A 72089-nucleotide genomic window follows, 5' to 3' on the forward strand; every position below is an offset into this window, starting at 1 on the left:
TACAGTCTTGGCTGATGATTAGAATACTGTTACGGAATCTGAATTGGCAATAACAATAAACAAGGCTCAAGGTCAGAGAGAGGGGAGGAGAGGATATAGAGAAGGTGGGATACAGAGACAGGGAAGGAGATAGATATAGATAGGAGGAGGAGGAGGAGGAGGAGGAACATGATGATGGGTTGAATGGGGGGGACATGGAGGGGGGGGGGGGGATGGGTACAGATAGGGTAGGAGAGGGGGATAGGACGCATAACCATTTCCCAATATAAGGAGTGATCAAAAAATAATGGGAACTTTTTAATTCCATCAGCTTTATAGATCAAATTTTCATTTTCTTTTGTACACATTTTCCTCATGTATGTTAGCATTTTCAGCAATTTTGAATATCCAGTTTATTGTCGACAATCAAGGAAAAAAAAATATTGGTTATATTGGTTCAATGAATTTCTATTAAATCTTTGAAAAATGCAATAAAGTGGAGCACAACATTCAAATGCTTTACTATGGCTTTTGACAAAGCTGCACTGAGTGAGACAAGGGTTTACAAGTGGCATAAACATTTCAGAGAGGGTCGAGAATGCGTTGAAGATGACTACTGCCTTGTATGCTCTAGCACATCATTATTGACGACAATGTGGAAGAAGTAAAGAAAATGGTTCTGGAAAATTGCCAGATTACCATCATGGAGATTGCTGGTGATGTTGGCATATCCTTTGGTTCATGCTAAGCAATTTTTTCTGACGTTTTGGACATGAAATGTGAATTTCGACCAAAAGTGACACCACATAGACAATGCTCAAGAATTGCTGAATGAAGTTGACAGTAATCCACAACTTCTAAAGAAGATTATAATAGGTAATGAAACATTGGTACACGGGAATGGCACTGAAACAAAGATCCAATCATCCCAAAGGGAACTGTGTGAACAGCCAAGACAAAAAAAAAAAATTCAAAAAGTTCGATCACATGTGAAGATTCTTCTCACTGTCCTCATAGATTATAATGAGATACGCATCTTGAGTTCCTGTCTTATTATTGTACAGTCAATAAGGAATACAATCGGGAAGTTATGTGTCATTTACATGAAGCAAGCCAAAGAAAATGACCAGAATTGTGTCAAAACCACTTGTGAAAATTGCACAATAGTGCTCCCACTCACACCTCAAAAGCTTGTTCATGAGTGTTTGGCAAAAACCAAAACCATTATGTTCTCTCAGCCACTGTATTTTGCCAGATTCAGCTCCTTGCTACTTCTCTCTATTGCCGAGGCAGAAGAGAACTGTGAAAGGATGTCGTTTTGCCTCCGTTGATGAGATAAAAACATAATTACTAAAGGAGTTGAACACCATAATGAAATGTGAGTTCCAGAAGTGCTTCAAGGACTGGAAAAAGTGCTGGCACAAATGTATTATATCTGAAGCTGGATTACGTTGAAGGGGGACAAAGTTGATGTTAATGAAAAATAAAGGTTCTTTAAGAAAAACAAACATTTCTGTTACTTTTTTTGTCGCATATTGAACAGGGACGCTTCTAAAAAGATGGTGCCACTCCTGTGTCCAATGTGGTCACTGAACAAACAACTTGTCAGTGTGGCCCTCTCTGCTGTCAATTAGGGAAAGCCACAACAACAGCTGCCATGCTGATGGTTGGTGGTGGTGTGGGCATTGTTACACTTCTGTGTAGACACTCGTCTTGCTGCTAACAGGCCCATATCCCGACTCAAGGTACATGACACGCCATACAATACCTGTTGCATCAGGTGCTAGTCACGTTGTACCGACGATATCCTACATGGCGACGAGTACTGCCCTGCTGAACCTGTCGATTCCATATCTGCTGACAGATGTGAACACGTGTGCACACGTGTGCTGGTAGACGTTGCTCATTTCTCCTTACACAGGGCATGACATTACAAGCAAGTCACATTTACATGTGATTTCTGAATGACAAACCCATGGTGCATTCTTTCTTCAAATACATATTAACTGTTCATTTTCAGTACTGTGAAGCTCATCTCTTCTGCAGAACAAGCACTTGTATCTCTTAAGGTATGCATTTCAGAGACCATGTTAGACGACTTTTTCTTTTTCTGGTCCATACTACCTCCTCCCAAAATATGAAGAACAAAGGACTTGCAGTAGAAGAGATGTCTCACAGTGTCAAAGAGGGAGAGTGATCACAGCTCTTAAGAGAGCTTGAGTCTACTAGACTTTCTTGCTTCCATTGATCATTCCGGTCATACACCTGAATATTGACTATTTCTCATGGGACACCCTATAGAATGTATGTGAAGCTAACCTTAACCACTTATGTGGCTGCACTGGAATACTAATTGTTAGTACAAAAATCAAAAAAATTTTGCATCACCCCGGTTCCCAGAACTCTTGGAGATAGACATTGACTGTGGATATTGTATCACAGCCACAGTCCCTTTGACTCTTTAGACTTGTCACTATGATGTAAACAACCATGCATGTGGAGCACCTACTAAACATAGGGGGTCCGACAGCCGATCAGTTCCAGTCATTCCACCTGGAAGGAAGTATATGGCTCATGTTGTCTGTAGTTCAACCGTGCCTAGACGGTCAATATCGCGGTTCGATCACATCCGCATTGTTACCCTGTGCCAGGAAGGGCTCTCAATAAAGGAAGTGTCCGGGCACCTTGGAGTGAACCAAAGTGATGTTGTTTGGATATGGAAGAGATACAGAGAGACAGGAACTGTCGATGACATGCCTTGCTTAGGCCACCCGAGAGCTGCTACTGCAGTAGATGACCGCTACCTACAGATTATGACGTGGAGGAACTCTGACAGCAATGTCAACATGTTGAGTAATGCTTTTTGTGCCACCACAGGATGTTGTGTTACAACTCAAAATGTGCGCAATAGGCTGCACGATATGCAACTTCACTTCTCTCATCCATGGCGAGGTCCATCTTTGCAACCACGACACCATGCAGCGCGGTACAGATGGGCCCAACAATATGGCGAATGGACCACTCAGGATTGGCATCACATTCTCTTCACTGATGACTGTCACATGTGCCTTCAACCAGACAATCATCGGAGACGTGTTTGGTGGCAACCCGGGCAGGCTGAATGCCTTAGACACACTGTCCAGCGAGTGCAGTAAGGTGGAGGTTTCCTGTTGTTTTGAGGTGGCATTATGTGGGGCTAACGTACGCCGCTGGTGGTCATGGAAGGTGCCATAATGGCTGTACGATACTTGGCTGCCACCCTCCGACCGATAGTGTAACCATATTGGCAAGCATTTGTCTCCATGGACGACAATTTGCACCTCCATCGTGCACATCTTGTGAATGACTTCCTTCAGGATAACGACATTGCCCGACTAGAGTGGCCAGCATGTTCTCCAGACATGAACCCTCTCGAACATGCCTGGGATAGATTGAAAAGGGATATTTATAGACGACATGACCCGCCAACCACTCTGAGGGGTCTACGCCAAATTGCCGTTGAGGAGTGGGACAATAACAGTGCCTTGATGAACTTGTATATAGTATGCCACAATGAATAAGGCATGCATCAACGCAAGAGGATGAGGTACTGGGTATTAGGGGTACCGGTGTGTACAGCAATCTGGACCACCACCTCTGAATATCTCGCTGTATGGTGGTACAACATGCAATGTGTGGTTTTCATAAGCAATAAAAGGGCAGCAATGATGTTTATGTTGATCTCTCTTCAATTTTCTGTACAGAACTCTTGGAACCAAGGTGATGCAAAACTTTTTTTGATGTGTGTATATCTGAGAGTGCAGTAACTTCACACCAATATGACTGGACAGCACATTGCTTGCTTTGGCCAGTGTTTCCTTTTATTGTCATAGCACTGAGCATCTCCAGTGGATCACACACTGCTTCTCACATTAAAAGAAAAAAAAGCACATACTCATTTAAGTTTCAACATAATCAGAATAACTGTACAGTTTATCTAACAGTGTATTATTTCACCTTGAGATAAGAGGGACAAACAGCAGTTTGTATCAAATCCACATGAAGTTTACAACCAGTACACTCAAACTTTCATTGTTTTACCAATAAACATTCTTTGCACTTACAGTTTTCTCTGTTGCCATTCTTTGTGGCTCCAGAGCAGGGAAAGTGATCGGACGACATTTAAAAGACTTCCTGAAGGTGCTGCTGTGGTGCATGTTGCTAGAGGCATCTTAGTTAGACATTAAAAATCCATCAGCAGTTTGTAATTATTACAGAAAGTACAATTTTTTTTCATTTAGCCTACAAACCACAAGACAAGAGTTTGTACCTTAACATCTCCCTGCCCCCAAAAATATTATAAAACATTTAAAACATTAAATATAACTCCACTTATACAATCGTCAAACAGTGCCACCAATTTGTTATTTGGGTTTCAACAGAGGAGATTTTCCCATACTATGATATGCTGTACAGTTCTCATTGATTATTCTCAAAGTTTAGATCTGTGTCAAGCAGTGAATGTTGAATACTATTCTGGTTGCCCATGGAGGTTTCAATTGCACATTTCTTCACTGAATTATACAGTGTGTGCAGGAAGACAATATCTATTTTCTCAAAATAAATATGATGATGTTTCTAAGATACATCTGCCACATATTCTTTATATTTGGTACAGTAATCTTATTACAACTCGTACTTGTTTTTTCGATAACATTACCCGTAACTTTGTAATTCAATATGTGAATGTGAATCGCAACTTGACAAATCTGACTGACAGCTCAGAATACTACTACAATACCTACATTACAATATTCCTGTCTTCTAACATCTATACAGCCACTGTTCAGTTTTGGCATTTACTATTAGGAAAACCTGTTCCTCTGACGTAGGCCAACCACTACACTGAACATCAATATTGTGCCTGCACAGGTACTTCCTCTCACAAAGCTACTGTGACTGCCTTCCCAACTTTAAGGTGTGCATCTTTCCTCCACATGGCTCACCACATTAAAATAAATAAAATGTTCACACAGCAGTTGTGATTTTTTATATAATAATTCGTTACACCATTTCATCAATCACGAGTATCATTCATCAGAAAGGCAAAAGTAGGATTACACATCACTCTTCCAGAGTGAGCAGTCTTTTCATTAAGAGACTATTTCCTATAAATGATCTCATAGATAAGAAAATCATTTATTCAAATCATCCAAAATAAACGACTTCATGCTACAGAAGTGCTGCAGTTTCATTGCTGGAGCTTCAGCCAGGTAAGTAAGTTAACTATTCTATGGATTCTTATTTTCTTCTGTGCTAAATACATTCAGTACAAAATAATTAACCGTCTACCAGTATTTGCACTAATCCTTTAATGACCTTTATTAAACTAATTTCCATCCACCTAATAAACCTGGTCACATTCTTAGCTAGAATCAAAATCCATTTCATCTTTTAAATATCTTTTAGAATAACATTATTGTAATTTACTAACTACAAACATGTATTACAATGTTCCTGGTGATGCATCCAGTTCCTGCACCTACTACTATTTACATATAGCCTCCAATTGGAGTGGTACCCAACCTGCAATACCAGTCCAGTATCATAGCTTGATGTCTCAGTGAAATAGCTGACCCTCATAAATGACATACGGTGGTATCGCTTGATGACTGAAGTTCTAAAGTTGGTTGGTACTTCACAGCACAATCCCAATAAAAGATAGCCGCTGCATGCCCCATTGATAAATGAGTGACACCATTGTAGCCACATCCAGAAAGGTTTCACTACACTCCTGCATCAGCTCTTTTACTCACAGCTGAGCACAATACTGCTCAGCCCCAGGCTGCAATCGTCAAGAAAGATGACAGCATCGTCTTCTAGTAGGCAGCTGTGTGCACAAGGTATTGTTGAGGTCGTTTTTAGATGTACAGAGTGTGAGAGACCTGTATTTCTACATCTACATCTATATGACTACTCTGCAATTCACATTTAAGTGCTTGGCAGAGGGTTCATCGAACCACAATCATACTATCTCTCTACCATTCCAATCCCGAACAGCGCGCGGGAAAAACGAACACCTAAACCTTTCTGTTCGAGTTCTGATTTCTCTTATTTTATTTTGATGATCATTCCTACCTATGTAGGTTGGGCTCAACTAAATACTTTCGCATTCGGAAGAGAAAGTTGGTGACTGAAATTTCGTAAATAGATCTCGCCGCGACGAAAAACGCCTTTGCTTTAATGACTTCCATCCCAATTCGCGTATCATATCTGCCACACTCTCTCCCCTATTACATGATAATACAAAACGAGCTGCCCTTTTTTGCACCCTTTCAATGTCCTCCGTTAATCCCACCTGGTAAGGATCCCACACCATGCAGCAATATTCTAACAGAGGACAAATGAGTGTAGTGTAAGCTGTCTCTTTAGTGGACTTGTTGCATCTTCTAAGTGTCCTGCCAATGAAACGCAACCTTTGGCTGGCCTTTCCCCACAATATTATCTTTGTGGTCTTTCCAACTGAAGTTGTTCGTAATTTTAACACCCAGGTACTTAGTTGAATTGACAGCCTTGAGAATTGTACTATTTATCGAGTAATCGAATTCCAATGGATTTCTTTTGGAACTCATGTGGATCACCTCACACTTTTCGTTATTTAGCGTCTGTTTTTGTCTGTATCAAGCGATTTTTAATTTTCAGAGACAGTTTTTAACACTCGAGACATTCCTGTGGAAATGGATTGTACAAAGTAAAGTAATTCTTCTTATCTATTTAGTAATAAAGTGAACTAATAATGTACGTGTTGTAGTATTCACTCAGTCTCCCCCAAAAGCAAACTGAAGAACCCAATGGTGTACCAACAAGTGTATTTTTATGTGGTACAACATATACTCTACATAATTGTGACAGTTAAGTGGTTCTTTCCACATTTATTAGCTCTGTAAACAATGCAATGACCTAGCCCAGTTTCACATTCATGTGCTTTATATAGGGAGAGACCTCCACACTTTTATCTCCAGACATAACCTTAATAACACCATCTCAGTGAACAATGTCATACAATAATCGATGAAAACAATAATGGCTTGACACAGTGGTAGCAACATGAAAAGAACAGTGCACACAATAATGTTTTCCATAATGTCACATCAATGAAAGAATCAACTGTTAAATCAATCACTGCACAGATCCAGATGTTAAATAGTAGGTAACTGGACACATACATTTGTGAATAAGTGGCGTTGGCAAATGGATGTTATGCATACTTGTAACACAGATGTTGCTAATGTGTTCAAGACTTGATGCATGCAGACTGACATAGTTGTCACTCGTGATGTCGAGGTGCAGACTGTCGATTTTGGGTGGCGTCAGCTTATTTAAAGATTGGTGTGTGAGCAAATTATTTTGGAAACTAAAAAGTCATTTGAAAAATGGCTAGGCTAGATTTTTCTGATTGAAATGGACTGTATGTTAAGGCAATAGCATGTGGGTTTAAAAATGTTTATGAAACCATTTTGTGCATCTGCATTGAGGACAGTGTCTCACGGAAAATCAGGGTAAATTATGCAGCAATGTTAATTAATAGTGTAATCAATTACTAATAGTGTCATCTGGTTCATAAAAATTAGAGTAACAAAAGTATAATGCTGCTGATACTGATGTATGTGGGAAGGTGTCATCATTGAGTGACTGTGGGAGGATACAAGCTGACTTAGACAAAATTTCCAGTCAGTATGATGAATGACAGCTAGTGCTAAATGCAGAAAAATGGAAGTTATTTCAGATGCATAGGAAAAGCAAACCTTTATGTTCAAATATCATTAGTAGTTTGCTGCTTGACACAGTCTCATTGATTACATATCTATGCGTAATGCTACAAACTGATATGAAATGGAATGAGCACACCAGGTTGGTAGCAGGGAAATCAAATGGTCAACTTTGGTTTATTGAGATGCTTGTAGGACAGTGCAGTGCATCTGTAAAGGAGATGACATATAGGACACGAGTGCAACCCATTCTTAAGTACTACTTGGGTGTTTGGGATCCGCAACAGGTCAGATTAAAGGAAGAAATCAAAGCAATTCAGAAACAAGGCTGCTAGATTTGCTACTGGTAAGTTCAAAGGGCAATTCCTGATTGGAATGTGAAATTCTTTTCAAAGGCCATTGAGGAATAAAAAAATATTGTATGACTGTTGCTCAGCAACATCAAAAACTGTTAACTATTGAGAAAATTTAGAGAACTGTCATTTGAAGCTGACAGCTGAGTGATTCTGCTGTTGCTATCGTATAATTTATGTAAGGACCACAAAAATACAGGAAAAGAAATTAGGGCTGGTATGGAGGCACATAGACAGTCATTCTTTATTTGCTCTATTTGTGAGCGGAACAGGAAAGCAAATGACTAGTAGTGGTACAGGGAATCAACCATCATGCGCTGTGTGGTGGCTTCCAGAGTATGTACATAGATGGAGACGACGGTTGAATTTAACAAGCACAGAGGCAAAATGTGCTATGAAAAATTATCGTGGTTTGGAATTTTGTCATTAGCTATCTCATAAGTTAATTCATTTTACGAAAATTGGAATGCATTACTGAAAAGCTGGAATGTCATTGTTTCTAATGGTATATGTTATTTTATCTAAATATGATATCGACAGGAAGTGCAAAATGGCTAAGCAGGGATGGCTAGAGGACAAATGTAAGGATGTAGAGGCTTGTCCCACTAGGGGTAAGATAGATACTGCCTACAGGAAAATTTTAAAGAGACCTTTGGAGAGAAGAGAACCACTTGTATGAATATCAAGAGCTCAGATGGCAACCCAGTTCTAAGCAAAGAAGGGAAGGCAGAAAGGTGGAAGGAGTATATAGAGGGTCTATACAAGGGTGATGTACTTGAGGACAATATTATGGAAATGGAAGAGGATGTAGATGAAGACGAAATGGGAGATACGATACTGCGTGAAGAGTTTGACAGAGCACTGAAAGACCTGAGTCGAAACAAGGCCCCGGGAGTAGACAACATTCCATTAGAACTACTGATGGCCTCGGGAGAGCCAGTCATGACAAAACTCTACCATCTGGTGAGCACGATGTATGAGACAGGCGAAATACCCTCAGACTTCAAGAAGAATATAATAATTCCAATCCCAAAGAAAGCAGGTGTTGACAGATGTGAAAATTACCGAACTATCAGTTTAATAAGTCACAGCTGCAAAATACTAACGCAAATTCTTTACAGACGAATGGAAAAACTGGTAGAAGCCTACCTCAGGAAAGATCAGTTTGGATTCCGTAGAAATGTTGGAACACGTGAGGCAATACTGACCTTACGACTTATCTTAGAAGAAAGATTAAGAAAAGGCAAACCTACGTTTCTAGCATTTGTAGACTTAGAGAAAGCTTTTGACAATGTTAACTGGGATACTCTCTTTCAAATTCTGAAGGTGGCAGGGGTAAAATACAGGGAGCGAAAGGCTATTTACAACTTGTACAGAAACCAGATGGCAGTTATAAGAGTCGAGGGGCATGAAAGGGAAGCAGTGGTTGGGAAAGGAGTGAGACAGGGTTGTAGCCTTTCCCCGATGTTATTCAATCTGTATATTGAGCAAGCAGTAAAGGAAAGAAAAGAAAAATTTGGAGTAGGTATTAAAATTCATGGAGAAGAAGTAAAAACTTTGAGGTTCGCCGATGACATTGTAATTCTGTCAGAGACAGTAAAGGACTTGGAAGAGCAGTTGAACGGAATGGACAGTGTCTTGAAAGGAGGATATAAGATGAACATCAACAAAAGCAAAACGAGGATAATGGAATGTAGTCAAATTAAGTCGGGTGATGCTGAGGGAATTAGATTAGGAAATGAGACAGAGTAGTAAAGGAGTTTTGCTATTTAGGGAATAAAATAACCGATGATGGTCGAAGCAGAGAGGATATAAAATGTAGACTGGCAATGGCAAGGAAAGCGTTTCTGAAGAAGAGAAATTTGTTAACATTGAGTATAGATTTAAGTGTCAGGAAGTCATTTCTGAAAGTATTTGTATGGAGTGTAGCCATGTATGGAAGTGAAACATGGACGATAACTAGTTTGGACAAGAAGAGAATAGAAGCTTTCGAAATGTGGTGCTACAGAAGAATGCTGAAGATAAGGTGGGTAGATCACATAACTAATGAGGAGGTATTGAGTAGGATTGGGGAGAAGAGGAGTTTGTGGCACAACTTGACTAGAAGAAGGGATCGGTTGGTAGGACATGTTTTGAGGCATCAAGGGATCACAAATTTAGCATTGGAGGGCACCGTGGAGGGTAAAAATCGTAGAGGGAGACCAAGAGATGAATACACTAAGCAGATTCAGAAGGATGTAGGATGCAGTAGGTACTGGGAGATGTAGATGCTTGCACAGGATAGAGTAGCATGGAGAGCTGCATAAAACCAGTCTCAGGACTGAAGACAACAACAACAACATGATATGTGGATTACCTCACTAGAATTTTCTAACTAATGGACTTTCCAGTAAAACTGTATACAGCATTAGAATTGGCACATTGAAAATATCACCCTATGTAATGAATTTAAGTGGGAAAAGCTTAATTCGTGTTTGGAGATACACTGGTGTCCAAAATTAAAGCAACAAACAGAAATTTTGCAAGTTTGCATTTATTTTGCTGAAAAACAGTACAAACAAATGATAGCAGAGTAGAAACAATGTGAAAAATACAGAATGCAAACAACTGCAACTTGCATAACAGTAGATGAAAATGTTCTTTGTTTTTTCCAACTTAACAGATTTGCACACAAATTCTGACAACTGACCTATGTGCTCACTATGGGATGTGACCACCTCTGGTAGTAGGACAGGCCCGATGACGACAGAGCACACTGTAAATAGCGTCATCAATGTCATTCTGAGGCAATAACGCCCATTCTTTCTGCAAAGTTGCTCACAAGTTTTGGAGAGTGGTTGATGGATACTGAAGAGATGGAAAGTGTATCCCTAGTGCATCGTAGACATGCTGTGTGGGATTAGCATACATAGAACAAGCAGGCGACGCCATGCATGCAGTATCTTCCAAGAAAATGTCAACCACTTGTGCTGTATGAGGTGAAGCAGTATGAAGTCTGAGCCCACAGCATCCCACAACAACTGCACTCGAGGTCCCAAGATCTTATCACGATGCCTGACAGCAGTTAAACCTTTCTGATTCATCTGTAAAAGTTCACAAAGAGGTGTTCAACTGCCAACATAATCCCTGTCCACACCATTAGCAATCCTCCTCGATATTGGTCTCTTTCCACAATATTAGAGTTTCGAAATCATGTTCTGCATCCCCTTCAGATGCGAACCCATCAATAACCACTTTCTAGACCAAATGAGGACTCATCTCTTCAACTGTCATGATGGCATGTTGATGACTTCACTCTACACATTCCCTTCCATGAATACGTATCAGAGGCACACATACAGAGGGTGTCTGACAATAAAGGCCACTCTGTTGAAACCTCTTCTATACTGTTTCTCTCGATACAACATATCCGGTGGATGCTGCAGTGTCGGGTACCAGTTGTTGCATAGTACTAAGGTGGTTCCGTCTTGTCCTTACAGCCAAATAACAGTCCTCTCTTTCTGATGTTACATGTGATTAGCCGTGCCGTGCTCTTCAGGATATGATTTTGGTCTCTCTAAACTGTCGCCACATTCGAGAAACAACGATTCCTGTTAAGTCATCAGGCTACACGAGTTTGCGGCTGTCCTGTTTCCATTCTTACTATGGTTCTTCACTGCAGAGACTCTGGTAGGTGTCTTCTCTGGGCCATACTGCACCATCTATAACTGTGTAAACAGCAATTGTGGAGTGGGGCGACCCAGCAAACACAAGTCCATTCAATAGGTGCTCTGACATCATTGTTGGCGTGGTTTTCCATTGACTGCAGTGCCATCTTCCGTGCAGAACACGGCCGTATGGACATCTATGGACAGTTTGCCTGATTGTATCGTGAATTACACACAGGTTGGGAAATAGCAGTTTGTTTCTTTAATTTTCGACACCAGTGTATTTGGATACCTACCACATGTACACTACTTTATGGAAGCTGAAAAATGAGCAAAGAAGAAAAAAAAATTATTATCAGGATTTAAAATCATAAGATATGGATTAGTTCCAACTTGATACGTCCCACCATCATAACTCCTTTTATCACAATTTTCCAGCAAGTCTCATTATGTCTTTTCTACTGCAGTTAATTCTCTGCCAAAAAAGATTATGACAAAGAATCAGCCTTAGTTCAACTGACACACACGTGTCACTCTGTACTTATACATCTTGTTACCATTATGTGCTATTTTTGTTTTGTGTTTTAATGTAATCGAACTACCCCCGACATGAAGAAGCACTCGATTGTGCACCCCTGAAGGTGTGTGTTATTTGTAGTCAAATTCTTTACTCATGGTCAATATTGTCACTGTTTTTTTTTCTAAATTTCTCAACACATTATGGTATACAGCTGGAAAAACAACATAGGTAATAGGATAGTACATGCTAACAAAGCGCACATTTATGCAGTGCATGTAGTATGCAGGTGCGCCTAATATTAAAATGGAAACTGAATGTAGAACTACAAGACATGTAACAGAACTTTGTTTTACCACTAATGACAAAGAAGAATAAACAAAAAATAATATTGAAATATAGAAACTGAGTCCACATTTCCAAAAATGTTATCAAAATATAGCTGGTCCTTTTAGTTTGTGAATTCGCAGATTGTATTCAAGTCTTGCGCTGCCTCCAGTTGCCCAAGCTATTAGAGGAGAAGCAGTTTTACATCATAGTTTGGGCAGATCTGATAGAAACAGAAACTTTGACTGGATATTTGGTTTCTTTCATTTTTTCTGTAATGTGAATACTGAGAAGTTTTCTTGTTTAGCCTACAATATGGGTTTTCAAAGTGGAACTGGACAAGAAGCAATCTATCAAACAATGAATGATAGAAAAGGAACTGCCAACTGGCAAGTAGCAGATGTGCTGAATTGCAGACTCTGTTAACAGCGATTTATCTGTGACACGTACAAGTCCCATTCAATTTATATTTGTTGCCAATAAGTGCAAGCTGGAGAAAATTTGCACATAATGAAATTTTGTATGACCTGTGAAATGTTCCCTGTGCATGCAGATAGTCATCCAGTAGATAGAACAAGTAGTAAATATTATCTCTTGTTTTTACTATATAAACTAGAGACTTAAAGTTTTTTTTCTTTTTCTCTCTATTGTTCAACATGATGTGATGAAAGTCTGTGTCTCATCTTTGAATATTAGTGTTAAGCTTATGTTTAACATGAGTAGGATCCAATTTTTGGGGATGTCTGTAATAAATATTTGAGAAGCACAGCCAAAATGCAGGTGTAATTAAAATTATGAAAGGACATTTTTATCCTCTTAAAATAAAGTTGAGTGTTGAAGAGAATGTTGTAATATATAAAAATTTTTAAGATGATAATGGTGATGGTGATGTGCTAGCCAGGAGTCCATACTCTGCAAGAAGTGCTGTGAAGTGCATGGCAGAGAGTACTTCCCATTGTAAGAGTTATTAGGCCTTTATCCCATTCCATCGTGCACAGTGTGCAGGTAGAATGTTTGCTTAAGTGACCCTGTGCATACTGTAATTAGTTTGACGATGTCTTTGTGATCCATACAGCAACTGTATGCATGGGTTCATAGTATATCCCTAGATTCTTCATATAAAGTTCGCACTAGAAATGAGGTAAGTAGGCCATCTCAGGATGGTTTGCATCTGTCTTCAGCCACTTGCCGCTAGAGCTTTTTCAGCATCTCCAGTGAGTGATCCATAAACAGTCGCCATTATAGGGTGATTGCATTATTTCCCTAATATTCCACAAATGGACTGAAGCCTGCCATCTGATTTACTTACAATGGATCCCATATTCTCTTTCATACCTCTGCAAACTGTTACACATAGGTATGTGCATGAGTTGACTGATTAAAATTGTGACTCACAGATATTTTTCTCACAGGATACATTTTGTGCAATACACTGTTTTATATTTCTGAACATTTAAAGCAAATCTTTGCACCACTTTGACATCTTATTCACACCTGACTGCAGCTTTTTTCAGAGAGTACTTTACTATAATGTAACTGCATCAGCCAAAACAAAGTCTGAGGTTACAATTAATGTGGTGTGGTAGGTCCTTTATATGCAGAGTGTTTCAAAGTTTTTGTATCAGATGCCTTGGGGTGATAGATTTCATCACGGGGATCGACTTTTGTTAGAGGCAGAACTTCGAATGACACTTCCTGGCAACACTAGATGTCCTTCAGTAATTAGCAGCCCGGAGCGATGAGATTTCATGGAATTAGGAGGCTCTGCTAACGGTGCCTGCTGTAGGGGAATTTCTCCCTGGGCAAATGTCTCTCACACCACAATTTAAGGGTGCATTTTAGCTGTGAGTGTGTTAAATGATTCATGGTAGAAAAATATTATTACACGCAAACAAAAAGTGTAAGCAACTCACTATAAAACATCATATTACAAATGAAAATATACATTTTATTTTTTAATCTCAGCCTAGGCTGATAGTATTAATAGGCCCATGATTATAAAAAATATATAAAAACTATTTAAAAATAAAATAGAAATAAACAATGTCACTGCTAGAACTGTTTGTTGCCTGGGCGAATCTGTTCACTGTCACCGACCTTAATATAATTGGCTGATACAGATGGAAACTTATCAGCTTCATCTACATCCTTCAGTGGCAAAGATGAGCAGTGGCCATTCTTTCAATTATAGACTTGGTCGGCTGAAATGTAATGCAGCAGTCGCTGGACCATTTGATGCTGTGTGATGGCAGGAGACTTCCATTCATTGTTGACCTAGATAACTGATTTATTGACTTTGTTTTCATCCTGAATATCTTACTGAAACCAAAAATTCAAAAAGAAATTAATTTAAAAAAATAATACTGCAATTTTTGAAACTGGGATATCTCATCTCTCACTTTTTTTAGTACATTAAATAATCCTACTAGTTGCCAATAAGGATGCAAACAGTAAAAACCAAATAGCTTACAAGTTTTTGGCAATAATGGAAAACTAAACATACCTTGCGTCTCAATGTATCAGGTTTAGATTCTGAAGAAAAATCTAACAGGCGCACATCCATGAGTAAAGAGTGCCATTCATCATCCAATTTTTGCATTTCAAATTATTTAACTCATGATTCAAGATTTGCCAGTGTTGCTAAACTCGGTATAACTCCTGTCTCTGTACTAGTGAAAGATCTTATTTGAGATAATATAGATAAATGTTCTAGCAGAGGGCCATTAAATTTTAACTGCCCCTGAATTCTTTTACATCCACAGATTGAGGCTATGGCATCTCTCCCTACATTCCATTATAACACTGGGTATGACTAATACATTCTTTGATATCATTGCTTCCAGAAGATCTACACCTAAGTACTTGCTGTTAATGTTCAAAAAATTAGTCTCATCTGCAGCCACAGTCTAACATACATGTTAGACTGTGTCTGCAACCCCTACAGGATCCGCAATAACTGTATCCTGAAATTCTTGAACATAATCTTGTTTCCTGTAGGTTACCAAAAGTCTTTAAATTTTTTTTTTCCCATTTGCTTTTTTAAGTTTAGCACTACACTTCTGAAGATTAGAAATAAGCATTCATTCTATTAAATTTGGGCAAAATCCACTTTGCAAATTCAAAATACAGTTTCAGAAATGGATCACAGAGCAAGTTTAAGGTCCCTAAGAACTTAAGTTTTTCTGTTACCCACTGATCTATAATAAATAAAATTAATGCATCCCACTGTTCCAACGTTCGTTTGACAACAGAAAGAAGTGAAAGAAAGTGTGTCCGCACTGCAAGTAGTATTTTATGTACGTCAAGCTGCATATTTTCTTTAAATTGATCTAGTTGACATTGTCACTCACAACTTTGTTATGAAGTAATTATGTTCATCTCTTGCAAGTTCCTCACAATGAATGGGAAGTGCCTTCCATTCATCAATAGCACAGAAGCAAATTGAATGACAATCACATTTTGTTAATATGATTCCAGGAAGAAACTTTTTAATTGACTGGACAGTGAATTGTGTTTCCCCACTGTAGCATTTGCACAGTCTAATGAAATATGCTGTACTAAGGCTTGTGGTACTGCTAGCTGCATAAATATTCAGTCTGATCTTGATAAGATTTCAAAGTGGTGCAAAGATTGTAGACTTGCTTTAAATGTACAGAAATGTAAAATTGCGCACTTTATGCAACAAAAAAATGTAATATACTACCAATATAATATCAATGACTCACTGCTGGAATTGGCCAACTCATACAAATACCTGGGCATAACACTTTGTAGGGATATGAAATGGAATGATCACAAAGGCTCGATTGTGGGTAAAGCCGATAGTAAACTTTGGTTTATTCGTAGAATACTGGGTAAGTGCAATCAGTCTACACAGGAGATTGCTTATAAATTACTTACATGACTGGTTCTACAATATTGCACAAATGTGTAGGACTCATACCAGGTAAGAGTAACAGAGGATATTGAATGTATACAGAGAAGGGCAGCACGAATGGTCACAGGTTTGTTCGATCCTTGGCAGAATGTTACAGAGATACTGAAGAAACTGAACTGATAGATATCTGTAGACAGACATAAACTATTCTGAGAAAGTCTATTAACAAAGTTTCAAGACAGGCTTTAAATGATGACTCTACGCATATGCTACAACCCCATACGTATCGCTCACATAGAGATCGTGAGGATAAGATTAGAATAATTACTGCATGCACAGAGGCATTAAAGCAATCATTCTTCCTGCGCTCCATGCGTGAATGGAACGGGTAGAAACCATAATAGCTGATACGATGACACGTCCCCTCTGGCATCCACCTCCAGACTACAGATGTAGCTGTAGATGTAGAGTGAGTTTCTCATACTGGTTAGTCCCAGTTGCTGACACTGTCATTATTTCAGTCAAATTGAAGAGTTTGCTCATATGTGGCTTTCCATTCCGTCATAACTGCACACTACAGTACAAGCAGAATTGACTGAAGCAATATCGGCACTTCCATCTGTCATCGTGGAATTTCATTTCGTACAACAGCCATGCTTTTGTTCTTTTACGTAACATTTTGTGCTGTCTTAGATTTAGGAAACGCGCTATTTTACGCAGATGTTAAATGCTTACTTGTATTAAAAGGAGCGTCATTAGCTGCTACGAGGAACATCGCAGTTTTAAGCTCGGCTTTCGCAGTCTGTCGAGCGTTGTCGTGCCTTTGGACAAAAACATGGCAACTTTTTTGATTGCTTGTGTTTCTTTAACACAAATAGTTCAAATGGCTCTGAGCACTATGTGACTTAACATCTGAGGTCATCAGTTCCCTAGAACTTGGAACTACTTAAAGCTAACTAACCTAAGGACATTACACACATCCATGCCCCAGGCAGGATTCAAACCTGCAACCTTAGTGGTCGCGCGTTTACAGACTGAAGCGCCTAGAACTGCTCGGCCACAACGGCCAGCCTCTTTAACACAGAGTAGATACTACATAATCATTAGTGTTTGAATTTTGCCTTACAGCAATTATTAGGGTCTTTTTCTATCTTTGAATGAAATGCTGAATCCTCCTCCCATGCAGTGTGATACTGTTCACGCTTGTGCCAAGTTTTCGCAGTTTTTGCAACTCACCTCTTTGAATCTTCTTCTTCTTTGGCATAGAAACATAACAAATCTCTTTATCACTACTTGACGTTGTTGTTGTTGTGGTCTTCAGTCCTGAGACTGGTTTGATGCAGCTCTCCATGCTACTCTATCCTGTGCAAGCTTCTTCATCTCCCAGTACTTACTGCAACCTACATTCTTCTGAATCTGCTTAGTGTATTCATCTCTTGGTCTCCCTCTTCAATTTTTACCCTCCACACTGCCCTCCAATGCTAAATTTGTGATCCATTGATGGCTCAGGACATGTCCTACCAACCGGTCCCTTCTTCTAGTCAAGTTGTGCCACAAACTCCTCTTCTCCCCAATTCTGTTGAATACCTCCTCATTAGTTATGTGATCTACCCATCTGATCTTCAGCATTCTTCTGTAGCAACACATTTCGAAAGCTTCTATTCTTTTCTTGTCTAAACTATTTATCGTCCATGTTTCACTTCCATACATGGCTACACTCCATACAAATACTTTCAGAAATGACTTCCTGACACTTAAATCTATACTCAGTATTAACAAATTTCTCTTCTGCAGAAACGCTTTCCTTGCCATTGCCAGTCTACATTTTATATCCTCTCTACTTCGACAATCATCAGTTACTTTGCTCCCCAAATAGCAAAACTCCTTTACTACTTTAAGTGTCTCATTTCCTAATCTAATTCCCTCAGCATCACCCGACTTAATTCGACTACATTCCATTATCCTCGTTTTGCTTTTGTTGATGTTCATCTTATACCCTCCTTTCAAGACACTGTCCATTCCGTTCAGCTGCTCTTCCAAGTCCTTCGCTGTCTCTGACAGAATTTGTTATATCCTAGCCAGTAATGCCACCCGAGCCCGCTGCCAAATAGTTGGCAGCATCAAAGTCCAGACGCAGTCCGCATAAGCAGCGCCAGCGAGACAGGAAATCGCCGCAAGTCTGCGCGCGCCACCACTGGCTTCTGGCTTCTTAAGCGCTGGAGTCGTGAGCGCTAGGGAGTTCTGGATTCGCCGCTCAGTTGTAAACTCGCCACCGAATTGTGTACTTGCTAGTCAGTTGTGTGTTCATCGCAGCAGAGTTGTTGTTTGTCGTCAGCCGACGCTGACCTAGCCGCTCCGACTCGAACTAGACTTCACTACTGTGTTTCTGTATCTTCATTAATAAAGATAAGTACCGACTTTTATTTAATCAGAGTGTTTGGGTTTTCATCTTTTTGTTCACTGTTCCAGCGGACCGGTCGGCCCGCTATTAAAAGTGTGGCGGTGACTTCGTAAGCCGTTTCTACAGCGAATTGTTTGTCGCTACGAACACCGCCACAAAAGAATTACAATGTCATCGGCGAACCTCAAAGTTTTTATTTCTTCTCCATGGATTTTAATACCTAGTTCAAACTTTTCTTTCGTTTCCTTTACTGCTTCCTGAATATACAGATTGAATAGCATCGGGGATAGGCTACAACCCTGTCTCACTCCCTTCCCAACCACTGCTTCCCTTTCATGTCCCTCGTCTCTTATAACTGTCATCTGGTTTCTGTACAAATTGTAAATAGCCTTTCACTCCCTGTATTTTACTCCTGCCACCTTCAGAATTTGAAAGAGAGTATTCCAGTCAACAGTGTCAAAAGCTTTCTCTGAGTCTACAAATGCTAGAAACGTAGGTTTGTCTTTCCTTAATCTTTCTTCTAAGATAAGTCGTAGGGTCAGTATTGCCTCACGTGTTCCAACATTTCTACTGAATCCAAACTGATCTTCCCTGAGGTCGCCTTCTACCAGTTTTTCCATTCGTCTGTAAAGAATTCGCGTTAGTATTTTGCAGATAACGTCCGCTTAAAAAATTATTCACAAAATGTTATTGTTGTATGTTGTTTGTCATGGCATTTTTGAACCGAACTAGAGCACGAACAGCTGAGAATGACTGTTAAACACCTGATAGCACAGATATCTCTATAACCAATATCGACGAGAAATCATATACTGCAGGAAACACGTAGCCGAAATTCATTGTTAGTTCAAGATTTAATTATTAAGCCAAACTGTAATGGGCAAAGAGCGCTGAAATGAACCTTACCGCATCATAAAACCTTACCACATCATAAGGCTCCTGCGCGGGGGAGGGAGGGGGGTGGGGGAGGGGTAACGTAAAAAGTCCCCTCCCTCAGCTAAATATCTTATTGTGAGCGTGTGTCATCGTTGTGTACGAACTTCGTAATCGCTTGATAGTACCCTAATAATGTATGCAGAGTAGAGTTGTTTCGCAACTATTTCTTGCTCACAAAGTAAAAAAATCGCAAAATTATCGTATTGCTGGGTGTAATCCTTGACTTAGGATCATATACCCTACAGGACTTGAAATTATAAGAGTACGATCACAGGCGCCTGCTGATATATTTATTACACGCTTAGCAATCTTGACCTTCTCTTACTCCAGTCATCATTGTTGCCAACATTCAATCCATATTGAAAAGACATTTCGTTATAAATACGATCGCCAGGTAAACTGAGAAATTTGTTTGTGGTGCTAGGGAAAACATTGATGAGTATTTCAGTGTGTATTAAACCGCGAAATAGAGAAAATATTAATGAGTATTTCAGTGTGTATTAAATCGCGTTTACAATGAGTTTACAAATATGTTTCTGTTCGCAAAATTGCTGTAGCTTATTCTTCAACATATTGCCAACATTTTTCGTTGTGAGCGTTCACGTCTACACTAATGGCAAACATTTTTTTATTTTTATTTATTTATTGATTCATTTAATGTACAGCTGCACAAGAGATATTTGGATTTTTATGTTAATATTAACGATATTATACATAGTTATACCTTTGTACATTAATACATCATTTAATGATGAATGCTTTAAATAAATGTTGTTACGCTATATACAGAGAGATAATACACAAATGTTCTTCTGTATGAACCTACTTGGGTTAACATAGAAAAATTTATTTTTTCTGTATGTGTTTATCGGTATCTGGTGATGCATTGTACAGTTTGATACCAGTCTGGATAAGACTGATTTGAAATAACTTTGTTTTGGCACTTTGAACTTGTACATCTCATCTTTGTCTTGCACCATAGCTGTGTATGGCGTGATTTTGGGTGGCGAATGGAGTGGCAGTTACATATGTATTCGAAACGTCTGCAACGCTGAACTGGCAGGAAACATTTCACTTTGTGCATTTGCATCAAGAGATAGCGGTGCGCTATGACAAGTGAATCTGAAGAGCTAATGATGTGTGTTGCTGCATTAATAATACCGCACTCGAGTAAATAAGCAGACGAAAAAGCTAAGTCATCATTGTAGAAGATGTGGCGAGAATGACGCGTTGTGTGAACTGAACTTGAAAAACTGCTCTTGTTTACTTCAGCAGGGTGTCGCCACCCGATTTTGAAATTCTAATGAATATTACAGGGCAGCTTCTATTGTTGTGTGCTACTATGACAGAATGGAAGGCCAAACATCGAGCAAACTCTTCAGTTGACTGAAATAATGGGAGTGTCTGTAACTGGGGCAACAAGTGTTAACTCTCTCTACATTTACATTTATACTCTGAAAACCACCATGAGGTGCATGGCAGAGGGAACGTCCCTTTGGAACAGTTGTTAGGGTTTCTTCCGGTTACATTCACGTATGGGGCGCCAAATGCCTGTGTAGCAACCCGGAGCCGCCTACCATATGAGAGTGTGTGTGTGTGTGTGTGTGTGTGTGTGTGTGTGTGTGTGTGTGTGGGCGCGTGCGCGCGTGTGCGTGTGTTTTAGTACATGAGTGTCAATTTTGCGCGCGTGCTTCAGTAGTTCCGTGCGCACCGCCAGAGGCGCTGGGTTTATTCGCACGAAGCGCGGGTCATTTATTTCATGGTTTTTTATCTTTTGAATGTTAATAATTCTATTTTTTATTTCTATTTCTCTAGTTTGAACTCCTTTCATGTGTATTTAGTAACGCTAGCAACGAGGAACTCACTGACGTCGACTAGACTATTGCACATTACTAGAATCGTGAGCCCTGTATTTTAGTGCCGTACACAAAAATAGTTTCATCGTTTAGTTTAACGAACAAAAAAGAAGAAAAAATCACCACTTTGGCGCGAAGTGTAACTGTTTTACTAATGGCATGGCAGAGTCGCAGGACCTAATTCGTTGACACTACACTAAAACTCTGTGCATGCAGTAATTATTCTAATCTTATCCTTTCGATCACTATGTGAGCGATACGTATTGGATTGTAGTATATTCGTAGAGTCATCCTTTAAAACCCGTTCTTGAAACTTTGTTAATAGACAGCCTCGAGACAGTTTACGTCTATATTCATTAGTCTCCCAGTTCAGTTGCTGCTGTATGTCTGTGACACTCTTCCACGGATCAAACAAACCTGTGAGCATTCTTGCCGCCGTTTTCTGTATACGTTCAATTTCCCCTGTTAGTCCTGTCTGCACACTTGAGCAATATTCTGGAACTGGTCGCACGAGTGATTTGGGTTACTGTTACATTTATTGGCAGCAGTGGATTCCAATCAAAGCTGAACATGTTTGTTCCTCATTTCAAAGCCAGTTATATATCAAATAGTTCCTGCAGTTTCTAACGTTTTGTTTGAAGGAGTATGTAAACGTAATTCAGTCACAAGGTTGTTTAATCCGTGGTAGGGTGCACAGAGGTACTGAAGGAACTAAACTGGCAGTCTCTTGTAGACAGATGTAAACTATCCTGAGAAAGTCTATCAAGAGTATTTCAGGAACCGGCTTTAAATGATTACCCCGGGGATATAGGTACTACAGCCCCTTACGTATCGCACACATAGGAATCTCTCTCTCTCTCACACACACACACAGACACACACACACACACACACACACACACACACACACACACACACAACATTCTTCCCACTCTCCATGCGTGAATGGGATAGGAAGAAACCCTAATAACTCGTACACAATGGGATGTACCGTCTGCCATGGACCTGACGGTAGTTTCTAGAGTACAGATGTAGATTTAGAATAAACCGAGCGTCAATTAAATTATTAATCTTGGTTGTCACAAATATTTGACTGCTTTTTCTCTCCTCACGCAGCAATTTCAGCTGTGCTTTTAAGCATAATGCAAAATTACGTATTTCGTTGTGGTACAAGTAATCAGTAAGACTCTATAAAAGCGGGTCCCAATTCTCGTTAGTACGCAAGTGCCCAGCTACGAGTTAACAGGTGTAGAACCGCATTTTGCCTGCTGACGTGTGCGTCGCAGCCTGTCGTAGGTTTCGGCAGAGGAAAGCAGGTTGGTTGGGTGACATCGTGGTGTTTACAAAACCTAATGTCGAAGTTTCGCGAAGTCCCAACCAACCACAAACTTTGTCGCATGTCCTGTGTTGACGACTTCACGTGCCCTGATACCAGGTTCTGTAGCAGGCAGTGTCGCCCGGGCATTCATGCGCGAGTTGTTATGAACCGTAAACTTGCTCGAACCCATATTTAGCAAATTAGTTTCGGAAGCGCTGTGTGGTTGATATGTGAGAATGGTTTCAGAAAACATCGTAGCAGATCTTTTGAATCGTTTTCTCGGAGACTGTGTCGAAAATTTGGACCAATCTCAGTTGCAAACTGGAATATTTGGAGGTGAGAATAGCGATATTGGGTGCGTTGTAGTTCTATTGCTTAGCGCTATTGTAATCAATTTCCATAAGGCACGGTATGTATTTTCTGTTTATGTGTTGTAATCCCCTACATGCTATTCAATATTTTATCAGGTGACGTCGTCCTGCAGGATTTAATTTAAAAAAAAGTGCACTCAGTGAGTTAAATTTGCCGATGAAAACTGCGTGTGGGCATTTAGGTAAGTTGCCGCTTTCAAGTTTTTAAGTAATATCAGTTCTGGCTGTGGTTCATATTTTATAGAAGCAGCCTTCAGTGGTTCCTACAACCAGTTTTTGTAAAGTTAACTTAAGTATTTCCACATTCCTTCAGGTGGAATTTGTGGAAACAAGATATTTGTGAATGCTCAACTGAATGAATGACCAGTAAAGTTAGTGGTTATGGAGAACCCCTCACTCTACTATATATTGCATGCAGCCAAGTCCAGTAACAGAACTCAAAAAATCCAATATTTGAGAAAGTCGACTTACACAATAAAAAACTTATATTGAAATTACTTAAGCTTTCTTTAAGTTTAAAGTAAGGTTTGTTGGTTGTAAATTCCATTATATTTTTCGTGTATGTTGGGCACTCCACACGTATTTTTCAACGACAAACTAAAAAAATGGCGTTTTTCGACCTGGGTCACTTTCTTGTGGATGTGCTATCTATACAGTACAGAGGGGAAAGTGCTGAAAACCAGACCCGCAATTTATTTAAAAAATAAAGTAGTAAAAATCAACTTTTGAGGGCACAGGATTTTTACTTTATATTACCATTTATGTTTTACTCTTAAAAAAAATAATTAAAATTATTTTAAAAAACGTGAGAGTTCTGAAAATAACTGCCCAGATTGGAGCCTCCAAAAAATAATCATAGTAGTACCAAATAAAATGTGAAATATCTATTAAATAAGAGTGTACACAATCTAGTTTCAGTTTAAGTGTAGTATAACGCCAATCAGAAGATTGGGTCGACAGAAGCGTCCGATCCCGCGCGTCGGCTTTGACCCATGACGTAAGGGTGTTGTCGTGTGTGACGTCATGACGGCGCGGAGTTTGGTTTGTGAGTGAGGCGTGTTTGTAGATATCGTCGTGTTGTGGTTTGTTGTGCTCTCTGGTGGTATGTTCATGGTTTTCGTTTGTGTAGAGTAATGGGCTCAGTTTGCTTTTGCTCATTATCCAGAATTATTCGAGTGTCGGCTGTGTTTTAGTGGAATTCATTTCAGTGAGTTAACGATTTTGTGTGAACGTTAATTTAGTGTTGTTCGCAGTACATCGTGTGGTAATTTCACTAAAATTAATCTGTTGTTTATGTTCATTAATGGATATGACGGATAAAATTAACAGTGCGCAGGTCAAGGGAAGTGTTCGATCCCAATGTGTGTCTGTGTATGTTGATATTGGTATCGATAGATGTTTTTGAACTATATATGCTAAGAGAAGTGTTTGATCCTAATTTATGGGATCGGGAGCTGCTGTTGACCTATATAGGTCAAGGGAAGTGTCCGATTGCAGATGATATTGTGTTTAGTGGTATTTGGAGAGTTTTGTGACGTCGGTTTTTTTCGTCGTTTTGTGTGGTTTTGTATGGGGGTGGGTGTCTAAATTTGTTTATATTTAGTTTGCCCTCACCCAAAAACCCCCTATTTCCAGCGCTTGTCCCATTAGTGTTATTAGGCTTTTTGTGGAAAGTGTGTATGTTTGTTTTTCGTCCTCATAATGTGTACGTACCGACTTTCTATGCGCCATACTGGAATCGTGGTTTATGATCGTTTCCGCCGTATTTGTGGCGTCATGGGTCAAAGCAGACGGGCGGGATCGGACGCTTCCCTATTTCCCTATATTCCACCATTTATATTTTACACTTAAAAAAATTGTTAAAATGTTATGAAAAAAATATTTTGAAATATGTGTGAGAGTTTGAAAAATAATTACCAAAATTGGAGCCTCGAAAAAATAATCATAGTAGTACCAAATGTGAAATTGCTATCAAATAAGAGAACATGATCTAGTTTCAGATTTTGTAATATAGCACCAATCAGAAGATAATAAAATTTCTATCTCCTTTGCTGAAAGCAAGAGCCCTGTAGTAGACATTCCTACAGGCTTTCTTTCTGAATCTTTGGTTTTTGTGCCGTTTAAGGCAAAGACTAATCCAATTTTTCCCAGCAGTTCCATCTCTAAGAGGGTGTTCAGTATTAATTCTCTAGCAACTATACAGCAATGAAAGAAACTTCCATAGCAAGGCAATACTAAATCAGCTCATCAAATTTTTACCCAAAATTGTAAGTCTAACTGTTTTTGCTGCTTCCTCAGGTGTATTGTTTATCATATTGGACAAGTTCATAAGTGTTATTTTTGGAACAGTAAACTGTTTACTGAACATTTTCCAACACATCTTTTTGTGCACTGCATCAGTAGCTTGCCATTTAAGGAGGACCACTTTCTTTGATCTTCCTTCCCCACTACCATCTTTGAATCTGCAATAGAATTCTGAGTGAATAAGCGTGTGTGCACTAATATAGGGAACTTTAAACATGTAAAGGTACTGTAAGGAGTCCAGTTTACACAACTACAACCTACATTATGTTAACCAAATAAATTAACCAAACATCTAAAGGGATTGATCATAAACATTAAACTTGAATCTTACTATGTAAGAACACAAAAATAAGTTGAAGGGTTTATTTGCCAATATCTTGGGAAAATAATGAAAAATGTAATGCAGTGCAAAATATTTTCACAGAGTAATTGCATACATTAATTGCCAGTAGGAATTAATTTATATAAATGAGACAAGAAGAAAATTTGATCTGGACTGGAATTCGAGCTCCAGGTGTTGGAGCTCCGGGTATTCAGCGTACTAGGCAGATGCGCTGACCACTATGCTGGCCTCAACAACTAATGAGCTAGGACACTGCATCAGTGTGTGGTATAAGTTGAGAATTTGTGCCTAACAAGAAGTGATCTAGGTTAGTCCATGTGGTTGTGATGGCCACTGTGTCCAGGTGACATAGTGGTCAGCACATCGGCCTAGTACACTGGAGACCCGAGTTCAAATACCAGTCTAGCAAAAGTTTTCAACTTGCGCCATTGATATAAATCAATGCCCATTGACAGCTAATGACTTTAATCCTTTGTGTCTTGATTCATAGTGGTTGCAGGATCAAAATGTGTTTTGGACATCTGCAAAATCTTTGTTGCCAAAACATGTAATGGTGAAAGTGGACAACTTGTGCACTCCATTAAATGGTGGTAGAAGCAGAAGTTACTATCCACACTTGATTCCTGCAGAGTGCGTGAGAATACATATCTAGGAGATCGTGGGTTCCACTTAAGCAGATGGGTGGTTGGGAGGAGGCATTTTTGATGACTTTACGCTCTTTAGGATCAAAATACCCATCAGAGATGGGTCCATTACCTGTTACAAATTTTCTGAATTTACCTTGCAGTTCTGGATTTTATAATGAAAAGTGAGTTAACCATGGCAGAGAGCATTAATATACTGTGTGAACATAAACATTAGCCTACACGCCAGGTTGGCTTTTACCTGAATTTTATAAATTCATGTTCATTGACCTCATCAACTAGCAACAAAATTATCACCATTCAACCTAACCTAGACCTTGCGTTACATTGTGTATCAGTCTGTCACCCAAACAAGATTTCAGGGGCAGTCCAGTATCATGCTCTGACCAAATGTCTTCGACAAAATGTTAAATCAGTTGTCTGTGTCTTCCTAAATTCCTCTATATGATAGTAGTGTTCCTAATATGTCACTTTTTCATGCATCTACATTTATTTATTAATTTATTTGAATAGCCATCCATTCCAGTCATGTAATGGCATAAAACAGACTGTAAGATGTTTGTTTGTGGTGGTTGTTGTCCAGACTGATACTATTCAGCTCTATCCTTTGCAAGTCGTCTTCTCTGCATTATTACTGCTGCTGTATCCATTTGAGTCTGCTTAGTGTTGCTAAGAATTGGTCTCCTTGTACAACTGTTTAACCTCTACACTTCCTTTCAGTACCAAACTTAATATTCCTTGACACGTCAGGGCATGTCCTTGGCAATCTGACATGTCTTCTAATCAAGTTGTGCCAGAAAGCTTTTGTCCGGTACTTCTTCATTAGCTACTCAACCTACTTATCAAGTCTTCATAATTCTTTTCTAAACCACGTTTAAAAAGCCTATTCTCCTATTGTCTGCCCTGCCAGTCATTTGTGTTTCACTTCCGTATGAGGCTATACTCCAGACAAATATTGAATGTTGACAATGAGTGTATATCTCTTAATGTCATTGTTGTACATCTGGATTCAGAAATAATGTGGAACAGTCATACAGAACACACATATGACAAGTTGTCATGTATTAATTATTTGTTGAGTAAAGTGTGTGTCTTTTTGAAAAGCTTGCCGAGTTCCTGTTACGCTTTTTTCCCACTGTCATCAGGGTGGGATATGTCTGGAGTATCCATAACTAAAATACCTTGCATCTCTTATTTTAAATAATTATGTACACTGATAGCCCCCATCTCTCTTAATACACATACATACATACATACATATCCAGCAGTCACAGGCCCTGCAGACCATGTGTTGCTCCCACAAACTGCCTCCATTCCTTTGTTCTGCACTCAGTTCCTCCAGGTGTCTTCAGTCCCTAGGACTAAAAGGTTATTCACCAGGTCACCCATCCAGCACAGCCTTGGATGTCTCATGGAGTGTCTGGTGTTTGTTTGCCCACAAGTGCCCTCTTCATCTGTCTTCTGGCATACAGGCTATGTTTCCTGCCCACTAGATTCTTCTGCTCTTCACCTTCTGTAGGATTGTTGGTTGTTGGCTGAAGAGAGCAATCTGTCATTCATCATTCTTCTCCATTCTCCTTTGTCTAACATCAGTCTCCATGTCTTCCTCATTACTCTTATTTCAAATATTAGTAATTTTTCCTTTATCCATTTAGTCATGTTCTGGGTTTCTGAACGGTACACAACTGCTGGGCATATCACTTTTACATATTCTCATCTTAGTATTTATTGATACTGATTTTGAGCTGAGTGCCTCCCTGAGGGAAAACTGGCATTACATTCCCACTGCTAATCTTTTCTTGATGTTCATTTCTGTATTGTTGTTGCTGGCAGACAAAGATCCCAAACCAGGACTCACCTGACCAGGCCACAGTTCTCCCGTTGCCTGGGTTCTAACTGATAGGCTCACAAGCCCAGCAGAGACTTTGCAGGCACAGTGGTGCTGTTAGCAAAGGCACTTACATCAGTTGTGTGCTACCAATGGTAATAAATACCAAAATCTGCTGCACTACCGTACTGGATATGTTCATCGTGCATCCAAGATTGATGGTTATTTCATGCAAAAATGCTTGTCTGTTTGCACTGAGAACTCTATACAAATGCCGCTGGTCTGTCATTAAGTGAAGGCCATCAGCCACTGCATTTTCCTTGGTGAGATGTATTGCCTGAAATTTGATATTTTCAGCAAACTCTTGACAACGTGGGTCTCAGAATATTCAATTCCCATACTATTTCCAAAATGAAGTGTCCATGCATCAAGCTCCAACTACTGTTCCACATTCAAAGTCTGTTAATTCCCATTGTATAAACCTTTTCACATGAGTACAAATGATGGCTCTGCTAATGTACTACCTTGTGTACATGATACTACCACTATCTGTATATTTGTGTACAGCTACCCCATGGCTTTTATGACTTCGGCATATGCAGCTGCATTTTTTATGTAAAGAAAAATTTTAACAGTTACAGCCTTGAGGAGTCCATTCATAATCATAATACTCATTAAGCATTGATAGACATGCCTGAAACATGACTTAAAAAAACACGACTGGCAGGCATGAACACATGGGAATAAAGCTTTTTAACACTTTACCTGTGCAGGCACATTGCATCTCCTAATACCTTTAAAAATAATATCCAAAAATGGCCAGAAGAAAAGGTTTTTACACTGTTAAAGAATTCTGAAGTAGCTGAATAATATATTAAAGACCGGGATAATACTGGGTGACAAGTGGTGTGCTCCAGAGTTTATTTTTGGAGGAATCAGTAGTAGCAGGATTGGATGTGATTGTCCAGAAAATCTGTTTTTGAACTAGGCTGTTAGGGTAATTAAGTTCAGTGAAGGCTGAGGTGACAATGTTGTATTGTTGTAAAGAGTCTGCATCCAAACAAATACATTTGCCTCAAATTCCAAGCCAGTATGGGAGCAAACGTTTGACACTGGAAAGATGGCAACCATCAAAATGTATGTACTGTAGTTTGTTAGTAGGTTTAATGTGGACAGAAGTGTGTAACTTGTCTTCAGTGAGGAGTAGATCAACATAAAGAAAAGTGACATGGGACTCAGGGTAGGACTATGTGAAATTTAATTGGGAGAAGGAATTTAGTGTGTCCAGAAATTTTAACAGGTCAGCCTCACCATGAGTCCATGCACCAATGACGTCATCAGTGTATCAAAAGCAAACCAGGGGCTGAAGGCTTATGGATCCCAGGAAGTCCCCCCCCCCCCCCCCCCAAGAACCCATGATTTCCCATAATCATACCCTGAAATGAGATCCATTCTGTCTGGGAATTTGCCCACCACACATAGAATAGCTTTTTGTTGCCCTCCCAATCTCCGCAACATTCCTGTCAGACGCTATGCTCCTTCCCCACCCTTCTCCCTACCCTACGGCTCCTATCCATGTGACTGTCACCACAGAAAGACTTGCTCTATACACCCTCCTACCACCACTTATTGCAGCCCTGTAACTGGCAAAACATGTACCATCAAAGGGAGAGCCACCTATGTAATGAAACAAATCATATACCAGCTGCTATGTAAACACTGTTTGGCCTTTTATGTCGGCTTAAGTACCACCCAGTTGTTAATCAGCATGAAGGGGCATAGGCAGAGGGTGTATACCACTAACATGCAATATCTTGTAGCAGAGAATGCTCTACAAGACAGTCATTAACTCGGTGACTGTTTCACCACAGGTGTCATCTGGATTCATAACCCAGACTCTGCTTTCTCAGAACTCCACGGGTGAGAACTGATGCAACATGTCTCTTCTGCTAGGAGGAGGAGCCACTGGCTCCAAAAGTTAAACCTTTGTAAGTGCACGTGGATTTTTTTTGTCTATCCATTTGCATTACATTGTCAATCTTTTGTTGTTACATATGATTGTGTGATGCACTAGTGTGTATAATGTGTTGCTTTTGCTATCTTTCCAGAATTTGTCCACAGATAGAGGTTTTAAATTCCCTTACACAGTGTTTACTTGCTGCAGTTGTACCTGGTGAATGATAGTGTGTGCTCCTCTTGAAATACTGGTGGCTATTGAGATACCCTTCTGCAGGCCCGTAAATTATTTGAACAACTTATTACTTTCTTCTTGAATTAAGAGGCTATTCTGGGTATCAAATATCTTGCATATCAGGTGAATGGTGTTATTATGTTTTTGAACCCAATACTTTGCATGTCTCATGTATCTTGGATGCCAGCTGAACTCATTTTGGTATGGCCTGTTCCCCAAGCATCTCAATATTTCTGCAGGATGTCACCTAGTCCATGTGCCTTGTTTCAACTTAGGCTTTTCAGTCCTCAATCACATTATTCTCAAAGTATAGCGGGTCTTGTCACCTCATCTTCCCAGTCCTTGACATTGTTTTGTTGTTTCTTTCCTTTGTACAGCCTTTTTGTATGTTCCTTACACTTATCACTCTTGCCCTGTTTGCTTGCTTCTGATAGTTCTCTTAACATTCATACAGGTGCTTCAGTTTTCTGCAGAGATCTGTTAAATTTTCTTAATAGTAGCATTTATATTTCCCTTAGACACATGGTCTTCTTCTGTTTGGATTTTTGCTCTGATCATTCATGCTCATCATACTGCAGTTGCTGACAGTCAAATTATTCAGATATCTGTATTCCCTTTTGCCTCCTTGATTTCCTGCATTTATGTGTTTTGCTCTCTTGTATATTAATTTCACTATCTCAAAACGAAAATTCACACTAGAAAACTTTAAAGTTATGTGAGGGGAACTTTATCCTCACAACATAAAATAGATAGCCAAAGTAAAAAACACAACATTCACTACAGTAGTAAAAGCTGTGTAGTTGAGGAGAAACTGAAAACGTACACGTGTCGCCTCCTCAGATTCTGTTTATATTTGGTTTTGAGATGCTCACATCTGTTGTAAGTAATTACACAATTTCTTAGCTACTGACAGGCAATATACTTTTTCCACATGCTCACCAAAAGCCATGATAGGTCTAAATTTTGTGACAAGGATGCAAAAGTTTAATCATTTTTTAGATATGTGCGGGTGCATTTGTGCGCGTTTGTTTTTAGTTATGCTGCAGTCCTGGTACACTTGTTTAGCAAAGTGAACAATAAGAGGTATACATGTTTCAATGGTTTTGATGTAGTATTCACCACACCAGAGACCCTCTAAGTTATTAAGAAATTTCATTGTAATCAAAATTTAGGTAGAACTATTTCCTGTAGTATGACTTCCAGCATCACCAGAGACCTACAGTATAATAAACTGAGATTTCAAAGTTGTGATGAGTGTATCTATTGTTCTGTTTATGTCAGCCAGCAGCTACGGCAATCTAGTAGCAGGATGATGTCTCGTTGTGTGTGTCAATGTCACATTGTCTTTTGTTTCTCCTAACTTGTTGGACAGTTGGAATTGTACATGACCACAAAGGGCCAGGAATATTTATTTATTTATTTAGCATCCGTATCATACAAACGATATTGGACTTGTCATACATAGAAATTAACAATATAGAATATAGAAAATGAAATTTCCAACAATTGGGTTTGTCATACACAGAAATTAAAATATAGAATGTACAAAATGAAATTGTCTATAATAAATGACATCAAACTTAGTTTCTTTCCATATAAATGGTTCATAGTAATTTGTTTCTCAGTAACAATATATAACTAGTATTATAGGTGGTAAAGTATAATAAAAGCTGAAACAAATGAAGATAGAAAATTTTGGAGGTTAGTTTGTAAAGTCATTTTCTTAGACTTCAAGATATTCATTTATTGAGTAGTTACATTTATCAATTAAAAATTTTTTTTAAGTTCCAATTTAAAATTTGTATTGTCCTTTAAATCTTTAATGTACTGAGGCAGTGCATTACAGAGCTTAATGCCCATGTGGCTTACATGCTTCAGAGTTCATGTTCTTCTTACTTGTTCTATGTGGAGATCATTCTTGTTCCTTGTCTTATAGTTGTAACAGTCTGCATTTGTGTGGAGATTACTTAATTAGTTTTGTTTAAGAGTACAAATTTAAGTATATAGACTGATGGCAGAGTAAGTATTCCTAACATTTTGAAAAGTGGTCTGCAGTGAGCTTGTCAGACTGTGGGTAATTATTCGAACAGCCCGTTTTTGTAAAATAAAAATGTATTTCAAATTAGATTTTGAGCTGGCCCAGAACACTATTCCAAATGAGGCAACAGAATGAAATTTCCGAAGTATGCCATTCCGATGCCTTCTAGGGTGCAAACATTTGCAATAACTCTCAGTGCAAAGCAGGCTGAGTTAAGTCTGTTTGTAAGAAATTTTACATGGTGTTTCCAGTTCATAGCTTCATCTATACGCATTCTTAACACTTTTGCAAACTGCACTCTCTCTATTAGTCTGTCATCCAGTTCTAGATTAATGTCTTCATCCTGAATCATTTTACCAAACTGTATGTAATTTGCTTTCTTTGCATTGAGTGTAAGTTTATTTGCACTGAACCAAGTCTCAATACTTTTTAGGATTTTGTCAGTAGTTGATTGTAATGAGTTTTTTAAAGTCGCTCACTATCAGACTTGTCATCTGCATATAGTACAATTTTGGCTGTATCATATTGTAACTGTAAATCATTGACATGAGTAGTGGCCCTAAGATGCTGCCCTTGGATACACCTAAAGGAACTTCTTTTGCTTCCCAAACTAACCTTATTTTTTGATTTGAATTTACAGTGGTGAGCTCTAGAATCTGAGATCTGTTCTTGAGATATGACTCAAACCACATTTTAACTCTTCCTCTAATACCTACTGCTTACAGCCTATCAAGGAGGATTTTGTGGCAGACTGTATTGAAAGCTTTAGATAGATCTAAATTGATTCCTACCACACTTTTGTTTTTCTCCAAATTTTTAATTACTTTTCGGGTGTAGTGTATGACTGCAGTTTCTGTGCTTAATTTTGCACAAAAACCATGTTGATTATTATTCCAAAGTTCATTATTGTCTAGGTAACTAGTGGCTCTCCATTTTATCAGTTTCTCTAATATTTTGGAGGAAGCAGGAAGAAGTGATATGGGATGGTAGTTTTCTATTTTATGTCTGTCTCCATTTTTCAATATTGGCCTCACTTTGGAGATCTTCAGTCGCTGAGGAAACACACCTTCACTAAAGGATAAATTTGCAATATGTGCTAAAGGTTTTGCAATCTGCACCGCAGTCCTTATGATTGAAACTGGTACTTCAGCACCTGCTGCCATATTTGGTTTTAAGCCTGTGGATCTGAGTAAGTTTTAATTTCTTGGTTCAGTCTTTTCATGGTTACGCTGGAAATCCTAATGCCTGTAGTTATCCAAGGTTTGTGTGTCTTCATCATTCATTGCTAATGTTAAATCCTCTAGTAATTAGTATCGGACACATGTTAACTGAGAATATACATAGCAGCTGTTTGAAGGTTGTGGCTGGCAGCAGTTGGAAACATGTCATAATCATGAAGACTACTGACTTGTGCCAATATGTATCCCCCTCTGTGGGTCTTGGGATTAGAATAGGCCCAAGGTATTCCTGCCTGTTGCAATTGGCAACTAAAAGGAGTCTCACATGTTTTGGCCTTATGTGGTGGTCCCCTGTAGGGACTGACCACTGTTTTTCAAAATTCTCTGAACAGTTAACCAATTGGGAAAGGGCACTTTACATGGTACATCGTGTCTATTGTGCCTTGAGATCTTTAGCCCACTTTCTCATCATTGCACATCAGTCCAGCTCATTCTCCATCTCTTGGGCTAGGATGCCTTCCTGGGTGTGTTTTCCACCATGCACTATGCAGTGTCGCTTTTTGCGCCAATGATGACCGTGGACTTCTTTGCACCTCATATCCTGCACAGGAGCCAGACCATTGTGGTGGGGCTGCCATGTACCCTTTTGGTTGTAGCCCCCTTGACAACATAGTGATCTCTCTGCTGATGCCTGTGCTGTTAACTCCCGATGAATGCCAAGGAGTAGATGTCAGTCATCCTGGGGCATTGGGACTCCCGGCAATGGCCATCCTGCCAGGTGGCCTTTGCTGCAGCTGGGTGGCACCTGTGGGGAGGGTCCCTGGTCAGAGTGGGTGGCATCAGTGTCGATGACTAGCGATAAAGTGCACCACGCCATCATTTGCTGGTGATCAAACACCAGCAATCTCTAAGCCCTCCAAGTTCCAGTACAATGCAAGAAAGTATGACCCTAAATCATTCCCCTCCCTGGCCACATCATGGGAGGAATGCCAGACTAAGGATGGCAGCAAACCTTATTCACCCCAATACCTCGTATGTACGAGAACTGATTGGGACTCCTTTGTTTTGATGAAGCCACAGTTTTTTGTAGAGCGTTTAGAGGATAAGTTTGGGGAGGTAGAGTGCTTGTCTAAAATGTGATCTGGATCAGTCTTGATAAATACAGTATCCTCTGCCTAGTCACGGGTAATACTCACTTGTAACAAGTTTGAAAATGTTTCTGTTACCATCATGCCACATAAGAGCTTTAATATGGTTCAAGGTATTATCTTCCACAGGGACCTGCTTTTGCAGTCTGATGACGAGCTGCACACCAATTTAGAGCGGCGAGGTGTTCTCATGTGGTGCGTCCATCGGGGTCCGAGGGATAATCAGGTGTCCACCAGTGCCTTCATCTTGGTCTTTGAGGGTGACACCTTACCTGAAAAGGTCAAGGTGAGGGTCTACCGCTGTTATGTCAACCCATATATCCCTCCCCTGTTGCAGTGCTTCAGGTGCTGGAAGTTCAGCCATATGTCTTCCCCCTGTACTTCCAGCATCATGGGCGTCTATCACATCCCAATAATCAATGTGCCCCGCCTCCTATCTGTGTCAACTGCGTAGAACATCATTCAGCTTGCTCGCCAGACTGCAGGATTTTACGGAAAGAGAGGAAAATCGTGGAATACAAGACCCTGGACTGACTGACCTACACTGACGCTAAGAGAAAATATGAGCACCGACATCCTGTGGCTATGACCTCCTCATACACCACCGCTACGGGTACAGTTGTAGCGCCATCAGCTCCGCAAATTGCAGTCGGCTCTCAGAGCCAGAAGGCTACACCTGCCCTCTTGGTGGTGAGGGGCTACTTCCTCCCTTGTTGCTCTCGCACCACCTACCTCGGGAGCACTCCCCTGAACTGTCGGGGACACCAGTCCCCACTTCTCAGCCAGAGAAGCGCAAGTCTTCTTCAGCTACTCTCGCTAGGAAAGGGTCCTTTGGGTCACTCCCTTCCCAGGTTTCTGCTAATGGGAAAGACGACGCCCGCCAGTGGCTGTAGTGCCCACAAGCAGCTCGTTGTAGACCTTCATGATCATCCTCAGTCCCAGAGACCAAATCAGTGAAGCCCTCCCAGCCAGAGAAACCCAAGGAGAAGCGAGAAAAGTCCTAAAACAAGACCCCTAAGACCAAGGAAATTGCGGTAGTACCCACACCACTGTTACCGACAAGCTCTGCATCTGAGAATGGGGTGGAGATTCTGTCGTTTGCTGAGGACCTAGATCTCACCGGACCCTCAGACAATGGATATAGACTGCTCACGGAATAAGTTGGTGGCAGCAGGTGAACCTGAGGTGTAAACTGTCTCATTGAATGTTCCATGCCTTCCCAGTCTCACGATGTCTTCCTCTAGTGAAATTGCAGCGGTTTTTTCCACTGCTTTACTATCCTCCCCCCTCCCCCACCCCTGCCCCAGGGGCTCACGGTCCTTCGTGATTACATGTTTGGCGAGCAAGGGGCCCCGAGCTATCCCGGCCTTCCTTCCTTTCCTGGGCTGTGTTACATTTCCTTTCCCTTCCTTCCTGTCCTTGCTCCTACCCCTTCCCCTTCGCCCTCTCCTCTCCATCTCTTGGTGTCCATATTTATTTTGACCCCGCTGTCCTCCTGGTTATACTGGCTTTGCAGTTTGGTTTTGTTGCATAATTACCTCATCCTTTTGGCATTCTCTGGTCTCCCTCTGGGTTTGACCTCCATTACTAAATTTCTCTTCCATAATGTGAGCCATTTGGGGAAAGGCACCTTACCTAGTGGCTCCGACGTGTGCCCTCCTAGTTCCTCCACCTTTTCCTTCATGTTGTTGTCTAGCTAGGTTGCATAGCCAGCACGGTAGCCAGCCCATGTGGTGGGGTCGCTATGTACCCTTTTGGTTGAGCCCTCTGAAAACACAGGGATCACACCTCTGATACCTCAGCTGTGACCACCTCATGTAAGCCTAGGAGTGGTTGCTTGTCATCCTGGAGCATCAGAACTCCCAGCAATGGCATCTGTGCCAGACAGCTCTTGTTGTGGCTGGGTGGCGCCCATGGGGAGAGCCCCTGATCAGAGTGGTGGTATCAAATGAAATGCATACGGGTCCAGAACTCTGGCCGTTCTTCTACAGCCATCTCTTTGCATGGAAATGATTCTCGTGCTGCTTCTTCTGCCCCTTCAGCCTTCCCTTCCATAGCTACCCCCTTGGAGGAGGGTCAGGCTCGTTGGCTACATGTGAAACCTTTGCCCCGCTATCTGGTTTGCACCAGGACTGATGCGGATACTTTCACCAATAGGAAACCTTTATTTTTTGTGGAACACATTGACAAGTTTGGTGAAGTGGACCTTGAGCAAGATGCAGTTTGGTTCGTTGTCGATCAAAACTGCTTCAGCTGCCCAGTCTGCAGCCCTTTGTGCCGGTAACCATCTTGACACAATTGCTGTGTCCATTATCCCCCACCAGTCTTTGAATATGATTCAAGGTGTAATTTTTCACAGGGACCTCATCCTTCAAACTGATGAGGAACTTAGGGACGATCTTGGATAGCAGGGTGTTCACTTTATTCGGCGTGTTCAGAAGGGTCCCAAGGGCAATTGCATTGATACTGAAGCCTTTATCCTGGCCTTTGAAGGGGTACCCTCCCTGAGTAGTTCGAGATTATGGTTTATCGATGTGACATGAAGCCGTACATCCCACCAACTATGAGACGTTTTAAGTGCTTGCGTTTTGGCCACGTCTTCCCCATGTTCCCACGCCCCTCTCCGTGGTTACTGGACGTCCACTCCATGAGGGAGTTCCTGTGTTCCTCCTCCTGTATGTGTTAATTGTCATGGAAATCATTCTCCGTGTTCACCAGATTGCCCAGTTCATAAGAAGGAAAAGAAGATACACGAGTATAAATCCCTTGATCGTCTAACCTACACTGAGGCTTGTAAGAAGTATGCAAGTCTTCATCCCGTGTCCATGATGTCTAGCTATGCTTTAGTTATATTGTCACTCCTTCCTCCCCCTTCTTTACCCCAGTCCCAAACGCCTCTCCTCCTCCCCTCCCGTCCTCTGAGGCTCCCACACCCACCCCTCCGGGTGCTACACCCCCTCCCCAGCCAGAGAAGTGTCCCATTTCTTTGGCATCTGCCGGTCAAGGGTGCCCCTCCCGGGATCCCCCTTCCCGGCACCTTCCAGGCTAAAGGTCTGCTGCCACATGACCACGAGAACCACGGTCTGTGGGCCCCCAGGTCGCCCGATTTCTTTCTGTTCCAAATCCTGCTGCAGCTGGCTCCTTTTTGCGACACAGGCCTGCTCAATCTCAAACAGAGGAGAACAAGAAACATAAGTCCCAGGACAAGGAGCCTCTGGTGTCGCCAGAGGTCCCGTCCCCACCTTTGCAGCCTGACTCTGACCTGTTGTTCATGGATGTCGCCCCCTCCTTGTTAGTGATGGATGGTGACTTGGTGGCATGACCGGCTTTAGCCTGTTCACCCCCCCCCCCCCCCCCAATTTCAATCATCATTCTGTGGTTATCCAATGGAATTGTAAAGGATATTACCATCACCTTCCGGAGTTGAAATCCCTTATTTCGTTTTACTCTGCAACTTGTGTACCATCTGTCGAAATCAGGTCGGCCTCCTGCGGGCCTCTGGTGATGTTCGTATGTTGGTCCATATGGCCATTGCTAGCGCGTGGATTCCTCTTCAAACTACATTGGAAGCGGTTGCTGTTAGGGTCCACTTGGAATCTGAGGTCACAGTTTGCAATCTTTATCTCTCTCCTGACAGGACTCTTACACCTGCTGCCTTAACTGCCCTTCTTCAGCAACTTCCTCCTCCCTTCCTCCTCCTTGGGGATTTTAATGCTCACCATCACTTGTATGGCTGGGCATTTCCACCTAGTGGAGGTCTTCTCATAGACCACGACTTGTCCCTTCTTAATGATAGCTCCCCTACTCATTGCAGTGCCGGTCATGGTACCTTCTCTGCCATTGATCTTTCTCTTTCTTCTCCCACCGTGCTCTCTTCATTCCACTGGTCATCACACGGCAAACTTCCCATTCATTCTCTTGCTCACTTCTGGCTTCCCGATGTGGAGAGGTTACCTCGTTGTCTCTCCAATGCACCGATTGGCCTCTATACACTGCACAGGTCGTTCTTTCTCCCTCTTTGTCGGGTTGTATTGATGACGTCCACTGTGACGTGTCTGATGCGATTGTTCACGCCGCTAGCCTCGCTATCCCATGCTCATCCAGACTATTTCGCCGCCGGCGTCCCGTGGTGGAGACCGGCCATTGCAGTTGCCATCCGTGATCGACGTTGAGCTTTGCAACACCTTAAAAGACACCCATCTGCTGTCAATCTTATTACCTTTAAACGCCTTTGTGCCAAAGCCCATTACTAAACCAAACGGAGCAAATGGGTGTGTTGGGAATGCTTTGTTTCTTCCCTCAGTTCTACTGTCCCTATGTCATGGGTATAGGCTACACTTCACTGTCTCCCGGATGGCCTTTGGATGGACCCGTTGATTCTCGTGGAACATCTTGCGACCCATTTTGCAACAGCATCAATCTCCTATCTGGCTGCTTTCCTTCACCAGAAACAGCAGGCCGAAGCTTCTGCCTTAAGTTTTACCCCTTGTCAGTCAGAATCTTAGAACGAACTTTTACTGAGTGGGAACTTCTTTCCACAGTTTCTTCTTCTGATAATACGGCCCCTGGCCCAGACTCCATTCATAGCCAATTGCTTCAACATCTCAGTGCTTCACAACGACAACATCTTCTCCAGGTGTTTAACGGTATTTGGCTCCAGGGTGACTGTCCTTCTCAGTGGGTTCCAGTCCTTAAGCCTGGTAAGAACCCCCTTTTTGTCGAAAGCTATCGGCCAATTAGTCTGACAAACGTTGTTTGCAAGTTACTTGAATAGATGGTAGCTCGTCGGCTCAATTGGGTCCTCGAATCTCAGGATCTATTGTCCCCTGACCAGTGTGGCTTTCGAGAGGGACGGTCTCCGATCAATCATTTACTTCACTTGGAATCCACAGTTCGGCAGGCTTTTTCCCAGCGCCGCCATTTGGATGCAGTATTTTTCGACCTTTGCAATGCTTGGCGCCTTCACGTCTTACTTACATTTCATGAGTGTGGTCTTCAGGGCCCACTCCCAATTTTTATCTGCCAGTCCCCGTTCCATCGGTTGTTCAGGTTTTGGGCTGGTATTGTTTTTAGTTATCCACAGACTCAGAAGAATGGCATCCCACTGGGTTCCGTATTGAGTGTACTTCTGTTCCTCATTGCTGTGGATGTACTTGTAGTGTCTGTCAGTCCTTTGGTCACCCCTGCTCTGTATGTGGATGATTCCTGCATTTGGGTTAGTTCCTCTTCAATGGCCTCTGCAGAGCAGCAGCTCAAGGGAGCTATATGACATGCCTCTGCTAGGACCCTCTCACACGGGTTTAAATTCTCTCCTTTAAAATCGTGGGTGGTCCACTTTGTTGCCATACTATGGTCCACCCTGATCCGGAGGTCTACCTCAATGCACAATAATTACCTGTGGTCCCACAGTTTAGTTTCCTGGGTATTCTTTTGGACAACAAGCTCACTTGGCTGCCTCATATCAGACTTCTGAAGGTGGGATGTTTCTGTAAACTCAATGTCCTTCGCTTCCTTGCACACACCTCTTGGGGTGTGGACCACTCCACCTTTCTCTACCTTTATCACGCTTTAGTGCTGTCTCACTTGGTCTATTTATTTATTTTTTTATTTATTTATTTATTGTTCCGTGGGACCACATTTAGGAGAAGTCTCCATGGTCATGGAACGAGTCAATACATGAAATTATAACACGATTGTAGAAACAGATAAAATGAAACAAGTCGTTAGTTTAAATAAAGAAAATCAAGAATGTAACACTGGAATTTGCTTAATTTTTTATCTCTTCCAGGAGCTCCTCGACAGAATAGAAGGAGTGAGCCATGAGGAAACTCTTCAGTTTAGACTTAAAAGTGTTTGGGCTACTGCTAAGATTTTTGAGTTCTTGTGGTAGCTTATTGAAAATGGATGCAGCAGAATACTGCACTCCTTTCTGCACAAGAGTCAAGGAAGTGCATTCCACATGCAGATTTGATTTCTGCCTAGTATTAACTGAGTGAAAGCTGCTAACTCTTGGGAATAAGCTAATATTGCTAACAACAAACGACATTAAAGAAAATACATACTGTGAGGGCAATGTCAAAATTCCCAGACTATTGAATAGGGGTCGACAAGAGGTTTTCGAACTTACACCATACATAGCCCGAACAGCCCGTTTTTGAGCCAAAAATACCCTTTTTGAATCAGAAGAATTACCCCAAAAAATAATACCATATGACATAAGCGTATGAAAATATGCGAAGTATACTACTTTTCGTGTTGAAATGTCACTTATTTCAGATACTGTTCTAATGGTAAATAAAGCGGCATTTAGTTTCTGAACAAGATCCTGAACATGGGCTTTCCACAACAGCTTACTATCTATCTGTACGCCTAGGAACTTGAACTGTTCCGTCTCGCTTATAACATGCCCATTCTGTCTGATTAAAATGTCAGTTCTTGTTGAATTGTGGGTTAGAAACTGTAAAAACTGAGTCTTACTGTGATTTAGCATCAAATTATTTTCCACAAGCCACGAACTTACTTCATGAACTACATTATTTGATAATGTTTCAATATTACACACAAGATCCTTCACTACCAAGGTGGTGTCATCAGCAAACAGAAATATTTTTGAATCACCTGTAATACTAGAAGGCATATCATTTACATAAATAAGGAACAGCAGTGGCCCCAGCACCGACCCTTGGGGAACGCCCCATTTAACAGTGCCCCATTGGGACTGAACATCATTACCACTCTCAATATTGCGGAGGATTACCTTCTGCTTTCTGTTCTTAAAGTAGGAGGCGAACCAATTGTAAGCTACTCCCCTTACTCCATAATGTTCCAACTTCTGCAGTAATATTTTGTGGTCAACACAGTCAAAAGCCTTCGTTAAATCAAAGAAAACACCTAACGTTCTCAACCTTTTATTTAATCCGTCCAAAACCTCACAGAGAAAAGAGAATATAGCATTTTCAGTTGTTAAGCCATTTCTAAAACCAAACTGTACATTTGACAGCAAATTATGTGAATTTAAATGCTGCAGTAACCTTGTATATACAAGCCTCTCGATAACTTTAGCAAACACCGATGGCATAGAAATAGGTCTATAATTGTCAACATTATCCCTGTCTCCCTTTTTATAAAGTGGCTTCACTACCGAGTACTTTAATCGGTCAGGAAACCGACCACTGCTAAAGGAAAAGTTACAGATATGGCTAAGTACTGAGCTAATATACGTGGAACAATACTTCAGTATTCTGCTAGATACCCCATCATATCCATGAGAGTTCTTGGTCTATGGTTGTCAAGTTCATGGTTCAGCTGCTCCTTTCACACTGCGCCTCCTGGATAAGTCCACCATTGTGGTATCCGTTTTGCCACCGGTGCCTTCCCTACCAGCCCTGTTGATAGTCTCCTGGTTGAAGCTGGGACACCCCCCCCCCCTCCTTTCTGTTCGACGGTCCCAGCTTCTGGTTTCTTATGCAATCGCTGTCCGTTCCTCTCCCACTTATCCTTCCTATTCTCTCCTGTTCCCAGACCAAGGATGTTGGCCACCTGATTCCCGCCCTCGGGCGAGTGTAGCCGTGATTTCGTTTCAAGTGAGTATCGGAGAAGCACATGCTGCAATTAGCGCCGTCCCCTCTGCTGCCCCGTCGTAAGAAGTCAGGTGTTAAAAGTTGAACAACGTCTTTGTATGTGTATGTCATCACAACTTCGACCATGAATGCATCGATTTAAATATTTATTTGAAGGTTAATGCAATCAGAATTGTCGTGACATAAGTTTGATGGAAGTTTCAAAAATGGTTCAAATGGCTTTGAGCACTATGGGACTTAACATCTGAGGTCATCAGTCCCCTAGAACTTAGAACTACTTAAACCTAACTATTCTAAGGACATCACACACTTCCATGCCCGAAGCAGGATTCGAACCTGCAACCGTAGCAGTCGCTCAGTTCCAAACTTTAGCGCCTAGAACCGCTTGGCCACCGCGGCCAGCGATGGAAGTTTGTTCAGCTGTTTGCCTTTAAACTGCTATATAAAGAAGAGTTTTCAGGCAGTAACCCGCTGCCTAATCAATATTTAGTGCATATTTCGATATCATACTAATATAGAGATATAAAAATTTATATAAAAACTCTGCTAGAACATACGTTCCATGGTTCACACTCACCACTTTTGTAATGTCTTTCGGAATTGTTACATCAGGTGCAATTAAAGTAGTAACTCTGACCGCCTGTGCAACGAATTGTACAGTCTGTGTTCAAAGAGTAAGGTGACTTTATATTTTTATGAAAAAATATTTATTCATTCGTCAATATTCATGTTGTCCCCTTCAAAGTAATCCACCTCAGATACAATACCCTTCTGCCAACGCTTCTTCCAATCCTCGAATTAGTTATCATAAACACGTTTTGGTACAGCCTTGAGTACTTCCAGTGACGCAGTTTTTATTTCCTGAATCGTTGTAAATCTTCGTCCTTTCATAGGAATCTTTAGTTTTGGGAACAGGAAAAAGTCCAGGAGGCCAAATCCGGTGAATATGGTAGTCGACGGATGATGGGCGTGTTGTTTTTGGTCAAAAATTCTCTCAGAAGCAACAATGAATGAGCAGGTGCATTGTCGTGATTCAAAAGCCATAAACTGTTTTCCCACAATTCCGGACGTTTTTAGCGTATTGCTTCTCGCAAACGGCGCATAACGTCAAGGTGATACTCCTTATTGACCGTATGACCTTGAGACAAATACTCATGATATACTGCGCCACGTTAATTGAAAAAAAAAAGTAAGTGAACCAAACTTTGACATTTGATCAAACTTGGGGTGCATCGTCGGTCTTGGATCTCCGGGATGCATCCATTGGGATTGTTGGGCATTGATTTTGACGTCATAACCATAAACCAACGTTTCGTCACTAGTTGTGGCCCTTTTGAGGAAATCAGGATCATCATTGACGTCATTCAAAAGATCTGGAGCGATGCTCATCTGACGGTTCTTCTGATCAAAATAGAGAAATTTTGAAACAAACTTCGCTGATACACGTCTCATGCCCATAAGATACGAAAAAATTGCATGGTACGATCTGACCGATATGCCAACATCCTCAGCAACTTCTCTTAAGGTAATTCGACGATTTTCCAAAACAATTATCTTCACAACTTCGACATTATCACCTGTTGTTGATGTGCTGAGACGTCCAGAGCGAGGTTCCTCATTGGCATCTTCTCGGCCATCTTGGAAGAGCTTGTACCACTTGTAAACATTTATTTTTTCCAAGTGTTTTAGAGCAATTCATTCCATTTTTCACACAAAATTTGTTGCAAATTCTGTGTTCCATTTTTTTATAATAATCGAAAATCGCCGAGCACACTGAAACACGTATAACCTTTCTATCTGTCAAAAACAAGAAGTATGCTGTATACTTGAAACCACAGTCTAACACAGTTCTATCCAACGTCACAAGTATTTCTTAGCGAATGTGTTGTAACTTGCCACTGGATTCATTAGTTTTATCCCTACTTCCGCTTATTTTAGAACTCTTCTTAGAAACATCTATGTCTTCTAATATTACACAAACTCTGGGAGGCAAAAAAATTATTCAAATGTTTCGTAAATTACGTAGGAAAGGAATGCAAAACACATACTATGCTTCCGACACATCTGAATTTCCCCTTTTTTGCCGCTTGGAGCGCTAGAGTCGTTGCAGCTGTCTAAACGATAACAACTTTTGCAGCATTGAGTGTCGCGACTGATATGTTAGACTGTGCTTGAAACTGTGAACATATGTTCGGAACATAACAAAAAAGATCGATAATCGAATGTAACCTGCCCGCGCAATTTCAAAAGTCACCTTACATTTTGAACAGCCCTCGAAAAAGAATGCATTGCGAACAAACTTTTTGCTGCCTTGATTCACTGCTATCGAGTGTCATCACCTCTACCTACCCATTTAATTTTTTAAGTGGCATATGGTCTTCCTCACGGTTTAAGCTTTCTCCGCACCAAACTCCATCGCATTTGATTCAGTGTGTTAGCTGTGAAATGGTGACGGGCAGAGTTACTCTCACATTTATAAAACTGGTACCTGTGCTTTTTCCAGAAGTAGTGAAGTTCTATATCATGATCGAAATATGCTGGTTCCTGATGGAAACGCCATACAGGAGTCAGTGTACTATTTGCCAACAAGAGGACTTTGACAAAATGCCAAGGCGCATACAACAAATGTACTGACTGTAAGAAGCCTGACAATGAATGAAAATGTAATCTCGTCGCTGCAAATACAGTTGTTTATAGTAAATGGTGGCAGTCCTATTTTTTGCTAAGCGTGAAAAGAATCCAGTGAGATCAAATATTTACAAAAAAAATATCTGAATGTATGAGCCTGAATGCAGCCCTAGCAATTCGCAAATTATAACATTTAACTAAGAGGCCGTGGTCCAATAATAGAAATACTTCTCCCTGACGTTTCGTTGCCAGCTGCGGGCAACATCATCGTAGACTCACCTCAGATGATGTTGCTTTTTCCAGAAGTGGGAACGAAACGTCAGGGAGAAGTATTTCTATTATTGGACCACGGCCTCTTAGCCCGGAAGTTTTAATTACTGAAGACGCCGGCCGTGAAAGCCTACACGCTATGATTATAACATTTAACTTAAGTAGCACACCGAGTAAAATCTACACGGTTGCTCATTTCTTGGCTACGTGATCACGAAACGATAAACTGTCACGTTTTGTTGCATTTTTACCGTAAATTCCTACAAATTAAGAAACATGAAATGATAAGTTTCGTTAATTCGATGCGTTCTGCATTTTTAAAACGCACAATTACATAATGCTCGTAATTGTATGTTGTGAGGTCGTAGCGCGTTCTGGTGGCAGCTTGCGTTAGTGTCCCAGTCTACAGATCACGTGTTTTGGTTGTTGTGTGTTTGTTTATGTTAACACAACCCTCATTTGGAAAATGGAAAAAACAGTTACAGTTGGAACACAGCACATTAATGAAAGTATATGCCGCCAAACTGTCAAAGATACAGGCACGATAATCAAAGTTTTCGTAAAAATTAACAGTTCTTCCAGACTTATTTCTGTTTTACAGGAGAGAACATCATTAAAGAAGCTTCTCTTTAACCGTCAAGGCCTTGCTGAAGATTACATTTCAAGGTCATTCTCCCTGACTTGTAATATGAATGTCTCAAATAGAGGTGGCAAAAAATAACGTAACTGATATAAATAACCGGTTACTGAGAAGTAACGGTTACTGCGATAACTGTTCCTCTGATACAGGCAGTTATTTCAATAACTGTCTAATGTCAACAGTGCCTCGCGCCATCTGTTGACCGAGGATCGTACTACGCTTTCCCGTCAACTCATCAGAGATCTGGCTAGGAACTAGGGAGAGGGTAGACCATTTGGTAGGCGTTCTATAGGCCATGGGAATAACTGTGAGACTGCGCGCCATCTGTTGATAAGAACTGTGTACTATATCGTGCGCCTTCGTTACTTTTAGCACAAACAATTAAATAAGATTAATGTCCGAGCGGTGGCTGATAGGAGCTGTAGTACAGGCATTAACAAGTACGGTCGCTCCCTTAAGCCACCGCCTCATATGTCAATTTAGCTTGGACGGGTTGTATAAAGAGAGGTACCATAAGGAATTCGAGCGACTATGGAAATAACTGTCAGAGATAGGTATTTTCCTCTGGCAGTTATCGTTATTGGCTCACAGTTCTCGCTCTTTGGCAGTTATCGGGCTACCATTACAGGTAACCTGGAAGTTGGTAACGGAATAACTGTGTGTCTGTGTTGCTGATACAGTGACTCCAGTCTTAGACCCCGGTGATATTTCAGAGACGATAGCTGGAGCGAACAAATATTTACGTACTTCTTCGGAAATAGCTGCTGGCCATCGCGAATGACAAATAACATGTCAGGAAGAATGACATAATACAATTGAATATAATAATTATTATCCTCATCATTTGTCAGGAGATTGTCAAAATATGTGAATATATTACAGTAACTGCTAATATATACAGAATTGATACAATGTCAGAATAAAACACAGTTACGCACTTTTTATAAATTTATCATACACAGAATACCCGATCTTGACTGTAGCAACCAAGTGCTGTCAAAACTGAAATATAGCAGAATTTTTACCTAAGCTGGTCTACGAGGTGTGGCTAGAAAAAAACCGGACTAGTACTGGTGAAACAATAAAACGAATGCAATAAGGCTGAAAGTCGCGTGGCCTGTCACGTGACTCTCGCTCCGCCTACTGCTCGAGTTCCATCCGCCTCCTGCACTCAGTCTGCCCGTGGCGTCTGTTTTAAGTAGTTTACGTTTTGTCTGTGCGTCGGAAAATGTTGAGTGTACAGAAAGAACAGCGTGTTAACATCAAATTTTGTTTCAAACTAGGAAAATCTGCAAGTGAAACGTTTGTAATGTTACAACAAGTGTACGGCGATGATTGTTTATCGCGAACACAAGTGTTTGAGTGGTTTAAACGATTTAAAGATGGCCGCGAAGACACCAGTGATGACACTCGCACTGCCAGACCATTGTCAGCAAATACTGATGCAAACATTGAAAAAATCGGTAAACTTGTTCGACAAGATCGCCGTTTAACAATCAGAGCAGTGTCTGAGTTAACAGGAGTTGACAAGGAAAGTGTTAGGCAGTTTACCGATTTTTTCAATGTTTGCATCAGTTTTTGCTGACAATGGTCTGCCAGTGCGAGTGTCATCACTGGTGTCTTCGCGGCCATCTTTAAATCGTTTAAACCACTCAAATACTTGTGTTCGCAATAAACAATCATCGCCGTACACTTGTTGTAACATTACAAACGTTTCACTTGCAGATTTTCCTAGTTTGAAACAAAATTTGATGTTAACACGCTGTTCTTTTTGTACACTCAACATTTTCCGACGCACAGACAAAACGTCAACTACTTAAAACAGACGCCACGGGCAGACTGAGTGCAGGAGGCAGATGAAACTCGAGCAGTAGGCGGAGCGAGAGTCACGTGACAGGCCACGCGACTTTCAGCCTTACTGCATTCGTTTTATTGTTTCACCAGTACTAGTCCGGTTTTTTTCTAGCCACACCTCGTATCAGTCTCTGTTACGATATTCATCTACAGAGTAGAAGGAGGGGTCCTTGGAAGCGTCTGATCCCAGCCGTCTGCTTCGACGTAAAAATGTGTTGTTGTGTGTTAATGTCATAACGGCACGGTGTTTATGAGTTGGTTTTTGTGTGTGGGGGGGGGGGGGGGGGGGGGGGGGGAGCGGCTGGCCGATCACGTTTGCAGTGCCGGAATTTGCTGGTGGTAATTATTATTTTTTTTTTCTAGCTGTGATGTTTTGTGTGTTTATGGAGTATTGAATGTGATTTAATTTATGTAGGGATGATTGATTTGTGGACTTTTGGGATTGTGGTTTTATTTTTCGCAGTTGTAGGTGTTGGTTTTTTGGCATCAGTAGCTGTGGTGGACCTATATAGGTCACCGGAAATGACCAATTCCCATTTTCATAGTTGTACGTGTTGATGTTTTGCTATCGTCATCTGAGGTTTACCTATGTAGGTCAAGGGAAATGTCCGATTCCAATTTTCGTGCTTTTAGTTTGTGGGTATTGGTGTTCTGGTATGGTCACCTATGGTTGAGTTATAGTGTTCAAGGGAAGTGTCCGATTCCTGCAGATTTTTGTTGGTGTAGCAGAATGCTGTAATTTCTTTTTTCTTTTTGTTCTTCAGTTTGTGTTTTAGGATCATGGTGTGTTTTCTTTACTAGCTTGTCCTCACCCTAAAACCCCCAACTTCCCGCAGTTGTCCCGTTGGTTTGATTGTATTTTTGGTGGTTGATGTTATTGTATTATTTATATGTATCTTCGTGTTTGTTGCCCCGTGTGTGTGTGTGTGTGTGTGTGTGTGTGTGTGTGTGTGTGTGTGTGTGTGTGTGTGTGTGTGTGTGTGTGTGTGTGTGTGTGTGTGTGTAGTGGCGTCACGGACATACTTAAAATAGCCATTTCCGCCATATTGATGACGGGTGGAATCAGACACTTCTGTATCAAAAAGTCTTTCAAACACACTGTAAACCGAGCTTTATCTGAAACCAAGTTTTTAATGGTTGCTGACTTGCTAGCAGTTTATTGAAAATGCATGTTCCTGAATATTGGACCCCTTTTGGACCAAGATGCAGATTGCTGTTCCTATTTCTAGTACGGTACTGATATTATGTATTGAGCTATTGGTTGGAAATACTTCCAACAAATTTCATTAAGGAATAAATATACTAGGAAGCAGTGGTTAGAATACAAAGTTCCTTGAACAGATTTCTACATGATGTTTTTGAATTTATACCACAAACGATTTTTATTACACGCTTTTACATGCAAAAAACTTTTGCTACATTGATGAGTTACCACAGAATATGCTCCCTTATGAAATAATAGAGTGAAAAAATGTGGTATGCCCTTTCCAACTGAATTTATTATCGAGTTGTAGTCCCAGAAATGTAACACTGTCAACCTTTTCGATCTGCATGTCTTCATATGTTATAAACATGCTGTAGCTGGAGAAATCGAGCAGTTTCCAAATCTCACATAAAACTTGGATTAGCGTACTCACACTTTCCCCAATAGGACTGTCTTTTACAGGACAGGAGTAAACGAATCTGTCACATTACGTAGATTTTTTGTTGTATTACAAGGCTGTACACTTTATTCTATTATGTGAGCAGCACAAGAAATTAAGCTTTGAATTTAACCTACAGTGCTCAGTTTACATATTACTTCATACTTAAAAACGCACGTTGTTAACATTTTACTTAAACAGTGCTGTGGCGAAGTTACGTGTAATTTCTGATACAGCTGCGAAGATAATATTTCTAATAGCGACCGATAACCTACAAACATATAATATGAAACACTAATAATCATTCTAACATCAACTAAAACGTACCCGGGGTTAATGAGCTAAGGTTATGACACGATTCATACGACATTCCTGCCATTTCACACTACTCGCAGTTATACTGATAACTAAACTGATGGATTCCAACTATGTCGTTATTTAACTCTCGGAGTATTCGGTATTCGCTAGCGAAAAATAACTTGGCAGTTATTAATAACTGTTAACAATAACGGTTATCAGAGAATAACTGGAACTGTGATAACGGTTACTCCAGAATAACCGTTTGGTCCACCTCTAGTCTCAAACCTCGCAATCCCAGAAAATATAGGACATAATAATGCCACAACGTTTTTCTTTCTCCCCACATACAATACGTGAAACCACTGCCACTTACGAACACTCAACCATTTGATCTGTATCCACGTTTAGCTTTAATCTAGAGTAGGAGGGGGAATGGAGCAGGAAGGAAACAGGTGTTTAGGATTACCTGCAGCTAGTGGCAGGCAGGGATTAATGAGGAAACTAATACATGTTGGCATGAAACTTCATTTTTTTTTTTTTTTTTTTTTTTTTACTTTATTGTTATTTTAAAACCTGTACAACAGGCAGGCTGCCAGCAGCACACTACGCTGCTCTTCAGCCGTAGAAGACACAAGCAGCAAAAACAGTGAGAAGACACATAAGTCACAGAGCGGTGGGCAATAAAACAGGAGACACATAGAGACAATCACGGAGCCGTTCACACTCGTCGATAATCCACACTTCTAGCTGATGAGACGACGCACAACCACTGAAGATGATGATGGCACTGGTGAACGATGGAGGGGACGGTGAACACTAAACACTAAACACACAAAACACTGATGGCGGCGACCTCCGGCGCGCGAATGTCCACGTAATGTGTGCGAGTCCGGGGACCTGCCAAGAGGGGTAGAAGGGGGAGGTGGGGGAGAAGGGAGAAAAAGGATGCCAATGGCTGAGGAGTCGGGGGCAGGAGGAGAGTAACAGGGGAGGGGAGGCCCGGGGGAGGAGGGGGGGAGAAAAGGAGGAGGGAGGGAATAGGGAGAGGAGGGAGGGAGGGAATAGGGAGAGGAGGGAGGGAGGGTGCACGGAGGAGTAAGTACAGGAGGAGGGCGGGAGGATCAAAGTTGGTAGGAGGGGTAGATGGAAGGGAGGAGGGCATCATCAGGGAGAAGGAGCTGGCGGAAGCCACCTTGGGAGAGGGTAAGGAGGGTGGAGAGGTGGAGACCGGGTGGGACGTGCGAATACAGGCGCGGCAGCGGGCGGGGGTGGGAGAGGATCGGGGAGACGAGCGGGTGAGGAGGATCGAGTTTGCGGGAGGTGTACAGGATCTGTATCCTTTCAAGGAAAAGGAGGAGGTGGGGGAAGGGGATGAGATCGTAGAGGATCCGCATGGGGGAGGGGAGACGGATGCGATAGGCGAGGCGGAGAGCATGGCGTTCAAGGATTTGGAGGGATTTATAAAAGGTAGGGGGAGCAGAGATCCATGCCGGATGGGCATAACAAAGGATAGGGCGGATGAGGGATTTATAGGTGTGGAGGATGGTGGAGGGGTCCAGACCCCACGTACGGCCGGAAAGGAGCTTGAGGAGACGGAGGCGGGAATGTGCCTTGGCTTGGATTGTCTGGAGATGGGGAGTCCAGGAGAGGCGACGATCGAGGGTGACGCCAAGGTACTTAAGGGTGGGAGTGAGGGCGATGGGACGGCCATAGACAGTGAGATAGAAATCAAGGAGGCGGAAGGAAGGGGTGGTTTTGCCTACAATGATCGCCTGGGTTTTGGAAGGATTGACCTTGAGCAACCACTGGTTGCACCAAGCGGTGAACCGGTCAAGATGGGATTGGAGAAGGCGTTGGGGGCGCTGTAGGGTGGGGGCAAGGGCAAGGAAGGCGGTGTCATCGGCAAACTGGAGAAGGTGGACGGGGGGCATGTCCGCCGTGTACAACAGGTACAGAAGGGGGGAGAGGACGGAGCCTTGGGGCACACCGGCGGAGAGGAAAAAGGTGTAGGAATCGGTGTTATGGATGGTGACATAGGAAGGACGGCGGGAGAGAAAGGAGCCGATCAGACGGACGTAGTTAATGGGAAGGGCGAAGGTTTGGAGCTTGAAGAGGAGACCGGAATGCCATACGCGGTCATATGCACGTTCGAGGTCCAGAGAGAGGAAGATTGCGAAGCGGCGGGAATTAAGCTGTTCGGAAAGGAGATGAGTGAGGTGAAGGAGAAGGTCGTCGGAAGAGAAGGACGGCCGAAAGCCACACTGGGTGACGGGAAGGAGGCGGTGCTGGCGGAGATGCTGGTGGATGCGACGGGTGAGGATAGATTCCAGGACCTTCCTGAAGACCGAGGTAAGGCTGATGGGACGGTAGGAGGAGACGGCGGACGGCGGTTTGCCAGGTTTAAGGAACATGAGGATACGGGAGGTTTTCCACAGGTCGGGGTAGTAACCGGTGGACAGGACTACATTGTAGAGCCTGGCCAGGGTGGAGAGGAAAGAGACAGGAGCTTCATGAAGGTGACGGTAGGTGACACGATCGTGACCAGGAGCGGTGTTGCGTTTGGTGCGGAGTGTAACAATGAGATCCTGTGTAGTGATAGGGGCATTGAGTTCCGTGTGTGTAATGTTGTCCAAGTACTGGAAACCAGGAGCGAGGGAAGGGACAGAGGTGTCAGTTCGATTGCGGATATCCGGGAAGAGGGAGTAATCGAACTGGGGATCGTCGGGGATGGAGAAGACATCGGAGAGGTAGGAGGCAAAGTGATTGGCCTTACTAAGGGTGTCAGGGAAGGGGTGATCATCGTGGAGAAGAGGATAGTAGGGGGAGGGTTTAGTTCCGGTAAGGCGACGGAAGGCCGTCCAGAACTTGGACGAGTTGATTGGTAGGGTGGCATTTAAACGGGTGCATGTCTGTCGCCAGTCCCGGCGTTTCTTAGCCGCGAGCAAATTACGAACGTGTCGCTGGAGTTGCCGGTGGCGTCGTAGTGTGTCCGGGTCACGCGTGCGGAGGAAGGCACGGTAGAGACGACGGGATTCACGGAGGAGGAGAACGGCCTGTGGGGGTAAGGCAGGACGGTGGGGGTGGATGGCGACAGTAGGAACGTGGGCCTCCACGGCCTCAGACAAGGTCTGCTGGAGAAAGGAGGCGGCATGGGTGACATCGTCAGGGCGGTGGTAGGTGAGAGGGTGGCTATCGACCTGGGTGGAAAGGGTATCCCGGTAGGCATTCCAGTCGGCTCGGGAATAGTCGTGGACATACTTAGGGGGAGGGTCAGTACGAGGGTCGGTGCGAGGGCGACGACCGTCTGAAACGGTGAGGAGGACAGGGAGATGGTCGCTACCAATAGGCTCCAGGACATCCACCGTTATGCGGCCAAGGAGGTTGGGGGAGGAGAGGATAACATCAGGAGTGGAGTTGGATTCAGGACGGGTATGCCGGGGGATGGGGACGAGGTCACCTTGAAGGGTGGAGAGGAACCGATGCCATCGCTGTAACTGGGCAGCGGAACGACTATGGATGTTGAGGTCGGCGGCGATCACGTAGGAGTAAAAGGTACGATCGACGTGGGAGAGGAAGTCGAAGGGAATAGGAGCGTTGGGGCGGACATAGATGGTGGCGCAGGTAACGGTAAGGCCGGGGAAGAAGAGACTAAGGATCAGGTGTTCGGTGGGGTCGGGAAGGAGAGGTTGGAGCCGAACGGGGATCTGGCGGTGGTGACCAATGGCAACTCCGCCACGCGCAATTGGGAGGGGATTATCGGAGCGGTGGAGGAGGTAGGGCGAAGTGTGAATGGTGTGGTGGGGTTGGAGGAAGGTTTCATTAAGGAGGAAGGCATCCACGCGGTGGGTGGCAGGGGTGTGCAGGAAAAGGTTCCTGTTGGCGGGTAGGGAGCGGATGTTGTTGAAAAGGATACGTTGCTGTCGCGCCATGATAGGGATTTAGACAAGGGTGTCGAGGCGGGAGAAGGTGAAATGGGCCTGGTTGTTGGAGTAGGTGGCGTACATCTTGAGTGGGAATATGGAACGGGCGGCGAGGGAGATCTGCTGGAGGGTGTGAGGGCGCTGAAAGGGATGAACATTCTGGAGGACGATGGTAAGGAACCTGATGATGTCCTCAGCGGTGGGGGGGGGGGGGGACGAAGGGAATTGCCAGGAGGGGTGGGGGCGTCCAGGGGACGGACAGGGACGGTGAGTTCAGGTGTGGTTGGAGGGGGTCGGGCTTTACACTTTTGGGAGTAGGTGGGATGGGGGAGATTGCACGTATTGCAGGAAGGAGGGGATTGGAGGTTAGGGCACTGCCTGAGGAAGTGCGCCTGCCAACAATGCGGGCAGGTGGGGGCCTCGCGGCACTCAGCTGTGGGGTGCGCGTTATAGCGCAGACACCTCTGGCAGCGCAGGGATTGAGGAGGGGAACGGGAGGGGTCGACCTTGTACCGCTGGTTAAAAAGGAGGGCACCCTCCTTCAGGAGACGGTCAATGGAGGGGGCGTGCTCAGAAAAAACCCGCATAAGGCGGGTGGGGCCGGCAGCGTTATGTATGCGGCGAACCGCACGCACCTCCAAATGGGGATGCGCCTGGAGCTCCGCCAACACCTCCTCCGTGATCACTGGACTAAGCCGAGTGATCACGGCGGTGAGAGGTGGCGGGCGACGCGGAGGTTGGGGTTGGCGGGAGGGAGGTGGTGAAGGAGCTGGGGTGAGAGAGGCATGAGGGCCAAAGTGGGTGACAGGGATGCGGGAAAGGAGGTAGGTGTGGAGGGTTGGGCTGGGGGAGGAGATGAGGACCAAACCGCGGCGAGGAGTGAGGAGGGAGATGGGGGCACCAGGACAATGCTGGCGAAGGAAGAGGGTGAGGTTCCGGGCTTCAAGGAGAGAGGGATCAGGACGGGAGAGGAGGTAGAGGTAGGAGGAAGGGGGAGAGGAGGAGGATGAGGGGGCAGGGACAGGCGGGGAGACTTCCATGGCATCAGGGGTGGGGGAAGGAGGACGAGGCGCAGCCTTTTTGGAAGCAGAGGAAGCAGGAGTGCCACAGGGGTGCTTGACGGCGGAGGAGGAGGTGTGGGGGACGGGAACAATGGGAATGTGGCGGGGAGGGGCAGGTCCCGGGGCCGGAGTCGGCGCCGGCGCCGGAGATGGTGACGGTGACGGTGAAGGCGAAGGCGACGGCGACGATGACGATGACGGTGGCAGTGGCGGCGGTGATGGCGAAGGTGACGGGGAGAGCTGGGCGTGGGCAGTGGCCCGACGGGCCACCACCCGAGCCGGAGCTGCAGTGACAGGCTGGGGGAGTGGGGGGAAGGGATCAGAACGAGAGGAAGAATTGGGAGAGGGGGCGACGAAGATAGAGGGTGAAGGGAGAGTGAGGAGAGGTGGGATGGAAGGAGGGGGGTGGGACTGGGCACACCAAGCTATAGTGGTGGAGGCGGCGGAAGGGGAGGTATAGACAATGGCGGTGGTGGTAGTAGTGACAGTGGTGGTGGGGGCGGACATGACGGGAGAGAGAAACAAGAACGAACAGAACGAAGAGGAAAGGACAGAAACTGGGGACAGACAAAGACGAAGACGGAAGAAGACGAAGACGGCCGTAGACCAGGGTCAGGACGGCGGCGATGGCGGCGACCAGGCGGCACCGGATGGCGGCGGCGGCGGCGGGCACCGGCTGGCGGCGGCGGCGGCGGCGGCGGCGAGCACCGGCAGGGGGCGACCAGGCGGGGGCGGCAGACGACACGGCAGGGAAACGGCGGGGATCTTCCACGTCGAAGGTGCACCCTGAGAGTAGCCCAGGCAGTGAAACTCTTCGATGAAGAAGAGAGGGAATCCAACCCTCGAATGTGAAACTTCATTTAGTCGTCCCTTTATATATGCCAATCTTGTTCACACAGTACGTGTGAGCGCATTCTTACCAATTGATGCCTTTGTCAGACTTCAGCTCGCTATACGTTTTGTCATACGATAGACATTTTATCTCTCTCTCTATTCCAGCTACTACTACTTTCAGGAAGCCATCTTTTTTTTGTATCTTTCAGCTTCTGTTGCCGTCGCTCACAGTCGCAACGTAATAAGTTTACGTGCGCACAGATGGCTCTGCTGCTTCGCACATCTGCAGTTGCGTAACGCTCTGAGCATTTGGCGTTACTAGTCATCGCACAATAGGCCTCGAGGTGCGTTTACACAGGCCATATTTTACGGCAATGTGTAGCCGCAACAGTGCTGCATTAGCAGCGAGCAGTGCAAGCACTCTGGAAACATGTAGAGTGTGTTCCTCAGGTGAGGGAGAGAAAATCAGAATATCGTCTATGTAGGTATAAGCGAAAGGGAAGTCAAACAACAGTGTGTCGATGAAGCGTTGCCATGTCTGTGCGGCGTTTTTGAGACCATGCGGCATGGAACAGTGCTCAAAGAGGCCAAATGGAGTGAATGTGGCTGTCTTGGCGATTTCGTCAGGGAACATGGGAATCTGATGATATGCTTTGCTACAATCGAGAACGTAGAAGATCTGGGAACCATGCAACATCTGGGTGAAATCTTGAATGTGGGGGATAAGGTAGTTATCGATGGTAGTGCGTGCATTAAGAGCACGGTAGTCACCACAGTGGCGGAAAGTACCGTCCTTCTTCGGCACGAGATGGGTTGGTGACAACCAGTTACTATCAGATTGATGGAGAATGTTGGAATCCAAAAGATCTTTAACAATGTCTTTAGCACGGCGAAGTTTCTGCGTGTTTAGGCCTTATGCCGCACACGTGGTCCTTCAGTTGTGTTTATTCTGTGGCATGTGATATTGGCAATTGCACGCAAAAACGTGGGAGAAGCAGAGGGGGGGGGGGGGGGGGGTAGCGGCAGGGTGGTAGCGGCAGAGGGGGGGGGGGTTAGGGGTAGAGGCTAGCCAGACCATTAATGGAATCACAGCTGCGTCACAATGACCAGGCTGTGGAGGCTTGTCCACAATCTCAAGAGTGGGTGTGCGGAGGTGTAGAAGCTGCTCTTGTGTCTGCAACAGTTGTGCATGGACTTTGTCAATGCAAACACGCAGGTCGACATTCTGAGTGCACAATGGATCGACATCTGAACGCTCGCACAAGAAAGCTGAGAGAGCAGAAGAAAGGTTTGTAACAAGTGACATACACTCTGAAAGGGCAGTGTGTGAACAGTCAATAGGAACTTCGGGCTGAGGGGGGGAATGTTGTGATGTACCAGGAACATTCGAACCGGAGACGTGAGTCAGGCAGCCGGCTTGCAGATCAGGGGAGAGGGCATAGTGATGAAGGAAATCGAGGCCCAGTACAGGTGCATCAACTTTCGCAACGTAAAAATTTAAGCAGGAGATGTGAGGAACATAGCACCGGAATCGGGGAATTGTTAGCAGCTATCAGTGGCGGTGGACATAAAGGATCTATGTTAGGGGCGAGGGAGGTGGGGATAACACTAATGTCAGCTCCAGTGTCCACTAGAAAACGAAGTTAGGTGTTGGTGTCCTCGACGAAGAGGTGCGAAGCGGAAGACAGTGCAGCAGGCGTCGGACGAGATGCCGGTAGGCGCCGTGAGGCAGCGCGGTGGGACGTGACGCCTAGACGTGCCTGCCATAAGTGTTTGGGAAAGGGCAAAAATTTAGCATGGAATCAGCAATAAGGAGAGCCAGCTTGCGGTGCAGGAGCATGGCTGGGTGGTGAGGCGGCCAGCTGGGCAGCCAGAGTGTACTCAGGTGCTCGCTCTGCCGTCTCCAGTGACCTTTGGGGCGGCAACGTAAAAGTAGGTGGTGCAGTCGGGCGACCACGGGGTGGCGGGGCCGTTGCTCGTGCTGACAGCGTGGCGCGTGTCCTGCCGCGGCCAGGCTTGGCTTCTGTTACTGCATAATGCATAGGGGCGGCGGATGCCGGACTCGAATGCTGGAGGTACCGGTGTTGAATGATGCTATAGGCACGGTCGGCGATGCGCAGGCTTGCTTCGAGGGGCTCAGAGACATGGGACAATAACTGCAGTTATAGCTCCGAAGGAAGTTTAAGCAGCCAAATTGCCAAGGTGCGACGTCCGGTAGAAAGTCTGTGTCCACAAGGGCGCGTAAGTGGCGCCACAGCTGTGATGGGGTACGTTCATCAATGTGTTCCTCATGGATGATGCATTGGATCGACTCAGCAGGGGGACAGGATAAGCGTTCAACGATACAAGCTTTAGCAAATTCGTACTTACTCTGCGTGGGAGGCGAAAGCAGCAGGTCACTAATAAGATCTGTGTGATCGTGCAGGTGACTATAAGAAGGCACACAAATTGGGCTCCATCATCTAGCATGCCGTGAATGTCCAACATTTTATCCACTAATGCAATCCATGTCTTAGGGTTCTCCGTTTGTAGGGCTGGCAGTTTTGGGAATCTGCTAGGCGCGAGGTACTGAGGAACGGTCGGTGCAGCGAATACACTACTTGGAGGTGCAGACGGTGTAGCAGTGTAGAGTGGTGCCAAATCGGGATTGTAGGCACCAGGAGAGTGGCACACAGTAGCTGTACTAATCTGGTTATTAGGGACAAAACCACACGATATACAAGCGGCAGGAGTGCAAGAAGAGAGTTCAGTCTTGACATGTGAGTTCGGTTGCATAGTGTAGGCAGGTACAGTTGCTGGGGCCCCGGCTGGTGGGGGCACAGTTGGGTGCGGAAGACTCTCCAGTACCATGGAAACAGGTGCAGTTCAGATAGGTGAGCACGCGGCCGGTCTTTGCCAAGCGAAAGAACCCGTCGCGGAAGTCGATAAAACGTTGTGGACCGGCGCGGGTGGGGCGACCGGTGCCGCCACGGGCACGGGCGGTAGGCATGCCAGAGCTGTTAACAACGGGTTTGGGAGTGTAGCAGGTGCGGTTGAAACCGACGTGGCAGAGACGGACGAAACCGTCGGGAAAACGTGCGGAAGACGAACAGGAGCCGGGATGGCGCGCGGTGCGGGAGACGCGGCTGCATCATACCTGAGCGGTTGTAAGATGTCCGTGGAGAGTTGCGTAGTCTGCGGCTGTGGAGCAGGCGTCATGTGTGGGTGCAGCAGACGAGCAGGAGCGGCAGGCGCTGGCAGTGCTGGGGCGTCGATAAGCAGAATGCAGTCCGACAGTCGTGAGGCAGCCGTAGGCGTGGGAACGTGCTGCGGCGGCCAAGCGGGAACCGTTTAGTTTATCTCGGGGCCACGTAGGTAAAAATCCGGTTGGCAGCGGAGTTCACTTTGGCACTGAAACTGCGGCGTGATTTCTGGAATGGATTCATTTTCCGCTTTGAAAAACTGCGTCTGAGAAGTTGCATCACAGGGACCGAACGGTTGTTGAAACATTGTTCGTAGCACAATACTAATCACTGTTAATAGCACTTGCGAATTGAACTAAAACAGATTGGGGTCACCAATGTGGTTATTCCTGATGTGCAGAGTGGCAGCGATCATTAAATAACACACATACATGCATTAATACCACTTTATTATGTGAGAATATTTACAACGTCTTATACAGTCGGCGACACACAACAGAATGGGAAGCAATATGGTGGCGCACAAGAAGTCCACATGGGTCAGAGAGCTTGCTATGGCAGATATATCTCACTCAGAGTCGATTGTAGCCACAAATACTTTAATATTGCTGTTGTCAAAATATAAACAGCATAGAATTGTAATTGTAGGTGATATTAACATAGATATAAGGGCAAAGAGAAAAAAATGTAACTTCCTGGCACATTAAAACTGTGTGCCCGACCGAGACTCGAACTCGGGACCTTTGCCTTTCGCGGGCAAGTGCTCTACCATCTGAGCTACCGAAGCACGACTCACGCCTGGTACTCACAGCTTTACTTCTGCCAGTATCTCGTCTCCTACCTTCCAAACTTTCTAGAAAAAATGTAACTCATACGATTAACACTCTGAAGTCATTAAACTATTACTGTCTCAATGAAAAACCCACTGGACTGAACACATGCCTTGATAACATAATTAGCAATGTACAAAGAGACTCCATATAATGTGGTGTAATAGAATTAGGAATATCAGATCTTGCAGGGCTATGGCTTCAAATAGAAATCTATGAAAGTATATGCTTTCTGAAGTCTCACCCCCAGTTTTCTTCTTTAAACAGTGAGATCCATGACTATACAACAAGACAGAGTAATGATTTTCACAGAGAAGTGCATAAGAAAGCCCAGTACAACAAGAGTGCAATATACCACCCGAAAATTCTCTATAGTGCTCTTCCCTTAAAAATTAAAAGGATTCAGAAGCTGAGCAGTTTTAAAAGTGAACTCAAAAGAATGTTAATTAGTAATAGTTTTTACAGTGTTAGTGAATACATGAATTCTTCAGAAAGATAGTGTGCCTTCACCTATCTTATAATTCACTCATGTACAAACTTGGGATGTAGGGTAGACTCTTTTATGTAGCCACAAACATTAATTAAACTGTCAATATAGAGTGTTATAATCATTGTTTCTTGTTGCTGTCCATTTTACACAGAATATATGTAACTTATTTGTGTCTTATATTGTTACAAATTTATATCATGTAAGCTATAATTGTTTTTGCCTATATATTTAATTCAGATTTGTTCACTGATGTTTTTTACATAATATTGTTATTCATATTTTTTCTGTATGTAACACGTGCATATCCCATATCATTGTACATGATAAAATGGGTGCTCAATAAATCAAATCAAATCAAAAAGTCAGCCTTCAGTTCTACAGGGAGAGAAGTGACGTATAGAATTATAGGTGAATCCAATGTAAACAAAATTATAAACCGGCTAAAAGAAATGGATTGGTCTCATGTAATGGATAACAAGAAAACGATTAATAAATGTTTTTCCATTTTCCTGACAGAGATCAAGCATATAGTAGAAATGACATGCCCCTTGGTAACCAACAAAATACTAACAAGAGGTACACCCCACAACTTAACAAACTGAGGATACTGCTGATGATTATGAAAGACAAATCTCATAACAGTGATAGGGACAAGGAAAATTACACTAAAATGAGAAACCTTTACAGATTAGAAATAAAAAATGCCAAGTGCTGTGCAAACGATGAACATATTTTAAATTCTAAAAATAAATGTAAAGCTGCATGGACTGTCATTAAAAGGGAAATCAATAATACCAATAAAGAAAGGAGTATCCCTATTGACTGCAATAATCTCAATGAATATTTTGTAAATAGCGTCACAACCCCACCCATCAATTCTGCCTCTGATGCAGAGGCATTGCTCAATTGCGCAAAACAGACAAGAAGTGAGAAGTTCACTTGGGCCCGAATCACATTAAATAATATTCATAAGTCAATAAACAAATTAAGTAATTCCAAAACAGAAGACTATTATGGACTCAGTAATCTCATCATAAAATATATAGCAAAACAAATTAAAATGCCACTTCTCTCATTTGATGAAGGAATATTCCCCGACTGTCTTAAGCTCACAGTTACATTGCCTGTGTATAAAAAAGGTGAAAGAAACCTCCCAAATAACTACAGACCCATTTCCATAGTACCAATCATATCCAAGTTAGTAGAAAATTGTGTGCATAATAAGATATACAGGTATTTTGAAACAAACAAAATTTTAAATGAACAGCAGTTTGGCTTCAGGTCACACATATCAACTGTAAAACCAGTAGAAACTTTGGTGAGCAATGTTTATGAAGGGTATGAAAAAAGGGTATCAATGTCTGGAACACTTATTGACCTAAGTAAAGCATTTGACTCGGTGTCACATGACATACTCATCAAAAAGTTAACATACTATGGCATTGAAGATGATACACTCTGTCCATTCAAGTCTTATGCAACCAATAGGTTACAACTTGTATGTGCAAATAAGCAGAGGTCAGAAATACTCCCTACAGAAAGAGGAATACCCCAAGGCTCTGTTCTTGGAACTTTTCTGTTCATTGTCTACGTTAATGACTTGTCAAATTACATACTGTGTAAGAACATACTATATGCTGATGATATAACATTAATACGTACAGGAGATAACTTAGTGTACTGGACAAAAATAGAGAAATGATGCAAATGGCTAATTACTGGTGTCAGGCTAACCAGCTGTGCATAAATCAAACAAAAACAGAAGAAATAATATTTAATCTCAAAGTAACTAAAAATGAAAACAAAACAGTGAAATTAATTGGACTAACCATAGACCAAAATCTCTCATGGGAAGGACACACCAATTATCTATGTAGTAAACTAGCTCACAGTGTGAGCAAGCAATTGCTACTCCACTCATACTATGCTTTTTTTCATTCCCAACTGCAATATGGAATATTAATTTGGGGTAACTCCCCAGGGGCTGAATGTATTTTCAGATGTCAGAAGAAAGCAATCAGGTGTATGGAACCGTTAGCACCCAAAGAGTCCCGCAGAAATTATTTTAAATATCTTGGCGCAATGACAGTGCCAAACATGTACATCTATAACTGTTTAATATATGCCAGAGAAAATCTGAAAAAACTGAACATGAGATGTGATGTGCATGCACACAGTACAAGAAACAGTCACCTGCTGGACTTGCCTTCCACAAGACTTGCTGTAGTCCATAATAACTATAAGTACTTAAGCATAAAATTTTTCAATAAGTTACCATACTCAGCTCATACTGTACCACTAAATAAATATAAGAATACATTGCAAACCTGGCTATAAAACAACGAATTCTATACAACTGAAGAACTCTTAGAAACTAATCATCAAAATATATGTTTTACCTAAGCTATGAAGAAAATGTTTTGATATTATATAAGCTAGTTAATTACTGTGATTCTTTTCTTATGTGTGTATTTAATTATTGTATAAAACAGTTTTACAGAATGCTGAAGAAAAGGTCTTTAGTTCCTTTTCTCCCCTCTCTATAACTATTTGAATATCGTACTGAAATTAAAACCCTCTGTAAACTTTGACGAAGCCATTCGTATGAAAAATACTGAAAGGCTAGTAAAAAATATTCTGTTCTATTCTATTCTACAGATTTATTGTAGAACCATTAAATGAAGAAGGCAAAATATCTCTTCTTGCAATATTTGCAATATCATTCATGGTTAGTAGTAAACGATAATGTAATTTGATATAAATTTCTGACCTTAGGACAGACTGATTTTTCTTACAAAATAGCCTCCTACTTTAAATATGTACATACATTTCAACAATGCTCTGCAGAAATAATTTTTGTGAATGATGTAAAAGGCTGAAATCATCTCTAATTGAAAGGCAATAGCATGTAAATTGCAACACAGTCATTTTATTTCTAGGTAGCAGATGTATTTGATGTTTTATGGAGCAAATTAGCATGCCATTCAGTGTCTCCATTAGGAGATAATTGATCTAATGAGGAATCTAAAACCGAGTGTTTTGGACAGCACCGGTGTTTAAGAAAAACACACTGCATTTCCTTCAAATATTTCCAGCAGTCACATCTGTTTGAATTGTCTCGTAAAGCAAGATGTATAATTTTTTAGTAACTATAGTAACCACACAAATTTCTCTATTTTCATTCTCCACTCCTGCGCAAAAATCTTTTATCACAGTGAAAGAATGCACAAAAGGATTGGTGTGTTATAATTCAACAGGAATTTTAGTATTACATGGTTACCAGTATAGCATGACTGATGATACTTCATTCAGTCTATAGCAAAGAGCAGCATCGATGTCATAAAAATATTATTGTGTATAAGATGGTGAATGATCATACATAGAAGTCATTGGAACTGACCTATGATAAATCTCCAACTTTCTACCCTGAATGCAAAAGTATTTTGTTGGGACCACCACATGGTAAGCTTGTATGGAAAGGTTTGTGTGTGCATTTTTTGCATGGTGTTCGAAATTGGAATGGTAGAGAAACAGTATGAAAGTGATCTGATGAAACCCTTGCTGGACGTTTAACTGTGATGTTCGGAAGAACTCCGCTAATAGCTGTTCAAATTGTTGTTTATTAAAACACAACTGGTTTTGCAGCCTAAAGGCACATTAATAGATGCAACCTACATGATAAGGAGCAAAGTACAGTGTCACCACATTTTATGGATTTTGAAATTAATACAGGAATGTCTAAAATATACATACAGTGTTGAAAGATCATAGGCATACTGTAATATAACGTAGTGTGAAATGTTTATGGTGAAGTCTGGGGTGAGTATCATAGTTTAACGCAAGGGGAAAATCGTTCAGTCACTATCTAATTATTTCATACCATATTTAACAACACATTATCAACATTTAACTAATCCTCCACCAGTTTTATATGTACTGCCATAGATGTATTTTGATGTTACTGCATCATCACATGGATATCATGTAATGGTCAAAATAAGATTTAGTAGTTCTTGTTTACAAAGGCTTTTTTATTTTGCAAGCAAGATGTTTGGCAGCGAATGTTCATCATAGAACTTACATCTTCCAGTTAGAAATAAAAATAAAGTCAGACTACATGCTGTTGATACAAAATTCAGCCTAAGCCTGAAGTATGGCCATGTACAAATTGCCTCCCTTCGTATCGTTTTAAACAATTACTGTCATTGTTACTTATTGAATTTTGCATAGAAACAATTAAAGTTTTTACATACATTTCCCCAAATTACATAGAAATTTACATAGAATAAAAGTTAATACATCCATATAAAGACAGGGAAGAATCTGTTTTTCTTAAGACTATAAATTACATTTTAACACTGCAGCAATATATTTCATTAATTTCCATATAGTAATTAACAGACTGAAAGAAAAATCATCCTAGCATTTTCAGGTGAACAGAGTGATTAGTTTAATCGAATGAAAGGCCTAGATGCAAGTAATTATTTTTGTATGAGTAAAATTTATATTTCTATATGGCTGTAATTACCAGTTCCAATTAAAACATGAGTGTGATTGATTTTGACTCATTGTATCATATTTTTGTTAAGGATTCAAACAATTTTTGGCTTCGAAACATAAAAATAGCTGTCTCTCTATGACTTGGGAATATTGCAACTTTAATCATCAATTACTCCATAATTACAAGAGCAAAATCATTTCTACCATGTGCCTGTAGATTGTATTGTGTGCAAATTATGATGCTGCATAATCAAACATGTTCCCTTCATTGCGTTTACTGGCGAGACCCAATGTAAACAATATCAAAACAAGTTTAAACGAGTGCAACATACTAATATTATATATATGTCCTCTTCAGGAGAGCAGAGATGAAATTGGAGATAAGGTCCTAAGGTGTTGTGGTATTACAATACCCCTTGTTCATAGTCAAAATTTGGTATTCAGTGAATATTGTCAGTACTATGGCAAGCAAGTGTAATGAATATGTGCTCCATTCTTTAAAATATGCCTGCATCTAAAAAGAAAAATAGTAAAATATTTTAACTGAGCAAGCACTAAAAGTTTTTAAAAAGGGGCCAGATTGGTGACAAAAAATTGCCACTGCTATTACGAATAGTCACAGCCCTCAGGGAAGCATCAGGTGGTAGTGTCTTACTGGTGTGACCGCAGCACTGCTCGGCGCAGGCCAAAGTGAAAGTGGCCTGTATGAATGACGAAGAGAGACTAGCTGGCTGGTGCAATGACAGCTATCCATGTGGACACTGTGACACCATATACTCGTTACTAGGAGTGCTGGGTCGCTGCTACCTTTACAGGTGAGAATAATAGAGAATTTTATTACTAGGAGCGAAGGGTATTTGTATGGTCTTTTAATGTAGAATACATTTTAGACATAGCTTTATTAATTCTGATATCCCCAAAATGTGGTGACCCGACTTTGCTTTGTACCATGTAGGCTGCACCTGATGATCTGGCTTCAGTCCACGAAACTGATTATGGTTTAATAAACAACAATTTTACCAGCTGTTAGCAGAGTTCTTTCTAACATCATGCCTTTCAACAGAGTTGATTGCCTGGAATATAAAATAGTTTGTGACTTATGTGTGAATTACAGAGTAGTCATGGAGATGTAATAGAAGACAAGGGAATCATAAGAAGTTCAATGAGTCATGAACAAGAACAAAAATGCGAGTTCAGAAGGTCAGCTAGAGAACCTACAGGGCCTGATATATTCTGTAATTATGTCACCAAGGAGAAATCCTTGACAGTACCAGGAATCAAACCTGTATCCCTGCTCCCCCACGGCATTCTTCCACAAGAACCACTCAGCTACAGAGGCCGACAAAACCCTATAAACAGAAATTAAATATCAGTGTTATTGTAATTAAAGAATGGCTTTAAGTGACCAAGATGCCATTATCGGAAATCATTTAGTTTGAACGAGGTCATCTAATAGGGCTACAAGAAGCTGGATGTTCCTTATGCAATACTGCACAAAGACTCAAGGCAGGAATGTAGCCACTGTACATGATTGCTGGCACCGGTGGTCATGAGAATGTGTGGTTGCAATAAGATGAAGCTCCTGATGGCCACATGGCACTGTGAGAGGGAAGACAGACATGTTCAGCATGTGACACTGCAGCAGCAATTTGGCAGATTACTTCAAGGACAGCTCACTGCCAGAAGCCATGCAGTGTGTGTTCCTCTAACCCCAAACCATCACCATTTGTGACTACAATGGTATCAAGGGAGAGCCTCACTGGAGCGCAGAGTGGAGGTCTGTTGTTTCCTGATGAAAACTGTTTCTGCCTCAGTGCCAGTGATGGCTGTGTGTCAGTTAGAAGGCGGCCAGCCGAAGGTCTGCAACCAACCTGTCTGCGTGCTGCTCTTACTGGATGTACACCTGGAGTTATGGTCTGGAGTGCAATTTCATATGACAGCAGGACTACTATTGTGGCTATCCCACACACTGTGACTGCAAATTCCTATGTCAATCTGGTGATTTGACACATTGTGCTGCCATTCATGAACAGTATTTCTGGGGATGTTTCCCAACAGTATAATGCTCACTCACATACTGCTTTTGTAACCCAACATGGTCTATGGAGTGTGGACATGTTGCCAGGGCCTCCTCAATCATTACATGTGTCTTCAGTGGAGCATATATGAGACATCAACAGATGACAAAACCAGTGTCATCCACAAACAGCATTAACCATCCCTGTGTTGACATACCAAGTGCAACAAGCATAGAAGTCTATCCCACCTGGCACCTATACAACATCCACACCTTGTACACCATATGCAGATTCGATCTCCCCCACCCCTTGGTGTCTTCTATACTCACCACCACCAGCGTGTAACCACAACTTTGTCATCACACCTTTATCTCACCATCTCCACGCCATCCGTCTCCTTTCCCAATGCAACTTCCAGTGCCTATCCCTCCTGGATGATGAGCTTCGCCCTGATAACTACTCCTCCTACCAACTCTAACCCCACCTCCCCCATACCCCTTCTCAGGGCTCCCTCTCCCCTCCTCTTCCCTTCCCCTGACCGGTTTTTTCCTCCCTCACCGCCCCCTCCCTTTCCAGTGCACCCCTTCTGCATCTCTGCACTCCGTTAGAACTTGCCTTCCCTGTCCATATCCTGTGACTTGCCCCTTGGTGCGCCCCCCTTGCTTTTCCTCCCACCCTTTCCAGTACATCTGCCCCTCCTGTCCCTTCTTTTCCCTCCTCTCAGCCCCCCCCCCCCCCTTCCTCCTTGGCTGGTCCCTCCTGGCAGTTTTTGCCCTTCGTCATGTGTACTCTGTCACGTGCAGTGGTTTTAAAGTGTCGTTGTTCTGGTGTGTTTTAATGCTGTGGCCAACCTTTAACTCATGCCTCTGACTTCAGTGTTTTTTTACATGCTACAAATCGCCATCTGTGTTTTAATTTTATGTGGACCTTTTTTTAAGTGTACCACAATGAACGTCTCCATGTACATGTATATTTTAATCTCCACTGTCTCCCCTCATTATGTTATGTCCCCCCTTATCGCCTATTATATGTATCATTCTTATCTTTTTATTAAATATATTACTTGGCTGAAGAGCAGCGGATTGTGCTGCTCCCAGCTTTCCCCTTCCCCCTATGGGTGTGGGAAACGAAAAAAAAAGTGGAGCTGTCATTTGTCTACAGTCTGGAACTGCGCGACCGCTACATTCGCAGGTTCGAATCCTGCCTCGGGCATGAATGTGTGTGATGTCCTTAGGTTAGTTAGGTTTAAGTAGTTCTAAGTTCTAGGGGACTGATGACCTCAGAAGTTTAGTCCCATAGTGCTCAGAGTCATTTGAACCACGCCATTTTTATGGATGACAATTATCCATGTCACCGGGCCAGAATTGTTCGTCGTTAGTTTTTTAAGAACGTTCTGGACATTTTGAGCCAATGATCTGGCCACATATCGAACATTTGTGGGATATTATCGAGACGTCAGTTTGTGTACAAAATCTTGCATCGGCAACACTTTCGCAATTAGGGAAGATTGCAGAGGCAGCATGGGTCAATATATCTGCAGGGGACTTCCAACGACTTGCTGATGCCATGTCGAGTTGCTGGACTGCGCCAGCCAAAAACGTCCAACACAATGTTAGGAGGCATTCCATGACTTTCGTCGCCTCATTGTAGAGCCGACATTGTGTATAGTAATTACTGTGAAGTACCAGATCAGTCCTCACCGATAATATTGTTTCGTCTTTTATAATTAATGTAAAGTCTCTGATACTGAAAACCAATAAAGCATATGTATGCTAGCAGTGTTTTACTTTTTTTAAGAAACAGCGGACTTCCTGGGTATGTGTGAAGGAAAATTACCCTCTTTTTCCAAAGTGATTGATTTCAGAAGTTGTTGTAACAGTAGCAGAATAAGCCAGATTAGTGAACTTCGTAACTAAGCTTTCTCTCTTCGAGAAAAGCATACTATTCCTTTAAATCGGTATGAATGGTGCATTTGTGTTTAGGAATAACAGCTTGGCTCACGCAAATAACACACAACATTAACTACAAACACGAGACTAAGGAAATTTCGTCTGTCCTAATTGTTCACAGAACGTGCCAAACAGGAAGTGAGATAAGATGCGGTGCAATATTCCTCACGACAAGGAACGGTGAAAATAGTCACAAAAAAGCGAATAAAGCCCTCATTAAATTCTCTCAGAGAAAAGTGGGGAACCAGCTACCTCAACCCTCATTCTGCCTTCTTATCCAGAACTTTTGGCATGCGGACATATTCGCACTTTCTCGTGCTGAAAGAAAGCAGAGAGACAGTGACGTGGAAGAGAGAAGAGACAGTGATTGTGTGAGGAAGAAAGTGGTGGTTAAAGACAGAGGTGTGGATGAAGATAATAGTAGTGTGGCCAAAGAGAGGGGAGATAGTTGCAATAAAAAAGAGAGAGAGAGAGAGACCATAGACAGTGAGGACGACATGTTGAATATGAAGGCTTAACTACAAAGAGAGACTGGGTAAAATGATTTAGAATGTTCTGCGTTAAAAGAGCGCGAATATGCTCACATGCCATGATTTTTGGCGGGGAAAGGCGAAATGAGGACTGAGAGAGCTAGTTCGTCAGTTTTTTAAAGAGGAACATACTCGACTTTTTCGTACTCTGACGAAAGCTTTTTTGCTGCTGCTTTGTAAAAATGCGTGATTTATAATGTGTGCAAGATGCCAATAAAATCACTGGTTCCCCTCCTGCTACGATAAATACCATCCCAGCACAAGCAAACCATCAACTGTAAAATAAAAAAGGTAGCTCATTTATATACAAAGTTCTTGCGTAATCCCTCCCAGGAAATTCATCTGTAATCTCAAATTTTTCTTTATCTTTTCTTCTCACGTTTTATACGAAAGTATACAGATGGGAAAAATGATCGCATCACCGAGAAGGAGAAACGAAAGTTGGTAGGCATGTTTCTCAGTTTTCGTGCTGATGCATGAGAGTGGCGCTGATGTAGCACCACTATGAGGCTGTGAATCAGGTTTCCGGCAAACTATGCTAAGATAAAAGATGACAGTTATTGAACTATATGAAAATACGTAAATTGGTTACGAAGTACAGCGTGCACTCACTTTATTCAACATGTCAACATTACTACAGATATTCGGATATAGGTTATGACATGTTCGATAGGCCTGCCGTCATTGGTGGTGATGTGGCACAGAAAAAATGGCGAAATTCTGCATGACACGCTGCAGCGTTGGAACATTGATGCTGTCGATAACCTCCTGAATGGCTGTTTTGGGATTATTGCTGTATACCTTATCTTTAATTTAGCTCCACAAAAAGGAGTCACATGTGTTCAGATACGCAGTATATGGCGGCCAATCGAGGCCCATGCCAGTGGCACCTGAGTACCCTAGAACCAGAATGCGGTCCCCAAAATGCTCTTCCAGGACATCAAACACTCTCCCGCTTCGATGGGGTGAGCTCTGTCTTGCATGAAGCACACCTTGTCAAAATCTGGGTCACTTAGGATAATGGAGACGAAATCATCTTCCTAAACCTTCACATTCCGTTCAGTAATCACTTTGCCATCAAGGAATATCACACCGATTATTCCGTGACTAGACACTCAACACCACACAGTCACCCAATGAGGGTCAAGAATCTTCTCATCCCCAAATGTGGATCCTCAGTCCCCCAAATGCGCCAGTTTTGCTTATTGACGAACCCTTCGAAATGAAAGCGGGCTTTGGTGCTAAACCAAACTGAACACCTCATATTAACTCCCATCATGCCTTGTGGCCAACTGTGCAGTTTGAACGTCACAACGCAAACCGTTCAGAAGTTACGGCGATTTATTTTAATACGGTTCAGTAATTGTGACCCTGTATATCTAAAGTTATTGTAATGTAAAATTAAGTTTGTGCTGTTCCTGTTAGTAGTTTCGATGTAAATTTAGTAAATTTTAGCCCCATTATGAATAAGCAAATAGGAGTGCGCGTTAGCTACTACAAACAGCATAGTGAACACATTATTGTGGCCAAGATAGACACAAAGCCCATGCCTACTACAGTAGTACAAGTTTATATGCCAACTAGCTCTGCAGATGATGAAGAAATTGATGAAATGTATGACGAGATAAAAGAAATTATTCAGGTAGTGAAAGGAGACGAAAATTTAATAGTCATGGGTGACTGGAATTCGTCAGTAGGAAAAGGGAGAGAAGGAAACATAGTAGGTGAATATGGATTGGGGGGAAGAAATGAAAGAGAAAGCCGCCTTGTAGAATTTTGCACAGAGCATGACTTAATCATAGCTAACACTTGGTTCAAGAATCATAAAAGAAGGTTCTATACCTGGAAGAATCCTGGAGATACTAAGAGGTATCAGATAGATTATATAATGGTAAGACAGAGATTTAGGAACCAGGTTTTAAATTGTAAGACATTTCCAGGGGCAGATGTGGATTCTGACAACAATCTATTGGTTATGAACTGCAGATTGAAACTGAAGAAACTGCAAAAAGGTGGGAATTTAAGGAGATGGGACCTGGATAAACTGAAAGAACCAGAGGTTGTAGAGAGTTTCAGGGAGAGCATAAGGGAACAATTGACAGGAATGGGCGAAAGAAATACAGTAGAAGAAGAATGGGTAGCTCTGGGGCAGGAAGTAGTGAAGGCAGCAGATGATCAAGTAGGTAAAAAGACGAGGGCTAATAGAAATCCTTGGGTAACAGAAGAAATATTGAATTTAATTGATGAAAGGAGAAAATATAAAAATGCAGTAAATGAAGCAGGCAAAAAGGAATACAAACGTCTCAAAAATGAGATCGACAGGAAGTGCAAAATGGCTAAGCAAGGATGGCTAGAGTACAAATGTAAGAATGTAGAGGCTTGTCTCACTAGGGGTAAGATAGATACTGCCTATAGGAAAATTAAAGAGACCTTTGGAGAGAAGAAAACCACTTGTATGAATATCAAGAACTCAGATGGCAACCCAGTTCTAAGCAAAGAAGGGAAGGCAGAAAGGTGAAAGGAATATATAGAGGGTTTATACAAGGGCGATGTGCTTGAGGACAATATTATGGAAATGGAAGAGGATGTAGATGAAGACGAAATGGGAGATAAGATACTGCGTGAAGAGTTTGACAGAGCACTGAAAGACCTGAGTCGAAACAAGGCCCCGGGAGTAGACAACATTCCATTAGATCTACTGATGGCCTTGGGAGAGCCAGTCATGACAAAACTCTACCGTCTGGTGAGCAAGATGTATGAGACAGGTGAAATACCCTCAGACTTCAAGAAGAATATAATAATTCCAATCCCAAAGAAAGCAGGTGTTGACAGATTTGAAAAATACCGAGCTATCAG

Source organism: Schistocerca piceifrons, chromosome 10, assembly GCF_021461385.2.
Source record: "Schistocerca piceifrons isolate TAMUIC-IGC-003096 chromosome 10, iqSchPice1.1, whole genome shotgun sequence".
Classification (NCBI taxonomy): domain Eukaryota; kingdom Metazoa; phylum Arthropoda; class Insecta; order Orthoptera; family Acrididae; genus Schistocerca; species Schistocerca piceifrons.